The sequence below is a fragment of the Gadus morhua genome, chromosome 2 (genome assembly GCF_902167405.1).
Source record: "Gadus morhua chromosome 2, gadMor3.0, whole genome shotgun sequence".
Classification (NCBI taxonomy): Eukaryota; Metazoa; Chordata; class Actinopteri; order Gadiformes; family Gadidae; genus Gadus; species Gadus morhua.
Window position 1 is genome coordinate 18969102 of NC_044049.1, and position 72089 is coordinate 19041190.

Here is a 72089-nt window from a genome sequence, read left to right on the forward strand (position 1 = left end):
TTGCAGGGCAGTTGTGCGAACCTTGCCAGCAGATGAAACAGGTGAACATGGGTGTATCGTTCAGCGTGTTCCGGTACTGGAGGGTGCATTCGTCACAGATGGTTGGGAAGCAGGCTTGGATCTTCAGAATGACTTGGTCGACCATTAACTTCTTGTTTCTGTATACTTTGTCGCCAGATGAGGTTCTTGTATTGATCCCGAGGTAGTTAGCACATTTCTCGATCACTGGGACCGTGTATAAGCTATGCGTCATAACAGTCATATTCTTCTTGTGGGTTTCTCCTGGCTTGTAGGCACTGAGCAGTCGTTTGCTGTCAGGGTCAGCGGAATCTAGTAACGCACCTAGTGCGATGTTGCGTTGGGTTTCTTTGTCTGTGTCTTTTGGCATGATGGTGATGATGGGTTCATCCGTGGTTTAGCCGAGAATTGAACTGTACCGGAGCGATGTGTATCGGCTAGCGAGCTAGGGTCTTCTCGTTGTTCTCGAACACCTCCCTGGCCTCCTCCAGGTTGCAACTCTCCTCCCAAAAAAAAAACAACGCAGTTTTGAACATCAAACCGCGCGTAAAATACGCCGCGTTTGTGCAAATCTCAACGGCGTAAAATACGGCGTCTCTCTAGTATGCTAATAATCTCTGCCCTTCTTTTCTCTCAGCCAATGCATTTGAAGTGTTTGCGCCCAATCGCTGAACAAGACAAGCAGACCAAATCAGTTTAGCACAGATCTGCTTTGAGGAGTTCTCCTCTCATTTGTTGTTAGTTGTAGCGTCATATAGATAGATATTAGTAAATCCAGTTCCAACAGTGTGGTCACCGTGGCCGTGGCCCAATCGATAGAGACGCTTGCTCTGTAGGCAAGAGGTTGTTTAAAAAAAATAAAATAATAATACATATAAAGACGTTTGAAACGTTCCATCGAGTCTCTCGCATTCTACAATGGCCAGCTTTATTGTTTCCCATGGGAGCCGGCGACTTAGTCTGCGAGTGGACGATCTGAAACTAAATCGGAAACTAGATTTCTTCTTTGAAGGTTGTGCTCCACACAGAACCTCCTCAACGTCATAACGGAGCACCAGATTGCTTTAGAGCGGTACTGATCGCGTCGTGTGTCTTTCCAGTGTCAAATAGTTCACGAATAAAATCACCATAAGGTTCAAGTGCGGACATAACTAAGGCTAAATATAATTAGACAGTCTATTGCTGGTTTAGGTGGTTGGCTCTTTTTTCTTCGCTGCGTTCTGCCTTCTGGTGTAGCCTATAACTATACATGTATTTATTTTTATTTATTTATTTTTGTTGTTTTTCTGTTTCGGGTTTAAAATACCAACACACAAACACAAATCAAATGCCATTTATTTGTTTATTCCTTTTTTTTTCCTTTTTCTGTTTCAAAACCAAATCAAAAAATACAAAAAACAATCCTGTTAATTGTTTTTTCTGATTTTGTCTTTAAATCGGAATATTCAAAGAACGAACCATACACAGATTCTCCTACCTCCTATATTCTATCACTTTACTGACACACACAATTTGTGGCAGTAAAGTGACAGGATCATTCCATTTACAAAAATCTTTCCACATAAATAATTTAATTTAGGATAGTCATTGCACAGCTGTAACCAAGTATTCTCATTATAGCCTAGTTTTGCATATTATACATTGTATTGTGGTGACCCACAACTGCTGTGTAAGACATTCACCAAGGGACTGTACCTTTAAGGTAAACAGTTCCGGTTTACGGCAGTTCCGGTTTACTCCTGTTATGTTTTACGACGGTTCCGTTCCGATTCTCGGCACCGCCACTGGCGGTGCGGCTACCGACGCGGCTAACGCCAGCGCTATCTATGCTGCCACCGTCAAGTTACCGGACTTCTGGCAGAACAAACCACGGTCGTGGTTCCAACATATCGAAGCCCAGTTCCAGCTGAGAGGCATAACGCAGGACGTGACAAAGTATTTCCACGTGGTGGCAGCCTTAGATGCCTCGATGACGGCCAGGTGTATGGCGCGGTTGGAGCCTCCTCCAGCTGTCGGCAAGTACGACGCGCTCAAGGCATTCCTCGTGGACCTTTTTGAACTGTCGGAGCTGGAGAAGGCCGACCGCCTGCTTTCCCTGAACGGCCTGGGCGACAGCAAGCCGTCCGAGTTGATGGAGAGGATGCTGGCTGTGCTGGGCTCGGCGGATCCCTCCTTCCTTTTCGCCCACATCTTCCTGCGGCAGCTTCCAGCACCCGTGCGCACGGCACTGGCCAGCTCACCCCTCTTTGCCTCCAAGGACTACCGGGCGGTGGCTGGGGAGGCCGACAGGATTTTCCTCACCAACAGGCAGCAGTTTGTCCATGCGCTGTTGCCCCCCCCAGCACACGTCGGCCCCGTTTCCGCCCCCGGGGTACGACCCGGACACCGCAGCCGCTGTGACCGCCCGCCGACAGCGTGACGACGGGTGTTGTTACTACCATGCCAAGTTTGGGGCCAAGGCCAAGCAGTGTCGCCAGCCTTGCAGTTACGGGGTCCCGGGAAAAGCCTGGGCCAGCGCTCATTAACAGCTGTGAGCGCTGGTCGGGACTGCAGGCTGTTGTTCGTCAGTGACACCTTGTCCGGCCGGCGGCTGGTGGTCGATTCTGGGGCTCAGCGCAGCATCCTGCCGGCAACGCCTGTGGACACTATGGCTGGCGGCCATGGCCCCCCGATGGACGCCGCCAACGGCACACCCATTCGTACCTACGGCACGAGGTATGTGGATGTGTGTTTCGGCGGCCGGCGTTTTGGCTGGGATTTCGTCATGACTGCCGTGTCTACGCCACTCCTGGGGGCGGATTTCCTCTGCGCATACAGGCTGCTGGTGGATGTTACCAACTGCCGCCTGATCGACGCCCTCTCTTTTGCTTCGTTCCTCTGCACGCTGGGGGGGGTGGGGGGGCTTTGTCTTGTGAACACGTTTGCCACCGGGGACCTGTATCAACGCCTGCTGGCTAAGTTTCCTGACATCACCACGCCCACGTTTTCATCGGCTGTGGCTAAGCATGGTGTGGAGCACTACATCACCAGGGTTGGCCCCCCGGTCTATGCACGGGCCCGCCGCCTCGACTCTGCCAAGCTCGCGATCGCCAGGGAGGAGTTCGCCAGCATGGAGCGCCTCGGCATCGTACGCCGTTCCAACAGTCCGTGGGCCTCCCCCCTGCACATGGTGACCAAGGCTGATGGCGGTTGGCGTCCCTGTGGTGATTTCCATCGCTTGAATAACGCCACCACCCCCGACCGTTACTCGGTACCGCACATTCAGGATTTCTCCGCCCACCTGGCTGGCGCCGCGGTTACCATCAGGTGCCCGTCCGCCCGCAGGATGTCCCCAAGACGGCGGTCATCAAGCCCTTTGGCCTTTTTGAATTCCTGAGGATGCCTTTCGGCCTCAAGGGTGCAGCACAGACGTTCCAGCGCCTCATGGATTCTGTGCTGCGGGACATGCCGTTCCTGTTCGTCTACCTGGACGACATCCTCGTTGCCAGTGCGTCCGCGGACGACCACCTGACGCATCTACGGCAGCTGTTCGGTCGGCTCAGTGAGCATGGTCTCATTGTCAACCCGGCCAAGTGCGAGTTTGGGCGGTCATCCATCACCTTCCTCGGCCACCACGTCTCCCCGCAGGGGGCGGATCCCCTCCCGGCAAAGGTGGACGCCATCGCCAGTTACCCACGCCCGCGCACTGTGAAGTCCCTGCAGGAGTACCTGGGCATGATGAACTTCTATAACCGTTTCCTCCCCCATGCGGCCCAGCTCATGCGACCCTTGTACAACGCCTTAGGGGCAGGAAGCCTGCAGACGTGTTGGATTGGTCCACAGAGATGACGACTACAATTTTGTAGCCGACTGCCTCTCTCAGGTGGTTATTGGTTCCGTCCACTTGGGCCTCGACTACGCAGCTATGGCTGGGGATCAGGCTACGGACTCTGGGGTGCAGGCCTACAGGACAGCCCCCAAGGCACTCCTCATGGAGGATGTGGTATTTGGCACGGCCAACACTACGCTCCTCTGCGACGTCTCCACTGGACAACCGCGCCCCATGGTGCCTGCTGGCTGGAGGCGTAAGTGTAGCCCAGGCTTCATAAGCTGTGAAAAAGTTAAAAGAAGAAAGAGTAAAAGTCCGCTATTACTTTGTATGAATGTGTGAGAGAGCGATAGCTGGCATTTATGGGGTTAACTGCGTTGGACAGAGCAGAGAGACGTGCGTCATGACGTCACGGTGAAGCGGCGTTGCAGGTGCGCATAACTGCGTGATAATTAGTGGGAGAGGAGAGAACGCACCGTTCGGTTGCACGATTGAAAAATATCTAGAAGTAGTTAAAAGTATCTAGAAGTAGTTGGAAAACACCGCGTGCTGACTCAACAGTCCACAGTTGATGTTGCCCGCTCGGCGGTGAGTTTAATGTGTCTTTTGAATGTGGGGAGCGTCGAGTGGAGGTGTGTGTGCGTCAGTGCGAACTTGTCGCTAACTGCTAAATTGAAACCTAAATTGAAGGAGAGAAAAAGGGGGATTCATTATTTAATTCGGACAATTATTATTTAATTCGGACAATTGATGCTAAAAGGCTATTTTGAGTTATTTGAGTTTTTATTTCATTCACTGGTAAAGTGAGACCTATGTGGATAATATATTTTTGTTAATTGATTTAAATTAATATATAGGTCATATTTATGTTATTATTTATTTTAACTGAAACAACAAGCTCGATGTCGAGGGGACATCAGCGACACCGGTAGTCAACGATAGATAGGAGACCAGCACTGGATAGCCACCAGGCAGCTTCCAGACATCCGCTGGAGATAACCAGATGGCGAGCCGGAACTAAGGAACAGAGTCAACTGAACTACCTCCCAAACCTGCGGTGTGGTAGGAAACACAAAGATCAAAGGGCCCCAACGATATAAACTGAGCTCATATCAAGGAAGAGAAGACCATAAAGACATTTCTTTCTATTTCTATTTTATTTTGCGCGCATTTTATTATTTTCCATGTTGAAAATTATTGTTAACAATACAGTTCTGAAACTATGTTTTGTGTGAGTGTGGTCAGTGTTGATGTTCCATCCTGGGCTCCATGAGCGTTAACCTAGAATCCTGGTAACTGGTCCAACTTAGAATTGAAACAGAAACCCAAAAATACCTGTAACCTCATAAGGCAAAGAGGGGTTACATAAGGTTTTCGACACGATCCACAGCCTTTCCCACCCGGGGGTGAAGGCCTCTGCCAAGCTGGTGGGGGCCAAGTTCGTCTGGCCGGGCCTGCGGAAGGACGTCAGGGCCTGGGCTGCTGTCTGTGTGGCGTGCCAGCGTGCGAAGGTGACTCGGCATACCAAAGCCCCCTTGGCACTCTTCAAAGTGCCGGAGAGGCGTTTCGACCACATGAATGTGGACCTGGTGGGCCCGCTTTCACCCTCCCGTGGTTACACCTACCTCCTCACCATGGTGGACCGGACCACCAGGTGGCCAGAAGTGGTTCCCCTGTCCTCCACTACAGCAGCTGAGGTGCCCCGGGCGTTCGTTATGGCTTGGGTGGCCCGTTTCGGCACACCGTCAGACCTTTCCTCAGACCGGGGGCCGCAGTTCACGTCGGAGCTTTGGACTGCGGTCGCCGGGGTCCTGGGGGTGAAGGTCCACCGTACCACAGCATATAACCCACAGAGCAACGGGCTTTGCGAGCGGTTTCATCGGGACATGAAGGCCGCGCTCAGGGCCAGCCTCACGGGCAGCGACTGGGCTGACCGCCTCCCGTGGGTTATGCTGGGCCTTAGCTCCGCCCCCAAGGGCGACGCTCACTCTAGAGCATCCACCATCCACCATTTCCTGTACACTGGTCTCCACTTCCACTTACTTCCTATTTAAGCACTGGGTGTTTGTTCCCTCTTCACTCTGTCATGGAGTTTCGTGAGTACAGTTCTCCCTTAGTTTCCTCCTCACCCATGAGAACTAGTTTGTGTGCCTTAGAATATTCTGTTGAATACTGGTAAATCGCGATTAGCATCAGCTAACTAGCTTAGCATTACTATTGACATTCACCAACATCATATCACTGCCTATGTGGACTTAACCTTCCTGTGGATTACCCCTTCTTTGGATTCCCCTAGTGTGAATAACCTTTCTGTTGGACTAACCGTTCTATTGTGGACTTCAATAAACCTCACTGTTGCACCCGACCTGCCGTCTGCGTGTGTGCCTGAAAACCCCGGCCTGATAGCATGACAGAGTCAAGCCAAGGCGCAGCAGAGCTGCAGGAGATCAGGGACGCCTTAATTCAGCTGGGCGCTATCATCAATGCCCACGCACCACAATTGAGGCGTTTGGAGCTGGATATGCAGCAACTGAACATTACTGTTCGAGAGCTGTGTGCACGACCTCCACCCGTCCCATCAACCTCAGATCCTAGCAGTAGGGCGGAGTCCAGTGCCCACGCTGCCCCTGCTCTGCCTCCCGTCGATCCCACCATCACCATACCTCTATCTGCCCCCCAACCATTCTCTGGGGAGCCTAGAGCCTGTCGGGGCTTTATGCTTCAGTGCTCCCAGATATTCCTCCACCAAGCACGTCTCTTCCCTACCGAACCAGCGAGAGTGGGCTACATCATCTCTCGATTCTCGGGATCAGCCTTGGAGTGGGCAGCCGCTGTCATGGATAGCCAGCTGCCCGAGGCAAACGACAGCCAGCTGTTCCTGCATCGCCTAGGGTTGATGTTTGACACAGGGCGCACCGAGGACCAGGCCGCACAACGAGTCCTTACCATCAACCAGGGGACCCGGTCTGTAGCCCAGTACGCCGTGGAGTTCCGCACCCTGGCGTTCCGAAGTGGCTGGGGGGACCAAGCCCTGCGCTCAGCCTTTTACCGCGGGTTACAGGAGGCCGTGAAGGATGAAATGGTCAACCGCGACTGGGGACAGTCGCTTGACGAGCTAATCCACTTAGCCATCCACCTTGATGCTCGCATTCAGGAGCGTCGCCGTGACCGCCGGGAGACCCGGGCACCCATGACGACCTTCCTGCCACGACCAGCCACCCCCGCTCTCAATCCAGCCCCGGCCCGGTCACCTGAAGAACCCATGGAACTCGGCCGCCTCCGGCTGAGTCGCGAGGAACGCAGCCGCCGGCTCCAAAGAGGCCTGTGCATGTACTGTGGCTCTTCCGGGCATCAAGCACAACACTGCCCAGACCTACAGGGAAAATACCGCGCTCGTCAAGGGACCCAGGGCCTCTGATGAGTGGTAGCGCCAAGACCCCTGGACCCGCCAACCGTCTCTCCATCGCCATACAACTCCGTCACGTAGGCAAGAACCATCCCATTGCCTCCCTCAACGCCTTGGTGGACTCTGGCGCGGCAGTCAACCTGATGGACATTACCCTAGCAAAACAGCTGGGGATTCCAACCACCCCGGTGGCCATCCCTCAGGCGGTCCAGGCATTGGATGGTCGCCCCTTGGGCTCTGGACATCTGGAGAGGGTGACAGCTCCTCTCATTATGTCTTCTCATGATGACCACCAGGAGACTATACACTTTTGGCTCACCACCACACCGCAGGACCCGGTGGTGCTGGGTTACCCCTGGCTGGCTGTCCATGAACCTCAGTTTGCGTGGGCGGTTGGCTCCCTACTCCACTGGGGCCCTGCCTGTGCCACGGCTGGTCACCTCCCAGCTCAACCACTAACACTACCCGGTGTTTCCCGCGTTACCATAGAGGAGGAATTCGCCAGGACCTCATTTCCCACCACCATGTCTCCTGTTCCGTCGGCTGGCACCCCTCCAAGCGTGAACATTTTGGCCCCGCCGGAAAAAACAGACTTGTCCACGGTCCCTACTTGTTGCCATGATCTGGAGGAGGTCTTCAGCAAGAAGAAGGCCACCACTCTCCCTCCTCATCGGCCGTACGACTGCGCCATCGACCTCCTGTCTGGAACCTCTCCCCCTAGGGGGGGTCTCTACTCCCTTTCCGTCTCGGAGAGCCAGGCAATGAAGGATTACATCATAGATGCGCTGCGCCTTGGGCTAATTCGCCCTTCTACGTCTCCGGCTGCAGCACCCTTCTTCTTCGTGGAGAAAAAGGACGGCGGACTGAGGCCGTGCATCGATTACCGGGGACTTAACAACATAACCCGGAAGATTAAGTGCCCCTTGCCCCTCATGTCGACCGCATTCAAGCGTCTTCAGGGCGCCACCGTCTTCACTAAACTCGACCTCAGGAATGCTTACCACCTGGTTCGCATGCGAGCCGGAGATGAGTGGAAGACCGCCTTCATCACACCCACAGGACACTACGAATACCTCGTAATGCCGTTTGGTCTGTCGAACAGCCCGGCAGTTTTCCAGAACCTCATCAACGACGTACTGCGCGAATTCCTGGAAGTGTCTGTGTTTGTATACGTGGATGACATACTCATCTTCTCCAAGTCCCTCCAGGAACATGTCAGCCACGTCCGAGCCGTCCTAAAGGCCCTCCTCCTGAACAAACTGTTTTGCAAGGTGGAGAAGTGCACGTTCCACTCTGCTTCCACTACCTTCCTAGGGTTTGTAGTGGGCCCCCAGGGGCTCTCGATGGACTCTGAAAAGGTCAAGGCCATCGTGGATTGGCAAATACCCACCTCCATCAAACAGGTTCAAGGGTTCCTGGGGTTTGCCAATTTCTATCGGCGTTTTATAAGCAATTATAGCGCCTTAGCGTCCCCTATCATAGCCCTGCTTCGGGGGGGTCCCCGTCGTTTGGAATGGACAGAGGCAGCTCAGAAGACCTTCGAGGACCTCAAGCAAAGGTTCTGCACGGCGCCTATCCTCACCCTTCCAGATCCAGCCCTACCCTTTGTGGTGGAGGTAGATGCTTCGGACTCTGGGGTAGGGGGAGTGCTTTCGCAGCGGGCAGCGGAGGACAGCAAGCTCCACCCTTGTGCCTTCTTCTCTCGAGCTCTCTCCCCAGCGGAGCGAAACTATGACGTGGGTAACCGGGAATTGCTAGCCATCAAACTAGCACTAGAGGAATGGCGTCACTGGCTCGAGGGTGCAGCCAACCCTTTTCTTATATTCACTGACCACAAAAACCTGGCTTACCTCGGGGAATCCAAACGCCTGAACCCCAGGCAGGCCCGCTGGGCCCTCCTCTTCAGTCGTTTCAACTTTGTGGTCACCTACCGCCCAGGGTCCAAGAACGGCAAGGCTGATGCCCTTTCACGCCTCCACACTACGGAGGCGGAGCCTGCAGTGTTGGAAACCATCATCCCCTCCTCTAAAGTCGTGGCCGCTGTACGTTGTCATCTGGAGGAGGAAATTCGACAGGCACAAGGACCCACACCGGCACCCACGGAGACTCCTAAGGGCCTCTTGTTTGTGCCTCCACCCTGCCGCACTAAGGCCTTGGAGTGGGCTCACGCTTCCCGATTGGCCGGCCATCCTGGAGTTCGACGTACCCTGGAATTACTCCGGAGACGATTCTGGTGGCCGAAACTCCGTCAAGATGTGACTGAGTATGTTGCGGCGTGCACGGTCTGCATGGGGGCGAAACCAGACAACCGCAGACCAGCAGGACTCCTACAACCCCTTCCGGTCCCACATCGCCCCTGGACACACATCACCCTTGAATTCATTAGGGGGCTGCCCCCGTCACAAGGGAACACCGCCATCCTAGTGGTTGTGGATCGGTTCTCCAAGGCCGCTCGCTTCATTGCCTTGACCAAACTCCCCACGGCCAAACAAACAGCAGACATTTTGGTGAGAGAGGTGGTGCGCTACCACGGACCACCAGAAGATCTCGTCAGTGACCGAGGTCCCCAGTTCGTGGCACGTTTCTGGAAGGCCTTTTGGGGCAACTTGGGAGCATCAGTAAGCCTGACTTCGGGCTACCACCCTCAGTCCAACGGGCAGACTGAGCGAGTTAACCAAGCCCTCGAAATTTATCTCCGGTGCTACACTGCCAAAGACCCAACCAAGTGGAGTCAGAACCTCTTGTGGGCAGAGGTGGCCCACAACCAACAGTGGAGTGCTTCCACGGCTACCTCCCCCTTTCAGATCATGTGGGGATACCCCCCGCACTTGTTCCCCTCCTCCCCAGAGATAGGGGACGTGCCTGCGGCTCGCAGCTCGGTGGCTCGCCTCCGCGCCCGCTGGCAACAGGCTCGTCGGGCCCTGCTTCAATCTCAGAGACAGATGAGGCAACAGGCGGCGACCGGGTTCGACCCTGAAGACTGGCCAGCGAGTATGGCTGTCCACTAAGAGCCTGGCCCTGAAAGGAGAAACCCGGAAGTTGGCCCCAAGGTACGTTGGACCGTTCCGGATTCTCCGGAGGATATCCAAGACGGCCTTCCATCTGGAGCTGCCACGAGCTATGCGAGTTAAACCCGTTTTCCATCGCTCTGTACTACGCCCTGCCACCTCCTCCCCTCTGTGTCCAGAGCTCCCAGCCCCACCACCCCCCAGGTTCATCGCCGGAGGTCTCACCTACACCGTGCACCGGATTATGGATGAACGCAAGATCGGGAGGTCCACGCAGTACTTGGTGGACTGGAAGGGTTATGGGCCGGAGGAGCGCAGCTGGATCCCCGCCAAGAACATCGTGGACAAATCCCTCATCCAACAGTTCCGGGCCTCTTCCCTTGGGTCGTCAGGAGTCGCCCCTCGGAGGGGGGGTCCTGTCACGTCCGTGCAGGGTCGCCAGCCCTCTAGAGGGCGACGCTCACTCTAGAGCATCCACCATCCACCATTTCCTGTACACTGGTCTCCACTTCCACTTACTTCCTATTTAAGCACTGGGTGTTTGTTCCCTCTTCACTCTGTCATGGAGTTTCGTGAGTACAGTTCTCCCTTAGTTTCCTCCTCACCCATGAGAACTAGTTTGTGTGCCTTAGCATATTCTGTTGAATACTGGTAAATCGCGATTAGCATCAGCTAACTAGCTTAGCATTACTATTGACATTCACCAACATCATATCACTGCCTATGTGGACTTAACCTTCCTGTGGATTACCCCTTCTTTGGATTCCCCTAGTGTGAATAACCTTTCTGTTGGACTAACCGTTCTATTGTGGACTTCAATAAACCTCACTGTTGCACCCGACCTGCCGTCTGCGTGTGTGCCTGAAAACCCCGGCCTGATAGTTCCGACGTCTCGCCATGGCCTCCCCCGGTCCTACGTTCCCAGGGATTTACCGTCGGTCAAGTACGTTTTCATCCGCCACGATGGCCACCGTACCCCACTGCGGCCCCCCTACGATTGGCCCTTCCGCGTCTTGGAGGGTGGGCCTAAGAACTTTGTTGTGGATATGGGGGGCAGGCCTGAGCGGGTGGCTATAGACCGGCTCAAGCCTGCTCATGTGGATGTTGGCGAACCGCTCCAGCTGGCTCAGCCCCCGCGGCGGGGGCGCCCTGACCCTGCGGCGGCCTCGACACCTGCTCCTGCCTCTTGCCCTTCTCCTGTTAAGCGCAGCCGTTCTGGCCGCCTGGTCCGCCCCCCTAGGCGTTGATTTTTCCAGGGACTGTGCTAGTATATTCTGTTTAACGGTAGTGGGTGTCCGATGTTCTCTGTGGGTTACCTGTTCGGTCTGGACCTGTTGGTTTGGGTGAATTCTGGGGGGGCCTGTGTGGTGACCCACAACTGCTGTGTAAGACATTCACCAAGGGACTGTACCTTTAAGGTAAACAGTTCCGGTTTACGGCAGTTCCGGTTTACTACTGTTGTGTTTTACGACAGTTCCGATTCTCGGCAGTTTCGTTTGAACTCGGGTTCGAGTAACACTGGTTTGTTTTGAAGTGGAGAGTAAAGCTGACTCGACCCATCTCCGTCTCTTGTCTCATCATTTACATTACTCCACAGTATCCTATTTTCCTATTTCATGCAGCATCTGTATTTTTATGTAGGCTACAGCATCTGTATTTTAAATTGAGCTTATATCTTCTTTTTACATTTTACCTTTTGCTGAGGTGGTCGCTGTATTAGCCTACTGTATAGGCTGTCTGTATTTGTGTAAGAGTTATTTGTATTGTGTAACCTGCTGGATTATGAAAGTTAGTTTGGGGTAAATAAAGTGTCTGTCTGTCTGGGGGAAAATGTCGTGAAAAATGTACGCACGGTGCGTTCAGGATTAGGAGTGATATAGCATATGTCGGCCTAGGACTAATCAATCGTGTTTTAATATTTGAAGCATTCATATTAGTCTATTCTTTTCGTAGGCTACTCTGCTGTTGGCCTTGATGGGGAGATATTTTTTTGCTGCCATGCACAAATAGTTGAATCCAACAACATTCCTGCGTCTCCCCCTCCCACGGAGCCAATTTAAGCACCGTGTCAGTAGACTGTTACAAGCCTCTGAACGTTGTTAGAGCAGTGCACGCGCGTTCATGTTAAGAGGAGTTTTGGGAAAAACTGACATTTTTTACGAAGGTTCGAAAGAATGATTGGCTGATGGGCCTCTTAAGCCTATCTGTTAGGCTACTTGGCTCCCCAGTTCATCAGTGTCTCTCTCTATGGCTCCCTCTCACTCCTTTTCACTGTGTATTTATATCGATTGAACAAGAGAGGATGTAACGATAACGCCACGAAAATAAAGGCTCCGTGGCTATAATAATTTAAATATAATTAACTTATAAAGTGTGTAACAAGACACCGAGATGATCTGGCTGGCTGACTAAAAATGCACTGAATTTGGAACTTATAACACAGGAGGCCTGGCTTGCGGACTAAAAAGCATTGCGATCATAAAAGCGTGACCATCTGACAAAAGCACAAATCTGACAATAAATGGATTCGACAACCTCTTGTCTACAGAGCAAGCGTCTATCGGTTGGGCCACGCCGTATTTTACGCCGTTGTGATTTGCACAAACTCTGCGTATTTTACGCGCAGTTTGATGTTCAAAACAGCGCTTTTTACGCGCACTCTTGAAAGGCTTAATTGCGGCGTAAAAAGCGGCGTTTTTTTTTGCATGGCGGTGTAAAATACGCTGTTTTTCTACATTTTACGGCGTTTTTTACGGCGTAATGAAGGTGATACGCGACTAAATGATGGCGTTTTCTGGTGGGGATGGCTTGCCATATATTGCCGCCCCTATCACCAATAGGAAACGGCGCGGTGCAGCACCGTTGTGATCCAAATAATGGGTTGTCACCGCATAGTAAACACTGAATCATCATAATAACTTTCTTCATTGTCATCATCGTCATCATAATCCTCATCATCATCGCAATCCTTATTATAGATGGCTTTTGGATTTGACTGTAGAAACTTTGGTTGTGTTTAATGCAGTGCTTCACGCAGCGTGAACGTAGCAACAAAGTGTTAATAACAATGGATCCCGAGTTTCTATATTAGGCATTATGATGGCGGTCCTCTGCGTAGTGCACTGAAGTCTAGATCCGCGGTTGAGCTGTAATGTCATCCCGATTTTTAGTTGCGTGTTCCGCGTCCGACATTTTAGCGAGCCTATTGGCTCGCTAAAATGTCCAACCACATGAAATGTCCCCAGTTGTCAGCGAACATAGCCAACATGGTCTTATTATAGCCCGATCATTAACTAAAAGCCACATGGAAAGAATAAAGCATCCAGCATATGATTTCAACAATGTGTGAGGGCATATGCAGCAGGGATGATCGCACAGTGGAATGCTTATGGAAAACCAGCGGACGAGCGCCTGGCGGAGATTTCAGAAGCAGGGAGATTATAGAAAAATATAATTTGTCAGTTTGCCGTTTGTCTAGTCAATATGTTAACCATACTTATTCATTTATTTATTTCAACTGCGACCCGCAATTCCTCCAAGTATTACTTTTTCCAAGCCATCCACTCAACCCGTGGATTATCCACGAGGTCCGCGGATATGACCGCCAACCGGGCATCTCTTCTAGTCTTTACTTTACTAGTTCGTTCTTTACTAGTTAGTAAACACGGCCCGTGTTCTCCAGCAGTTCGCGGGATTCCCTCCATGTCAACAATGGAGACGAAAAAAGTGTAGATCGCAAGCATCTCACATTACAAGACCTCGTCTCGTCACCAACTTTTCAAAATCGTGTACCACTCGCAAATTTGTCTGCGACTAACTAATCGGGGCAAAATCGGGCTGAAATCGTGTAGTCTGAACCAGCCATAAGCAAGCAGCAGCAGCGCCATTGTGCGAATTCCCTACTAAACCAAACGAGACTCGTAATGATAGGTAAAACAATGCTTTATTAAAGCATGCAATTGTGATGCAGAAAAAACTGTTTTGATTGTTTGTTTGTTTTGTCTTGTTTTTTTTTATTTATTATATTTACTTATTTATTTATTTTTTTCCACAATGTCTTGTTTTTTAAACGATTTATGATGACTATATGCTCTGTAAGGTGACCTTGGGTGTCTTGAAAGGCGCCTCTAAATTAAATGTATTATTATTATTAAAAAAAGAAAAAGAAAACATAAAGTGCTTGCATGATATTGAAGCCTACAGCGATCGTTAGTTAACTTGTATGGCGGTGCTCATTTGTTTACCCATGGGCCATGGGGCAACCCGATTGCTACCTGCTGCAGTACTCTGATTGGCTGAATTGTTGAGAACGTTCGTTTGTATAGTAACAATATTTGGCCAAAACATTACTAAGAAACAAAATCGTTTTTTTTTCTTTGCCTGTATTGATGAACTATTTCGTTTCTTAGTTATGTTTTGTCCAAAAAAGAAAATTATTTTTTTTTTTTCAGAAAAAGTGGGGTGGCCATTGGCCCCGCGGCCATATAGGTTCCGGCGCCTATGCCTACGACCACAATCAAACAATGAGGATGCGCTCTTTTATTCTCTTTAGTGCAGGTAATGGAAGGTTCTGAAAGATGGCATATCCATGTAGCTTACTAATGAATAAAATGCATACAAAAAACGTTGACATATGACCCACTATGTTCTGCTCCATATACCCAATGTTGACAACGTCTTGGTATTGGTATTAATACCAATACCAAGAGTATTGGTATTAATACCTCATTCATTGTCCAAAATAATCCATAATAATTCAAATCGGGTTTTGTTGTGGGTACAAAATGAATCTTGAAGAAAACGCCCCCTACAGGTAGTCTTCTAGAGGAGCGGTTTGAGGCAGTAAGTGAGATCGGATCACATCATCTTTTTAATGGACACCTTTCCCATGCTTTATCAAAGACCCCCCCCCCCCCCCCCCCCCCCCCCCCCCCCCCCCCCCAACAACGTAAATCACAGCTTCAACAGTGTGTAAGGTTATCTGCAAAATACACAGAACCATTATAAAAATATCAAACTCTGAATGCATAGGTTAAGTCAAACTTTCCATCGTGTTCTCTGTCCAGAACGCAACCCAACAAACACAATGTCACTCGCTTTCTCCTTCCACACAAGATCCTATCAATAACTGTAGAGGTCATCAAATTCAGTCCACCCATCTAACCACCATAGGGAGGATCTGCAGTTACCCTTAATGTTATACATCTTCAACATTCTGGAAACTTCCGACAGTGCAGTCGTCTGCACAGTCCTTCATCCCCATTTATCAGGGGGTGTGTGTGTGTGTTTATATCGGGGGGTGTGTGTGCGTGTGTTCGTATTGGGATGTGCGCGTGTGTTTATATCTGGGTTTGTTCGTGTGTGTTTATACCGGGGTGTGTGTGTGTTAGTATCGGGTCTGTGTGCATGTGTGTTAGTATCGGTGGTGTGTGCGTGTGTCTTCGACGGCGTCGGATTGAGGAGCTTCAGAGGGCTGAATTTCGTACAGATTGCTGTGTGCAGGGATGCTGTGCTGCAACCGTACCCTGGTGAGGGTAGCTAGGGGGAGGGGGGGGGTGTTAAACCAGTCTGAAGCAGTACGCCGGTCGCCTTCCACTCCCACACCGCTGGGGTCCATGTTTGTAGTCCATAGCTCCGCAGTTAGTCAGGATTGGTTCTGATTAAGGCCTTTCTCTGAGCACGGGTCCAGGTCTACGACAGACCACTGGAACCCCAACCCATTTTTGATCCACGAGTACATAAAGCGATAACAAAGGACACCATGCATTAGTCAAATAAAAAAATAAAAAAACACTAAGCGCAGGGCAGGTATACCTCTGTGTCTCAAGTGAATAAAGAAAAGTGGAGGATGGCGATTTTGGTTAGCAGAAATTAAATAAAAAACACCACTATCTGGTAAAATACCGCAACCAAACCCTTAAACCGTTGGCTGGGCGGGACTCCTTCATGGTGGGCTAGAGAGAAGCTGGAGTCAGGGACCAGGACAGGGAACAGGGCTGAGGTCAGGGACTAGGGCTGGAGTCAGGGACCAGAACAGGGAACAGGGCTGAGGTCAGGGACTAGGGCTGGAGTCAGGGACCAGAACAGGGAACAGGGACAAGGGGGGTTCCTGTCTTGGGGTCAGGGCCCTGGAGGCTCTAGTAGGTGAGCCGGGAGGCCTTCATGTTGTAGCAGGGCCGGTCAGTGAGGGTCCCGGTCCCGGAGAACAGGGACAGACCCTCCCCCTTCTCCAGCACCACCTCCAGCTCCTGGAAGTCCTGCAGCCGGGCAACGTCCTTGTCCTGGGGGGCGAGGGGACAGACTGTTAGGGGGAGGGCAGAGGGGGACAGACAGCAAGGGGGAGGGCCGAGGGCGACAGACAGTTAAGGGGAGGGCAGAGGTGGACAGAGAGCTAGGTGGAGGGCCGAGGGGGACAGACAGTCAGGGGAGGGCCGAGGGGGACAGACAGTCAGGGGGAGGGCCGAGGGGGACAGACAGTCAGGGGGAAGGCCGAGGGGGACAGACAGTCAGGGGGAGGGCCGAGGAGGACAGAAAGTCAGAGGGAGGGTCTGAGGGGGACAGACGGTCGGGGGGGAAGGACGAGGGGGACAGACAGTCAGGGGGAGGGACGAGGGGGACAGACAGTCAGGAGGAGGGTTGATGCCACAGTGCGTAGAACAGTCCATACACAACATCCTATGGTCAAACACAGGGCATAATCAAAACAGATCACAACGTTTGCATGGTTCGTAACCATGGTGATGACATGCCCCTTCCTTACATTTAGGGCATTTAGCAGACGCTTTTATCCAAAGCGACTTACAATAAGTACATTTGTCATAAGAAGTGAAACAATATATATATCTGTCGGTACAGTAGGGATGTTCATAGAACCAAGTGCAAGTACAACAATCGCTAGGCTAACCAATTCCCTGTGTTACAGCAATGATAGCAGCTGCTGCAGTTGCTACACAGTTAAGTACTATAATACAATACAACACAATATACAATGGTGGCCAGAAGGGGAGGGTGGCTCTGCAGAGTCGAGGTGGAACTCTGAACAGGTGAGTCTTGAGTCTTTTTCGGGAGATAGTGAGCGACTCTGCGGTCCTGAGAATGGCAGGGAGCTCGTTCCACCACTGAGGTCCAAAAACCGAGAAAAGTTGTGACTTAGCTGATCGACCTTTGCTAGCTCTTAGCGATGGCGGTACCAGACGTCCAGCTGAGGTAGTTGAGCGGAGGGATCGAGCAGGGGTGTGTGGCTTTACCAATGCTTGGAAGTAGGCAGGGGCAGTTCCATCGACGGCCTTGTATGCCAGTACCATCGTCTTCAATTTGATGCAAGCTACTACAGGGAGCCAGTGGAGGTCCCGGAAGAGGCAGGGCTCCGGACTGCGACCAAATGGTCGGATTTTGTGACCAAAATTTGAGAGTGTGCGACCAAATTTTCCTTCTGGTCGCAAATGTGCGACAAGTAAATTTGCCCCTTTTTTTTTTTTACACGTTAAACGTGGAAGGTGCGCGTCAATGAATCCGGAATCTTTAGCGGGCCAATGATGTGAGAAGGATAGGGAATGGCCACTGTTAGTGGTTAATGTGTCTAGGGGGAGGGTCCTAGAGATTATCGAGAGCGCATAAACGACTGTGCGAAGGAGAAAGATTTCACACAACCTGCTACGTGCGTTTACAATGAGCAAGCAAACTATTGCCTTGTTCTTCTGACCTTCGGCTAGTGTGCCAGTGCAAGTCATTCCTGCACGGGTCTTATTTTACAAACCCCGCACCCGCCGGATCCGAAATACTTCAAACCGCATCCGACCCGTGTTCCGACAGTAGCCCGACCAGACCGGCTATAAGGAGGAGGATGCTGTGTATACTGCACAATATCCTGGACAACAATGCTCACCCTCTCCACCAGGTGCTGACCTCGAGCAGAAGCACCTTCAGCAACAGACTCATCCTCACCCGGTGTAACACAGAACGCCAGAGGAAGTCTTTTCTTCCTGTGGCCATCAGACTGTTTAATGCATCTACCTCCGGCTGCAGAAGGGACCGTGGAGACACTATGCCCTGAGAACAATGTCACTTTATTTATTTTTACCCAATTTATTTATTTATATATATATATATTTTTTTATTTTTACCCAATTTTCAATTAATCACTTTAGTTAATTTATGCTGCCAAATATTGCTGCTATAATATTCATCACTTTACCACTTTTACCACTTTTATCCAATCGCTCCTTTTCACTTATTTAGTTTGTACTTATCTTATCTATTTTATCTATTTTGACTCTAACACTGTATTACTTTCCCACCTTTGTATTGTAACTGTTGCACAGTAATTTCCCTCGGGATAAATAAAGAATCTTGAATCTTGACACCTGACCCACACCCGATGGAAGATTAGAAACATTAGATGGGAATTACACTATCTGGTGTTTGGCTTGGTACTTTAGATTGTTGTGCAAAAAAAGCACATAATCCACTGTTGACGGTTTTAGTTGACTCCTCCAGCCTGATTAACATATCCAGCACTGGTGAAGTCTCGCCCGCAATCGCAAAACCCGCGCCCGACCCGCGCTGTTCAGGCGTCCGACCCGACCCATCTAAATTGTGCGGTCACCCGAACCAGTGCAGGACTGTGCTTCAGCTGCCATAAACGGCTTTTCACACGGGAGGTGTTTGTCGGGCCTGATAATGCATTCTCAATGGAGAGGCGAGCGGGCAGAGAGGAGGCTCAGCGTCCTGTCAAGCGGCACGACAAGCGGGCGCACTCCCTTGATACTGACGCTTCCGTACTTGTCGAACGCATGCATGCTCAAACCTGGAAACCGTTGGGATAGATGAGAAACACAATTAAATGTGACACTGAATTTGAAAGAGCACATCGTAATTTCTGCATCTATTATCAAAATAGTTATGAGTAATACAGTGAAAATTAGTAGAAATGTGAATATTTGGTTGGCATGTTGATTAACAGTGTGTGCCCCTAAAATGTATGGTTGCACGCCTACAATTTTCAGTTAGGGGCCACAGTGCTCCTACTGAAAAAAGAAAAAGTCTGGAGCCCTGAGAGGGGGGGTCACATGGGAGAACTTCGGTAGGTTGAACAGGAGGCGCGCTGCCGCATTCTGCAGGCATGCAAACTGGCTCGGGTTGAAAAAGGTGAGAATGATGCGTGAGCTGAGAAAAACACAGACCCACTATAGGGTTCCAGGTTTATACCCTGGGGAGTTTTCATTTACATTTTTTATTACTTTTTTAATGTATTAGGGTTCGTCAAAAGCTAAAAAAAAATTACAGGACTGCGCACAATTACGAACAAAGCATTAATTTATTATGCGCAAGGGCAGCCCCAATAGGTACATAACTTATTACAAAATTAAGAAAGAATATTGAGAAGAATAACAAGAGGTGGGAGGACAGGGCAATAGGAGTATGCCATTATTTATTTTTCTTCTTGGCCTGGACCAGTGTCTCAAGGGCCCGCTTTCCTCTCGGCTATATCGACTAGTATGTATCAACACAACTGGTGACCCGCTGAAAAATTCTCTTTTGGTGCGTTTCCACCGGAGGGTGCGTTCGGTTCGCAAAGTTGCGGCACGGTTTGCGTTTCCACCGCCAAAAGTGGGCGTGACATGGGGATAAAAACAAGCCGCGAGGTATAATTCTGGACAATGGACGTGTCGCGTAAAACGTTAGCTTGGGCGAACAAGGAGGTGGAGCATGGACCTATTAAAGAAGACAATACTTTATTAAAGCATGCAATTGTGATGTAGAACAAAATAAAAAGAAAACAAAGTGCTTGCATGACATTGAAGCCTACAGCGATCGTTACTTAACTTGTGTGGTGGTGCCTTATCATTTGTTTACCCTCACTCTCATTGGCTGAATCGATGAGAACGTTTTAGATAATATAAGGTCGCGGGGAGACGAAGCTCTGTTCGTTTGTATATTTTATTTACGTGACCATATTTTTGTTATGTTTGTTTTGGGAATCAGTTCTCGTCGTTCACCTTCGGGATGTTTACGTAGCTGCCGCGGCGATCGACATCCGGCCTACCATGAGGGTACTGTTGGCGGTGGAAACGAGGCATTTAAAGGCTCCGCTGGGCTCACGCTTGGCCGTTTCAGATGGTAGGCGACTTTCCGCTCGCGCTGTCGGCTGGCCGCGCGGCTTCACGAGCGTGCGCATGCGTTCGACGAGCACGGAAGCGACAGTTCCACGGGAGTTCGCCCACTTGTCGTGCCGCCTGACAGAATGCTGCGCCTTCTCCCTGTCCGCTCGCCTCTCCATTGAGAATGTATTAGCAGGCGCTACAAGGACTCCATGGCTGGCCATCAGCCCCCCCCCACCCCCAAATGTTTTCTCAACGGATCTCCACGAATCACAGAAGTGGTCAATTTTGTCTTCAAAACGGCGAATTTCGCCGAAAGGTGACTAGTTTGCATGCCTGATTCTGGATGCGCTGCAAAGGTTTAATCGCAGAGGCAGGAAGTCCAGCCAGGAGTGAGTTGCAGTAGTCGAGGCGGGAGATGACCAGTGATTGGACTAGAAGCTGAGCTGCATCCCTTGTGAGGAAGGGCCGGATTCTGCAGATTGTTGTAAAGTGCAAATCTGCAGGATCGGGCCACCGCAGTGATGTTTGCGGTGCAGCATAACTGATTGTCCAATACCACACCGAGTTTTCTGGCAGTTGGAGAAGGAGATACAGTGATGTTTTCAACAGTGACCAGTAAGTCCATGTGTGGGCAATCTTTCCCTGGGATTAGGAGGAGCTCGGTTTTGTTGAGGTTAAGCCTCAGGTGATGGGCAATTGTCCAGGTGCTGACATCCGCCAGACATTCCGATATACGTGTTGCAATCAGGGCTTTATCAGATGAGGGGAGAGATGAGTGTCGTCAGCATAGCAGTGATAGGAAAAGCCGTGTGATGTAATTACAGAGCCCAGAGATCTGGTATTGAGGGAGAACAGAAGAGGCCCCAGTACAGAGCCTTGAGGGACACCAGTTTCAAGCGTGCAAGGTTTGGACAAGGAGCCATTCCATGTTACTTGATAGGTGCGGTTCGTCAGGTAGGATGTGAACCAGGAAAGAGCAGATTCAGCAACCCCAAGTTCGGCAAGGAGGATCTGGTGGTTCACCGTGTCAAATGCTGCGGACAGGTCGAGGAGAATGAGAACCGATGAGAGGGACGAGGCTCTGGCAGCATGGAGGGACTCAATCACCGCGAGGAGAGCCGTCTCAGTGGAGTGTGCCTTCTTGAAGCCTGACTGGTGAGGGTCAAGCAGGTTGTTAGATGAGAGATAGGAGGACAGTTGGTTAGCAATGGCACGTTCCAGTGTTTTAGAGAGGAATGAAAGAAGAGATACCGGTCTGTAGTTCTGGATGTCAGTGGTATTAAGAGTTGTTTTTTTGAGGAGAGGCTTCATTCTGGCAGTCTTGAAAGATGCTGTAACAATGCCTGAGGTGAGGGAGGAGTTGATAAGTGAGGTGAGAAAGGGCAGGATGTCGCTTGAGACATCCTGGAGGAGAGAGGAGGGGATAGGGTCAAGGGCGCAGGTGGTGGCATGGGTAGATGTTATTATTCTGTTGAATTGGATAAAGACAGAGGAGGGGATGGGAGGATGGAGGCAGGGATAAAAGAGGCGCTAATGTCCTTTACTTTCTGGGTAAAGCAGATAACAAAATCATCAGCAATGAGGCAGGAAGGAGGTGGGGGTGAGGGAGGGTTGAGGGGGGACAGGAACAGGGAAAACAGTTTCCTGGGGTTTGAGGCGGAGGAGTTGATTTTGGTCCGGTAGAAGGCAGATTTGGTTGTTGACACAGTGGAGGTGAAATCAGAAAGGAAAAGATAGTGAGATAGATCATTAGGACAGGGTTAGGCAGGATGTTGAAGTCACCGAGGAAAGCAGCTGAGGAGGGCATCCATCTCGTCGTAGAAGTCACGGAGGGGACATGGCTGAATGGGCGAAAATCATTTATTGTAAAGGGTTTTGTGAATGGCCAAGCACATTAGCATTGTACATCAAATAAAGGCCAAATGCAGTACCTTCGACTGTCTCCGAGTTGAATAGACTGCCTCCTCCTTCTCCTGTCACACCACAGACAGGCCAGTCTTAATCATCCACTCATTGTCGCTAGTCCCGTCAGTTAAAAATAGTAATCCAATTGTGAATTGTGTGAGGATGAGTTGAGGTTGGCTCAGTAAAACAACTGTTAGGTTAGATGCGTTAAAATGTAACGTAAAGAAACGGTAAATTGATTTTTTGGTGAGAAACATGAGTAATACTGTATTACTCATGTTGAGAAACATCAGTAATACTGTATTACTCATGTTTCTGTATTACTAATACAGTTCTATAGTGCTCTAATCATTTTAGTATATTATATAGTGCTGTGAAGCGATTAAAATATTTGATCACGATTAATCACACTTTATATATCCCTTGATTTTGTGCTGCTAGCCTTTTAGTGAGATCAGAGTGTTGAGAAGGACAGTAAGAAGAGAGACCCGCAGTGAATTCAACCCGGTCCACCTGACATTGGGTAGGTGCATGACAGTGGTAGGCCTACCGTAAAATGTCAATAGCCCAGGCTTTTATTTCTTTCAATCACTGAACTTTCGAACAAATCTCTTGCTCAGCAAAGAAGGGAAATACTATAACATTTATTATTTAAACCAGTATGAATATTCCTACCGTACGTAGGCCAATACACATCACCAGGCTATCAAATAACGCGCCCACACACACACACACACACACACACACACACACACACACACACACACACACACACACAGCGGAGGAGTCAACTAAAACCGACAACAGTTGATGTGCTTTTTTTGCACAACAATCTAAAGCACCAAGCCAAACACCAGGGGTCTCATTTATAACCGTTGCGTACGCACAAAACAGGGCTGAAATTGGCGTACGTGACTTTCCACGCCAAGGTTGTGATCCATAAAAAAACAACTTGACGGGAGAATGTGCGCAGCCCTAAGCAAACTCTGACCCATGCGGATGCATGGTTTGGAGGAAAAGGAGAATTGGCGACACCGATGGTGTGGTGGTGAACTGAAGTCAGACAGAAGAATTGTAGAGTGAGAAGAACGATTATGTTTTATCATCGCCCTCATAAATTTAATTTCAACCCGTATCATGCGTTAAATCTATGTAATCAGAATAATTTAAGTAAACTGCGTTATATCTCAATTATAACTCCAGAAACATCTCCTTAGAATAGAAATAAAAAAATTCTCTATATTTAATCCCGTCACTCTATACTGTCCACTGACGGCGCGACGGCATGGAATAAAGCATCTGTCCAACATGTGTCAATAACATCATATTTTTATGTGACACTGAAACACATAATCAAATGTAAATTAAATCCCAAGTTTGGAAAACCAAGCCACACTCCTCATCACAATCGTTGTCAAACAAATCAGGCATTAAAAAGGGGTTAGGTTCAAGAACATTTTACGTGGGTGATTACAAACTGATTATCCAAGGTGTTCTCGGTTAGTCTCATTACCGTAACCCTATAAATACGGAGGTGAGCGCCGTGGAAATGCTGCACCATATGGCACTTCTGGCGGACCATGTAAATGGCAGGATTCGGAGGGAGAGGGTCTTTAGGGACCATAACGATTTATTGGTAGGCTACATAAAAATATGGACCTTTATGTCAGACCACTTCTTTTTTAATTCTGGGACTGTGCGCTCCGTGCTACTGACAGAGTTCACTGTGGCAGCAACATGTTGCCACTCACTCTGCTTTTTGTTGTTGGCGATCCCAATCCCGTGACCGCCAAAGAAAATTACTTTTCGGCCTCCATAACACCCACAAGTGTCTCCACTTCAACTCCGTGAAATTTCGTTTTTTTGCTTTTCTCAGTCCTTCTGCCATTGTTTCCGACAAGACATAATACTTGCATCCGAGTCCGTTTTATATGCAGATCGCATTCATGAGGTCATTTGCATTGACCATTTATGGTTAAAAAGGGCTGTGTACAGGGCGGAGCGTGAAGTTGATTCAGCTGCGCACACTTGTAGGCCCTCTGTGATTTATAAAGCAAAGATTGCGTACGGTGTGCGTACGCAGGGTTTTATAAATCTGAATATATTTTGGCGCACGCAAAACTTGGCTTTTGGGCGTACGTACACTTTTAGTAACGATCCCAAGCACAGTTTTACAAATGAGACCCCAGATAGTTTAATTCCCATCTAATGTTTCTAGTTTTCGATCGGATGCGGGTCGGGTGTCGATATCAATTTATAGCGGGTCTGGTCCGGCTACTGTCAGAACACCGGTCGGATGCGGTTTGAAGTATTGCGGGTACGGGCGGGTGCAGGGTTTGTAAAATAAGACCCGTGCAGGACTGACATGCACTGGCACACTAGCCGAAGATCGGAAGAACGAGTCAATAGTTTGCTTGCTCATTGTAAACGCACGTAGCAGGCTCGATAATCTCTAGGATCCTCCCCCTCGACATATTAGCCCCTTTCCCTATCCTTCTAACACTCATTGGCCTGCTAAATATTCCGGATTCATTGACGAACCCCTTCCACGTTTAAGGTGCAAAAAAGGAAAAGGGCAAATTTAATGGTCGCACATGGCGACCAGATGGAAAATTCGGTCGCACATTTTGGTTGCAAAATGCAACCATTTGGTCGCAGTCTGGAGCCCTGCGCTCCATATCCTTGCTTGCCCCAACAAGTTAATGCGGCGTGCTTGTTGTTTTGATCCGGTAAAGCTAGATCCAGTATGGTGTTGTAGTTTTTCTAACAAGACTTGTTGTTGCTAGACAGCAGGTGAAAAAATTACAACGTTTGACAAGTCACGCGATAAAACGTTGTTTGCGTTAACGCCGTTAATAACGCGTTAAACTGACAGCACTAATATAATTATTTATTTCCTTTCTCTCAGGTTGTGGGTACCTTTCTCTCAGGGTGTGGGTACCTTTCTCTCAGGGTGTGGGTACCTTTCAGCAGGGTGTGGGTACCTTTCTAAGCAGGGTGTTGGGCAGCTTGCGGATCTTCTCCACGTGCTCGGCGCTGATGTCCAGCTCGCGGCAGCAGACCCGGAGCAACGAGCGGAAGGTCAGCTCCTGGCGGTCCAGCTCAACCTCGATAAAGTCGTTGTCCCGTGTGTTAGGGTTCTGGATGCGGACCTTCAGCACCAGCTCTGGGGGGTGGAGAGAGGGGGGGGCGGGGGGGAGAGAGAGGGGGGCGGGGGGGTAGAGAGAGAAAGGAGGGTTAGTAGGGTGAAGGCGTCCTACAACAGCCATCCTAACCCCAATGGGTAGAATGCTCTGCTGAAGTGTGCACATTGTGTAGCGTGACCAGCTCCCTTGGTTCATACTGTCTGAGGTCTACATACACATATACTCTTCATGGGTAAAGATTAGGGATGCACCTAATATTCGGCCACCGAAAATGTTCGGCCGAAATGGCCCAAAACATAATTTTCGGTTTCGGCCGAAGGAGTAAAAAGGCAGAAAAAAATACACAGAACATTTTTATTTTTGAATAAAAAAAATAATAATAATTGTTTACTCATTTATTTAAATGTACATTGTTCTTAAATTCTTGCTATAAGGTCTGCTGGAATGTTAGAAAACGTTCAGTATTATATAAATATTTTGTATCAAATTTGTAATTGATTTTCTTTATTGAAAAGCAAGACAAAAAAGTTTATAAAGGAAATTTAATTGTTTGATTTATGCAATGGTGAAAAATTAAAGCAAAATGAACGAAAAACAGCAAAAGCCACATTCGGTATTCGGTTTCGGCTTTCGGCAAACTTTCAGTATATTCGGTTTCGGCCAAGAATTTTCATTTCGGTGCATCCCTAGTAAAGATTGGAGGACAGGATAGGTCTGACCACCGATAGGATGACCCTGGAAGCAACCCCCCTCCCCTGGACCATGTGACCCGGGAGGGGAGGGGGGTCATCCTTCACTACATGCGTCAGCTCTGGACGGCACGGTGGCCAGTGAGGCCTCTGCCCAGCGGCGGTACCTTGGACGTTGACCGGGAAGGTGCTGGTGAAGAAGAAGGGCTGGAAGGCGGGCATAGCTCCGCCCCCGGCCCCGCCCGGACCACTGCTGAGCTGCTGGGGGACGGACGGCTGCCGGGTCATGGCGGGGTGCACTCCGGGCCCCGGAGCCTGCACCTGGCTGCCGCTGCTGGGGCTGGGGGAGGCCCGCGGCGGCGTGCAGCCCGCCCCGTTCTGCACTGCGTGGGGGGGGTAGTCCGGGGGGGGCTCCGACGACAGGTCCATGGGCAGCACCCCGTTGACCGCAGAGTACGGGTGGGGGTGTTGCATCCCGTTCTGCTCCACCAGGGGGACGAAGGCCCCTGAGGGGTGGCCCGGCTGGCCGAGGGGCGCCAGGGGGGCGGGTGTGGTCAGGGAGCAGACGGGGACAAAGCGGGCGTTGGGGGCGTCGCCCACGGGGCTCAGCACCGGTGGCGGGGGCTGGTGGGTGGGGGAGACGGAGGGGTCCTCCGGCTCGAGGTCCCCGGAGCCGCTCTGCTGCTGGAGCTGAGCCACCAGCTCCTCCACCTTGCTGTCCAGCTTGCTGTACATGAAGGGCGGGTTGGACAGGTAGTTGGGGATGATGGGCAGCTCCGCCTCCTTCACCTCCGGCAGGTCTTCCACTTCCACTGGGATCCACAGAGAAGGACGTTAAGGATGAATAGAATAGAGCTCAAACAGAATCATGTTTAACCAGACTCTTTACCTCCCAGCAGCCTCTTGATCTCTGGTTTGGAGGTGAGCTGAGAGGCAAGCTCATCCTTGGCCGTCAGTATCTCCATGTCGGCTCCAGAGTCCAGCAGGTACGACACAATGTGCCTGTGGTTCCGCTTGCAGGCCCAGTGAAGGCATGTCCTGTTGGAGGATCCAGAAGATCAGGGGAACTTTTAAAAATGGAATTTTGAATAAAAAGACTCTGTAAGACACTGTAATCTAACTGTCGGGTAACTAACCCGAATCAGCGTCGCAATGTCAAAGTGGACATAAATTTTGACTGCTTTTGCTTTCTGATGGTGGACGTTCCTTTTCGTAAACCCAAACATACATTAAGTTCTCCTATACAGGTAAGAGACACATTCTCTGACAATCTGGGTGGCGAGAAATTGGATCACAGAAAGCATTTCAAACCCTTCAATTCCTTTTCTCCCGCAGAGAATTCCTCAGATAGTCCTTGGATTGTCCCCAGATAGTTCTGAGATGGTCCTCATAAAGTTATACTACTGGGGTCTACAACTAGTTCTGAAACAAATCTATTATGTTACGTATGATATCATGTGCGTAGCGGACGCGGGGTAAGCGGGGGACACGTCCCCCCCACTTCCCGTATCTTTGCCCTCTGTCCCCTGCACTTTTTAAAGCCATTACAACCATTAAATTCATTTCTAACACGTGGAAACGCGTTTTTCCGAGCCGCCTTTGAACGCACCATGAGCAGGCGGAACCAGTTGGCAACCACCGCTGTCATGTTGTGATTTCCTTCACACAGACGTTGATTCAGATCTGTTTCGAGCATGTTCAGCAAACCAGCAGCTGCCAAGAGGCCAAAAACTTTACATTGTTTTTTCCAAACAAACTGTGTTAAGTTGAGTAATGCTGTTGCATGTTATTTAGTCAAATGATGACTGACTAATAGATGTCAATAAATCAAGTTAAGCTAGTTAACAATTGTTAACTGTTACCTATGTTAAATCGCTTGCTAGGTGCAGAGATGATAGTAACTACAGTGTTTCCCATACATAGACCATTGTGTGGCGCGGCGCCACAGAATCAACTAGGAGCGCCACGAATTGATTTGGTCTTTTTTTTTTTTTTTTTTTTAATAACGCGATTTGGAAATCTAAAAATCGTTCCGTCCATTCATCTCCGCATAGCAGTCGTTCTCCCCGTCATTCTCGTACACACACACACACACACACACGGAGCGAGAGCGACGATACGCTAACACATGAACCCACCGATGTCACCCGTCGCTTAGCAACCGGACACGCTGGGGTTGATAAGTTACCGGACTACTGTAACTACTACGGAGTGATAATAACAAAGACGTGAATCAGGCAATAAATCCACTTTCCTTGACAGCGGTAAAGTTCGGTGTGCATTAAAGTACAGACGGAGTGGACCAATTGCGAACATCTGCAGCTGCTCTAAGTTAAACCCCAAACTAATCGGAATAAGTGTTTATAGCGGACTACACCACCTCTTCTATTCCGCATAGCATTCTATTCCGAACCGATTGAGTATATATATGATACTTTTCTATTCCGATTGAGCTGTTCTTCCACATCTATGCGGATCAGATGTGTAAACGCGGAGTTACATGCACACTCACTGACGGCTGATTCGCCCGCTCCTCCTGTCCACGCGCAATGCTTGAGGTATTTGAGAAAAATATATTTGGCACAGAGAAGACGGTCTGCGACATTTGCAGTTTACCTAAGGTTAGTATGATATACTGTGTAGGGCTGTCAATCCTCCCCTCAAATCATATTCGAATTTCTAATGCTTCTTATGTTGAATATTCGAATAATATTCGAATATTCTTTTTTAATTATTTTATTATATCATTATATACACCGATACCATCTTATTATTAGGCCTACGTCCCGCGTCCACTAGAGGGCGCGTCAACCAAATCTGTTATGTAACATTTGCAACAAGTTTTACCAAATCAATACAAAACTTGTATAAATAGGTAAGATATAACGCCAGAAATATTCAAGCAATGATGTTTAATGAAGAAGCTGATGTTCAATCATTCAAATACACACACACACTGCTATTTTACGATGTTATTCTTGGCTGTTTTGACCGTGGCTCTTCCTCAGCCGCTAACTGTTCTGCGTACTCCGAGTAATGCACTGAATGGAGGTGTGCGCTCATGTTGCTCGTAGTCGAGTGGTACTTTAACGACTTGCAGCATAATTTGCAAATGACGGTTTCTCTGGATGTAATCTTCCCGTTTCTCGATGGAAATCCGAAAGTTATGCTTTCCATCTCTGTGTCTGCTCGCGCACTGCTTCCCACCATCTTGTAAGCATATACAATGCCGAACGTCACGACGCACGACGTTGACTTTGATTTGCGTCGTTGCTAGGCAAAAGTTAAATGTAATTCTTGACTTGTGCGGCAGTCCTTGATTATGCGGCACAAAAAAAAAAAAAGTTCGAACGTTAGTTGCCGCACTCGAATGTTCTCCTTTTTTTAAAAATTCGAATTATATTCGAATAGCGAAGTTCGTTTTGACAGCCCTAATACTGTGGTCTAACACACCTTCCCAATTTTTTTTTGAACTCAGAAAAGGTAATATTAGCTTTATGAACTCAACGTTATTGATATTGAACATCCCGCACCCGTCATCATAGACGTCGTTGGTAACGAAATGTGGTTATAGTTTAGATAGGCCTATACGGTGCCCATATCAATTAGAATAGGAAACATTTATTACATTCTGTTCTTAATATTATTTTATTCTGACTCTGAATGTTTGTTGCTTTAATCCAGATGAGTATTGAAAAGTTCTTTCTGCACCAAAAAAGGCCTCGTCCAGACGAGACGGAGCAGCTTGAGGAGGTAGTTAGCTTATTCTGAAATTAAGTTGAACAGTCAAATTGCTGTGGCTAGTACATTTTTATTAAATATATAATAAACTTATTTCGAATGTTCCTAGGCATCAAACAGTGCTGAACAACCCAGTGCTTCTCAGGGGCTAGGCTGTTCAGGAGAGATAGTGATTAATATAGGCCAGGAGGACAGCAGACAAAATGTTGCTGAAACAACAGGTGAGGTGGAAACAGATTAGTGTAGATTTTAACTTGAAAAAATAAGAGTAGGGAAAGTAATTTCGATCCTTCTGTTCCTGGTAGAGAAAATGTGCTGATCTGTTCATTGTAGGTCATCCAACCCTACATTACTTGCCTGGAGATAGAACTGAAAAGGAGGTTCCAGGAGCTGGACATCCTAGGAGCCTTCCATGTCCTTAGACCTCAGTCGGCTGCCCTCCCTGACAATATGTGCATTGCATTCATTATTTTAGTTAGTTGCCTTGTTGTACCTATATTGTTACTATTTATTTTATTTTTCCTAAAGAAGTTAAATATTGGTGCAGGTAGGTCTTGAGTTTATTTGTACTTCAAATAAGAACCTCCAGCTTTAGTTGTCTGTTCCAATTCATTCCTTGAATGTCACAGAATCACAAGTTCAGTGCGCTGACGCCGCCGTGTCGCGCCGTGTCGCGCCGTGTCGCGCCGTGTCGCACGCCCCCCCCCCCCCGCACCACACATTGGTCCTTGGTCTGTGGGAAACACTGAACTAGTTACATTTACTCTGTTACATTTACTTGAGTAACTTTTTGGAAAAATTGTACTCTTAAGAGTAGTTTTACTGCAAAATACTTTACTTATTCTACAGTAACAATACTCCTACTTGACTACAAGTTTTGGCTACTCTACCACCTAGGAATAAACCCACCCCTCGCATTTCTGCACAGAACTTGTGTTCACGGTTGTTTTTCACATATTTTTTAATCTTCATACAATAGAAAGAGCAGGGTCAGGGAGGAGACAGTGGACCAGAGTCCAGCAGCAGTAGGAATGAACAGGGAGGGTATTCACAGCAGTTGAGGAGAAATTATCGATAGGATAAAAGTGACTTTGCGATTAATTTCCACAGCTACGTCACCACTACTATTCTTAATACTATTTATAAGTTTTTGCTTTGCATATATATTATTGATATCATTGCAGGAGAAATTATAACTGGCTAAGGAAATGTCTATAGGATTAGAGTGACTCTAAGATTAGTTTAGTTTATATTCAAAGAGACCTTTTGTTAATAATTTATTTGCTGATACTATTTGACTAAGCACTATTTGTGTTTTAAAGGAAGCAGGTATAGGTCATACCATTTGTCTAAGTCTTGATTAATTTTGCACATCTGTGCTTTCATAGTTGACGACGGCAAATGTAAAATAGCTACATCTCCTTGTCGATATGTTTATTGTTGTCACTTTCACTTGTCACTACTTGCCATTAAATTAGATTATGTGGCTTATTACCCCGTCACTTCCATTCCATTTTGGGGCTGATAATTTTAAACAGGAATGGTGTTTTACAGAACTTTTCGTGTTCAGTGTTGTCATTTGGCACTTAATTATCTGGTTACTTACCCTGTAGATGCTCGAGGGTCATTCTGTGTCAACTCAACCAGAGTTTGGCATCTTTAGATTTTAACTTTAGATTTTGATAGTACATCATTTTAAAGAACTAAAGTCGGTCCCCTGGTGCTGTGCTGTTTGTGGTTATGTAGCCACTTAGGAGAGGTGCAACTGAATGCGAGAGGATGATAAATCACTCAATAGACCTCTGAACAATTTGTCCCCCTCACTTCTGAATTGATGGCTACGCCCCTGTATGATATACTTAAGTCCACTCACCAGCCGTTGATCTCGTTCTGAGAGTTGACGTTGACCGCCCCCTCGACCAGGGAGCGCACCTCGTCCAAGTCCCCGATGGCCGCCGCCTCGCGCAGCCGCTCCTGGAGCTCCTGGTCCAGCGACGTGGTGGACATGGTGGACATGGTGGGGTGTGGGGGACTGACTGAAGCTTAACTGTTCAATACCAATCACTGGACATAGTTCACCCAGAACACGGTGGAGTGAGGTGTTGACCCGGTGGTGTGTCGGTTAGCCTCGGGGAGCTCCTCGAGTCCCGCGGTGCTCCTCTGGGACCGGAGCGTCGGTCCTTCCGCTCTAACTTATGGTTTTATTCTGATAATAGAGCGGTCATAAGCGGGACATGTGGAGCAGTCCCGACACTGAGTAACATTGGTTCAGTTAACAATGTTAATCCTTCGGCTCTGGCCCTCACGAAGCCACTTCCTATCGGGGGACATTTCTCGATGTGACACATAGGAACCATCGTTCAGGTTCCCTTCTAAAGCCCTCCTAAGCCTGCGATGTCCCGGGTGCCCGCTAGGGGCCGTCACCGCGGAAGACATTCAATATACTATTGTCTAGACATAAAGGCAGGAAACACAACTGTTTACTGCACATTCTGTTTGGTATACCACGAACGGAGGTTTAACAAACAGAGTTAACGCTGAACTCTAGGTTGATTGACCCTGTGCCAACTAGGCCTAAACCAGAGCTATGGAGTTAGAATCATGCCAAAACCCCCCACACGCACACAAAACGTGTTTTACTCACGCACAACGATTCACACACACACAAAACATGTTTAACTCACGCATAACGATTCACACGCACACTCAGTGTGTTTTGCAAATACAAAACATCATTCACAAACTAATGCATTTTGCTTCAGAAACAAATACAGTATGTTTTACACATACAAAGAAACATATTTCTTCAATTACAAAAAAATATCCTCCAAGTACAAACTAAAATCTTTCAAGTACAAACTAAAATCTTTCAAGTACAAAAAAAAATCCTTCAAGAACAAATAACAATTCTACAAGTACGGAAATCTGAAAATTGCGCGTGGATCAGCAAGGCGGAAAATTCAAGAGAGTCTGAATCATGGACAGGTCTGAATGCAGACATCCACCCACACGCTCCAGACATCCACCCACACGCACTTCCGCTGCAGACATCCACGCACAGAAACATCCACCAGCACACTGGAAATTGGAAAATAAAAATCGTAAAATAAAAATTGGGCGTTACGGAATGTGTTTACATAAATAAACGGGCGTTAAGTAATGTGTTTAGGGTGTATGCACTAAAATGAGTGACGTACTTCCTGTTTCAAATAATACAGCTCGGCCGGTTCCGGTCTGTGTGTTTATCGCGCTGGCCAGCTGTCGTTGATGCACTTTAAACATGAATCAAGACCGCAAACATTTAAAAACTGTTCATTTTTATAGGCAGGAGAAACCTACGCCGAGCACTGCTGTGTCCCCCACTGTAAAGCGTCAGCCAAATCCAAAGGGGTATTACGTTTCCATGGCTTCCTGAGCCAAACTGACGTGAGGAGTCAATGGATTGTAAACATACGCCGGGATAAATATGTCATCACCACTCACTCTAAGATCTGTAGCAGACACTTTAGTTCTGACAAGATGATTGAGCCAACTACTCTTCAGGTTCGAAGGAGACTTACAAAAGGTGCCGTATGTCCCATCACTCACGGGGTGAGTTCGGCATCAAACTTTTATTTACAACTAGCATGATGCTGCTATTGACGTCTTAGATGTCAATAGCGGTGAACGAGTTGATGGACTTAACCCTTCGTGAACGATAAACGCAATGAAAGCTGTATCGTTTTTGACTGACCTTCCCTTCTGGTGAACATGTCACTTATTTTGCAACATTTTGCTCCGTCTGTGGTGAGGGCTTTACGTTTTCTGTCCCTTTCTCTCTCTGCTCCACCTTTCCTCTTTTTCTGACTCTCCATTTCTCTCGACTACTGGAATGAAGACAGCGGAGCTAATTGGTTGTTGTGTTACGCCGACAGGTCGCCGAGCGGCGTTATTACGTAACTAGATGGATCGATTTGATTGGCCCGGGCGTCAGTCACTCAGTCCGGTGACTGTTCAAGTCAGGCCAGGAGGACCATCAGGCCACCGGGAAACGTCCCGGTGCTCCCGACGGCCAATCCGCCACTGGCTGCAACATCTGGCTGAGTTGTTTGTCTGTTTACTTTATATTAACAACTTAACATGGTGTCAGAAGTAAAAGGAAAAACACTAACATCGGTATTGCAAACATGGAAGGACTTAAGCCGCCCGCTGGACTTGATCTACTGCACGGTAACCTGTCAGAAAACTGGAGGAGATTTCGGCAGAGCTTTGAGCTGTATTTAACAGCTGCTGGGGGCGCTAGCAAGTCAGCTAAGGTACAGTCCTCACTATTTCTTCATATAGCCGGCGAAGAGGCAGTGGAAGTGTACAATACCCTCACGTTTGACGAGGAGGATGATAGGCTTAAACTGGCGATAATTCTGGAAAAATTTGAAGAATACTGCAACCCCAGAAAGAATATAACCTATGAAAGGTACACATTTTTCACGTGTGTGCAAGGGGACATGTCATTTAACCAATACCTTACGGAGTTAAAACTAAAGGCAAAGTCATGTGAATTCGCACAGTTAAGAGAGTCCCTTAAAAGAGATCGAGTTGTCTGTGGAATCACGTCTGATACGTTGAGAGAGCGATTGTTACGTGAAGTTGACATTTCTCTTGAAAAGGCAGCGCAGCTGTGCCTCGCGGCTGAAATAACAAAAGTACAAATAAAACAAATGCATGAAGAGGATCACAATGCGCAATCCTTTGCAAGTGAAAGCAAGGACATAGATGCAGTGAGGCACAAGCAGACACGCGATAAAGAATACCGAAATAAAACCCAAGTAAGCATGCAAGACAAGGGTCGCACGTTTTATTGCACAAGATGTGGAACTGAGCATGTATCACGAAAATGCCCGGCTTTTGGCAAACAATGTAAGAACTGTGAGAAAATGAACCACTTTGCCAAGGTGTGTAGGTCGATGAAGACAGTGTACTCAGTGGCCTGGAATGTCGGAAAAAATCACAGAGATGGTGAACAGGTGTGACGTGTGCAGGACATATCAGAAACGTCAAACTAAAGAGCCACTACAACCACACAGTGTTCCAGAAAGACCCTGGCAGAAGATAGGTGTTGACCTATTCACCTTTAGCCAGCAGGAGTATTTACTACTGGTGGATTACTATTCTAAGTTCATAGAGGTGGAGTGGTTGAAGTCAGACACAAGAAGTGCAACAATCATCACACATCTGAAGTCACAGTTCGCCAGACATGGCATTCCTGAAATAGTGATCTCAGATAACGGACCACAGTTCAGCTCTCGTGAGTTCCAAGCCTTTGCAAAAGAGTGGGAGTTCAGTCACCAAACTTCAAGCCCCTACCATGCGCAGTCTAATGGACTGGCAGAAAGAGGAATACAGACTATCAAACTCATGCTTAAAAAATCGAAAGCTGATGGAAAAGATCCATATCTGTCGTTGCTGAGTCTGAGGAGTACACCTCTGGAGGATGTCGGAGTGTCACCAGCCCAGCTGTTGATGGGTCGACGTTTGAGAACAAGACTTCCGACGACATCCCAGATGCTGAAACCTCAAATGGTCACAAGCACAGTACAACAGGTGTTTGATACAAGACAACAGAAACAGAAAGAATATTTCGATCAAGGAGCCAGAGCACTCCAGAAACTTGAGGTTGGCGACAATGTCAGAATCTGGCAGGAAGGATAATGGAATCCAGCCCAGGTAACGGGACTTTCTGACCAGCCAAGATCATATGTAATACAGACACCTGGGGGACAAGTATACAGAAGAAACAGAAAGTATCTGATGCAGTCCAAGGAACTGAGTAACACACTAAAGGACACCAACAAACAAGATGTGACTCAACAGGATGTGCATGACAGTACAGAGAAAAAGCATGAAATGGACATTCAAAAGAAAACATCAGGAAGTAATTCTAGTCCTACAAAGCTTTCAAGTCTACCTGTTACAACAGCAAGTGGACGAATTGTCTCAAAGACAAGAAGATTCATCGAAGAGTACTAGGATTTTTTTTTCATGTTTGAGCAGTTGTTTAGCTCAATGGACAAAAAAAAAAAAAAAAAGGAAAATAAAGAGGATGTCATGATATGTATAAATGCAGATCATGTGTAAGCCACTGGAGGCGCTAGAGTTGAATAAACTACCACAAGATGGCTGCAACATCTGGCTGAGTTGTTTGTCTGTTTACTTTATATTAACAACTTAACACAGGCCTCTCATCAAAAGGGCATGCCATTGTGAACACATGAAATCTGCGGTGAACGAGGGTTTAAATACCCAAAACCGGGTTATTTCCAAACTTAACCTGCGGAAAACCTGCTCCGACCAGGTTTGATTCAACATACCGTGTTCATTTTGGAACGGAAATACTAGGGTTACCGCCAACCCTGGGTTAATTTACCCGGTTTTGTGATAAAACCGTCTTTGTGGAGTACGGTATGTTAGTTACTATAGAAACATGCTGCTCTGAATCAAACCTGGTCGGAGCAGGTTTTGCGCAGGTTAAGTTTGAAACATAACCCGGTTTTGGGTATTTAAACCCGCGTTCACCGCAGCTTCAATGTGTTCACAATGGCTTGCCCTTTTGATGAGAGAACTGCTGATATCGGGGCGCAAATTATACGTGCAAGCCACCGGGAGCGATTAATAAGACCACGGCTCGACATCTTGGCATATCGGATGATTTTTTGCTGGAGAGATATAGATTCTCGCCCAAATCTTTAATATATTTAAATAGCCTTCTCCAGCCTTACATAGCCAAAACTACCAATCGAGGACCTGCCCTCAGTTCACCCCATACTATTTGCGTAGCCCTCCGTTTTTTGCAAGTGGTAGTTTTATCTATAATGTTGGAGATGCTGAGCACATCTCAGTCCTTAGAGATGACCCATCCAAGATTTTTATCGGCCCCCTATCATACAAAGAGCAATATTGTCTGAGTACTATGCCTAGAGGCACTTACAACATAAAGTATAATATAGTCCTAACGGACATACATCCACGGGAGAATGTTCGGCTTTATTACAAGCACTAATGCATCTTGATGTCCTGTGATCCATCTTGAACATATGCGCTGTGGCACGCACACGGTTTTCATGTGTTACTTCGAAGGCAAACAAAATCTAAAATACAAGAAAACACAAAAACCTTCATTCAAACCAGTGGGGTACCCTCACATTGCCCCTGACTCTCTGAGGAGGTACCTCCAGGTACCCCCTCCATGCCAGGGCGCCCTGAATTTATGTTTATTAACAGCTCCTCCACCGGGGTCAAGACAATTTGAGGGCCAGATCCAGTCTGCCGACTGTCTGCCTTTTCACGATTGGCTTAAAAAAAATGGCTTATTTAAATTTAGACCAATACGATGGTGGGAAAAGCTTACCAGTTTGTATTTTTTTATAATTAATTTTTACTTGGTCCGCTGACCGCTTGGGAGCCATCGGAGTACATAATTTTTTAGAAGAAAAGGGTTATGTGGTAGGAACGTTAAGAATGCTTAACTGGGATATTTATAGATTCATGGCTCAAATATTAAGGATCATGCTTTTGACGTATAACTAACGCATTTACACGGTCAGCGATCCGCTGCCAGGCTTTGGTTCTCCGGGTTGCAGAGGCTTTAGCGTTCCCTTTTCTTGTGATAATGTCCTTCTCCTCGTCATAGCTCTCAAGGAGAACCTGGAGTTCCTTTTCATTTCGATCGGGGTTTCCATCCATACATCATGTCTTTTTAGGTTTGGTGTGGCAGCGCACAACCCTGTGTTAACCAACCCCGAGTCGATTGAACTAATGCATAACCGCTGCTGTGGAACCGAAAACTCTGGGTTAGTCGGCACAGGGTGTTGTCTTTTGGTCACTATTTAGTTCTAAAACTGTTTAAGAAAAAGTTGACGGGCAGACGGCAGACTGATGACTTAATCCAATCTTTTATTTGAAATCCACGGTAACAACCAGCGAGTGTTATTAAGGTCGAGCAGAGTACCAAGAGAACCCACTGGTGTGATTCTGCCTAATATACCTATATGAACAACCAATAGGAGCCCGCCACCTAATGCCAACCAATCACATTGGGAAACCTGCAAACTGATACAACTACTGTATAACATTCTGTGTTGGGAATACCACAGCTCCTCCCCTGTAAATTCAAACTTCTTCTTTTTTTTTCTTCTTCGATTCTCCAAATCCTTGTTGCTCTTTAGCTCATGACAATGTACAGTATTTCTTCAACAGTGACCATGCAATACATAACAGATTCCATTTTTTTTTCAACCAATCTGCATTTGATTCACAAGTTCAGTCTTTAAGAAGGACATCTGTCTCTCACAGGACGAGTGTTCCGTTCCACCACTGGTGGGGTGGTTCCAAAGGTCGTTCTTCCTCAACCTGTGGTTCAGGATGATCTGACGAATCAGTGTCCACATTGAAATCATCAATGTGTAAGAATCACAAGAGTCCATTTGAGTCGAATGATTTGGATTTCCTGTGACACCCAAAATCTGGTTCACATGTCTTTTCACACACTTTCCCTTAACCTCAACACTGTATGTGACAGGACCCAACACTTCACGGACAACTCCATTCAACCATTTCTCCCCTCCCCTGTAATTCTTTAACAACACTCGAAAAACCTAACACAGGGAAGATCTGGTTCAGACTCAGTCTGCATTCTCTGAGAGAACTCTGGTTTGATAAGTGACAACCTGGTTCACACCTGTCTTCTCAGAAAGAGCTCCGCTGGCGTTTTCCCTGTCTTAATATGGGATGCGTTTCTGTACCCAATCTGAAAGTTCGCTACACAGTGCCATACCACCAATGGCTCTATTCTTTGCAAGGGATTTCTTAAGATTCTGAACCAATCTTTCGGCTAAACCATTACTTGCAGGATGGTAAGCAGGTGATTTGATGTGTTTTACTCCATTGCTAATCAAAACATGACTCAAACTCTTGCGATACGAACTGAGGTCCGTAATCAGTTACAACCTCTTAAGGCAACCCATAAGCTGCGAATAAATTCCTCAGTGCTTCAATCGTCTTAGATGATGTTTTAGTGTTCATGGCAACTATCTCTGGCCATCTAGCAAAGGCATCCATCAATACTAAAAACATCTGTTTGCAAAATCAAGATGTACCCTTTCCCATGGACTCGAAGACCATTTCCATGTATGGACTGGTGCTGTAGCAGGCATACTATGCTGCTGCTGACAAATAGTACACTGATTCACTTCACGTTCAATACTGTCATCTAATGTAGGCCACCAGAATAGAATTCTGGCGAGGGATTTCATTTTAACGATTCCCCAGTGGTGCTCATGTAATTCAGACAATAACCTGTCTCTCAGTTTATCAGGCACTACCACACGGTAACCCCATAATAAACAATCATCCTCAATGCTAAGCTCTCATTTTCTCTGAAAATAAGGCTTCAGTGACTCATCCTGTACATGTTTAGGCCACCCAGTTAACACCAACTTAACACAGGATCTCTGTCTGTTTTTTTGGCTAATTCTCTAGCAGCAAGAGGTAAGTCTTCCAAGTAAGACGCTCTGTGAATTGGGTTTGACACCACATCTACAGGTAATCTTGATAAGGCATCAGCATTGCTATGCTGCTCTGACTTCTGGTATTGGATTTCGTATGTATACGCTGCCAAAATTAGAGCCCATCTTTGTAATCTAGCAGCGGCCAGGGTCGGCAAACCTGCCTTAGGCCCCAAAATCTTCAACAGTGGCTTGTGGTCTGTCAATAACAGGAATTTCCATCCATAAAGATAATCATGGAATTTCATAACTCCAAATACAAGACCCAGTGCCTCTTTTTCCAGTTGACAGTAATTCTGTTCTGTTTTCTCGATGCAAATGCAATAGGTCTCTCGCTTCCATCTTTCATTTTGTGGCTGATACAGCCCCTACCGCATAAGGAGAAGCATCACATGCTAGTATGATTTGTAAATCTGAATAAAAATGTACTAACAATTTATCTGACTGAAGAGACGTCTTTGCACTTCCAAATGCACTTTGACATTTCTCTGACCATTCCCAGGTTGCATCTCTATGCAACAATGCTGTCATTGGCTGAATCAGAGTAGATAGATTAGGGATAAACTTCCCATAGTAGTTTAACAGAGCTAAAAATGACCTAAGTTCAGTTACATTTTTCGGAACTGCAGCCCTCTGAATAGCATCTGTCTTTCCCTTCATTGGATGTATGCCCATGGCATCAATGACATGTCCTAAGTATGAAACGCTGTTCTGCATGAATGCACACTTCTCTCTTTTTACCCTGAGATTGTAACTTTGAAGTCTGCTAAGAACCTCTTCCAAGTTTGTCAGGTGGCTTTCTGCATCTTTTCCAGTAATTAATATAATATTAATATAGATATAATATCTAAATAACATATGACACCTGTGATGGAAAATCTACATGTTGTATTGTTTTGGTCTATATGAATTTAAGTTTTGTTGCTATTCTGTGTAATTTTATATAGTGTCTGCCTTCTGGGCTCCTTTTGGGTCATTTAAAGTGTGAACGTTCGAGAGTCGTGTGAAGCATTTTATTGCCTGCCTCTTCCTATCTTTTCGTGTGTTGTAAATCAGCTTTCAAGCCACGCTTTGATGTATGGGCTTGTTCCACGACCCCCTGGCTAGCGTAAACGAAGAGGGGGTTAGGTGGCACGGCCGCTACCCCCTCCAATGGCATCCAGGGGAGCTTCAGTTGTAAAGATAACCATCTGGTCGAAGTGAATAAGAACTCATTGATTTCAAACACTCAGTGGACTTCTCCCCAGCGTACCTTGAGTATGAAGTAACACGCAAAGAGAAGCTCCCATCTGGGGCCTCAGATTATTGTACTGTATGCCTGTTATGTTGTTTGTTGATGAATGTTGTGATGTATCTTTGTTCGTACTTTTATTACAAATATATATAACCACTAATTGTCAACAGTATTGTGTGCTTTTTGCATCTAAATATCTCATCTGCTTAGACGCAATATCTGATACAGAAATTGCCACAACAGTTGGGGGCTCGTCCGGGATATCTAACCTGAAGATTCTGCGAAATATCAGCTTCCAATACAGGTCTGAGGAGTCGTTCTCAGTCCCAAAGCTCTACCTCGCCTCCAGGTGGCTGTAACCAGACTGTTTTATGGCCAGAGGTCGAGGAAAGAGTGCCTGTGGGGATAAACTAGGGGTTCTTCAGTACGGTATCCAAAGGAAAAAGAATTCGAGCAGGTGAGATCACAATACTGTTAAAGCTTCAAAATAAAATCCGTTACAGGAACGGTATCTGAACATAGGCCTCGTTCAAAGAAACTCTGTTATAGGAACATAGGCTGCGGTAGCTCCGTTTCGCTTCCGTCAATATATATGGATATATAGGTAACAGAAAGGACAGTTAGAGTCTGTCAGGGACGGTAAAGGGAAACCCGTTGTAAGCGCGGTTGTGGTTGTGTATATATATATATAGATAATAAAACGGGCATTCATTAATTTAAATATATGTATATGTGTGTAGTAACAAGGAGGTTTCGGCGATATTAGATAATTTGTTAAATAATAACTAGTGTAAAAGGATCTAAAATATGGGGAACAAATCTGGAAAAACGGAGATAACGGGACCTGCGAAGGTGATGTTGGAGAAGCATGGTGAAGCGGCTCTGGAGGGTTTAAAATATTGGTGCAAACTGGGTTTTCCTGAGATGGGGAGTTTTAGCTTAAAACGGTTGTTGAAGTTTTTAATTATGTTGGTGTGCATTTCATTTGAGGGAAAGAGAGAGAAAAAAAAATCAGCCAGGGACAGAGAGCGTAGAGAGTGTAGGAATATTTTTATCTCAATTTCACCCGAGATGTAGACCCGGACCTGGACTGCACCGGCGGACCGCGTGCGAATCCCCCTTCACCTCCACCGTATGACGACAACGCCCAGCTAGGCCGCCGCCCCATCATTCAACCTCTATCCAGACCTCACAGCAAAGGAGGCACCCGCTAACAGCGCAACAGGGGTTATGGCAGTCCGGCATACGTTTTCCGTGCATGGAGACCCAGTGACATTAAGGACATAGCAGAATGTATCCCGGACCCATCTGCAGTGGGAGGGGAATCCCTTGCTACAGCCAGTCTGGAAATGGCCCATCACCCATCGGCGAACCATGCCAAGTCAAACTGGGCCTACGGTGGGGTAGTATTCAAGGCGACATTCCCGGGAGAGACCAAGCTGATATAATGTTCGTGGAGGCGCCGGACGGCAAGGACGACCACAGGAAAGTGGGGAAGCACAGAGGCAGGCCTGCTTTCGTTGTGGCGTCATGGATCCTTGGTTCAACGATTCTCCCAAAAGAATCGACAAAGACAATGGAAGGGCCGGCTGGCAGTTCGCACCTTTCCGTGAAGTGACTGTGAATCATCCAAGAGGCAGAGGTGGAAGGGGGCTTTCGCATTGACGGGACGCGGGAGCAGACCAGGTCCAAGGAGCAGGTATGAGCACCATAACACATAACACAACCAACCAAATGATTGTTTTATGGTTCTCACAGCATTACGCGACCTAATCAGCTAAATTTAATATTAGATATGGTTATTTTAAACAACGGGCTATTGTAGACAGCGGATACTCGATTATTACAATCTATCACAACAGTTTAATGGTCAACCATATCACCACAACCATGACATGACTCCAACTGACCCAGACTAACCCCGACTGACCCCCGACTGACAACAGAAGTGTATTGCCTAATATTGAAAATGCAGATTTTTATATTATGATATTTTGTTAATGTTTTATGGCCAAATGGCAACAAGGTGAATTAATGAACGTATGAGAGAGATTGGAGAAGTATGTGTTATGGAAGGAGAAGAGATAGATGAGAACGTAAGGCAAGACAAGATAAGGAAAGGGGTGGGGAGAGGAGATAACCCATCTGCATCGAGTTTTGTTCAAATAGATCCGGACCTGGACAACGCTCCTCCCCCTCCTGCTTTCAGCCCGACCAGTGGCCCAATACAGTGCAAATACCCCACGTCACAACTCCTCTGCATCAGACTTTATGAAGTTACAGACCATGGGAGGCCCACCTGAAGAGCTACGGAACGGTCTGCTGGACGAACACAAGGAGACAGTCCAGCAGGACCAAAGCACCAGAGTGGTGGCCTCCATGGTGCCTTGTAGCCACATTGAAGTGGCCTGAACATTGAGACAAAGGAGGGTCTCAGAGACGGGAGAGACGTGGGGACAGGCACTTCAAAGGACAGCCCGTGATGCAAATGAGAGGCAGAAAGCAAAAGAGAGAGAGGTGGAGGCGTGTCCAGGCGGATGGAGAGAAGAGCAGTGTCCCCAGGCGGATGTAAAGTATCGCACTAGACACAGCATACATATTACAAGAGAAAGATCTAATGTGTAACTAGGACTGTGTATAAATTGTGTGATAATTTCTTACATCTGAAAGGTTTGAAAGTCATCAGGAAAAAGTGGTTTGAAGAAACATAGACAAGTAGAAAAGTTGAAGGTTAAAGAATGTGTTAGACAGAGTTCAAATGTACGGACAGCGGTAGAATTCATTAAGGCACAAAACGTAAAATTGAACCCCAAAAAGCATAACCATGATGTATGCTACAATGTTTTTCAGAATTAAAGTAGAAGGTTTTTGGTGCGCTCGCAACAGCAAGCCATGCTTACAGGTCTGGGCCTTTCCCTTATTTATGGTAAATTGACACATGGGAGAATCATGCTGCAAGAGGGGGGATGGGGAGCCCACAACAACAACCTTGGGTATACCAAAGCAAACCAAGGAAATAATTACTAAAAAAAAAAAAATTAAACAAACCCCATGTAGGTCCTTCAGAGACATCATGAAGGACAATGGGAAAGAGAAGAGGAATACCGTTTAAATGTTGGGTTATACTGTGTGTTATTAATGCTGACTGGATTGACAATTAATGTTTAGAGTAGTAAACATTAAGTGCTTGCCAACTACTCATGTGTTAGTATCACGGAAGCAGCATTAAGGACACATCAAATAAGAATATTTTTGTTTAGAAATGTTTTAAAAGGTAGCCTTGTTTCTTTGTTTAGTTTTCATTTTCTGTTTTTATTTTTATGACTTTTGAATATATGGGAAACAGATGACTTGATTGTGATGTTAGGTGATTTTATGCTACCTTCTGTAAAAGCGAACGGTGGTATAAATAGTCTGAACAACCTCCTATAAAAGCGAAGAAGTGCTGATGGTCGGACATGATAGATTTTTGAATTTGTGATTATAAAATAATCAAAGGGGGGATTGTGATGGAAAATCTACATGTTGTATTGTTTTGGTCTATATGAATTTAAGTTTTGTTGCTATTCTGTGTAATTTTATATAGTGTCTGCCTTCTGGGCTCCTTTTGGGTCATTTAAAGTGTGAACGTTCGAGAGTCGTGTGAGGCATTTTATTGCCTGCCTCTTCCTATCTTTTCGTGTGTTGTAAATCAGCTTTCAAGCCACGCTTTGATGTATGGGCTTGTTCCACGACCCCCCTGGCTAGCGTAAACGAAGAGGGGGTTAGGTGGCACGGCCGCTACCCCCTCCAATGGCATCCAGGGGAGCTTCAGTTGTAAAGATAACCATCTGGTCGAAGTGAATAAGAACTCATTGACTTTCAAACACTCAGTGGACTTCTCCCAGCGTACCTTCGAGTATGAAGTAACACGCAAAGAGAAGCTCCCATCTGGGGCCTCAGATTATTGTACTGTATGCCTGTTATGTTTGTTTGTTGATGAATGTTGTGATGTATCTTTGTTCGTACTTTTATTACAAATATATATAACCACTAATTGTCAACAGTATTGTGTGCTTTTTGCAGCTAAATATCTCATCTGCTTAGACGCAAATATCTGATACAGAAATTGCCACGACACACCCTTCCATCTTTTTGACAATAGCAGGAGCGCTATAGCGACACCAGGGAGCGTGTCTATGTCCCGGGTCCTATGTTCCCCCGGGTCTATGTTCCCGGGGCCTATGTTCCCCGCTTTTCCCAAAAAGGGTCCTATGTTCCCCGATATGTATGTGACCGGGGGAACATATGGACCCTTTTTAAAAAAAAAAAGGGTTCTATGTTCCCCGGTCTGTTACTTTTTCTCACCATTACTGCCAAATTATAGTTAGGGACTGTCTTGAATTTTCCTCTAGTGGAACTTGCTGATAAGCCTGTGACAAGTGTAATTTGGTAAAACTGCTGACCTTCTCTGCTATTTAGCAAAAAATCTTGATTTTTGGGTAGTGAATACTGCCTTCACATTCACCATGAATTTACGGGTGACCTTGTAGTTCCACATATTCTCACAGTATCATCCTTTTTAGGCACACAAACTATTGGAGCTGCTCACTTACTGTAATAATTGGGTGAGATGAAACCTTCAGCTTCCAATTTTGCCAGTTCTCTCTCTACGGCTTCTCTAAGTGCATAAGGCCCGTTTCTAGGCTTACAGAACTTGGGCACAGCATCTGGAACTACATGTAGTCTGGCTTTAATACCTGTAAGCTTGCCAAGATCAGGTTTGAACACTGATACATGTCTGGCACACACATCATCAACTGTATCAGGGGCCACTCTGTTGACTCTTGACCAGTCTAGCTTTAATTTACTTATCCAGTCTCTTCCCATTAATGCAGGACCTCTACCTTTCACTACCAGTAGTTCTAGCCTTTCAGAGCGTTCCTTGCATTTCACCTTTGCTGTGGATTTCCCTAACAATTGCAATGATTCCTCACTGTAGTTTTTCAGCACACAATTTGCTGGACTAAGTTTAACTCCTTTAAACCTTTGTTTAAGCAGAGTTTCAGATATCAATGACACGGCTGCGCCAGTGTCTACCTCCATTTTAGCCCTTGTACCATTTACACTGACATACACATAGTAGGGTTTCACAATGTCATTGTCAACTTTACCCGTGTCCATTGCAAAAAGATCAGCCCCTCCAATGTCCCATGTGTTCTTTACCGCATCCACCATGGACCTTTTCGGCAGACCGTAGTCTTCTCTGCTGCTGTGGGGCTGAGGCTGGATACAATCTCCATTTGACCGAAGATTCTGAGCGTTGCTCTGGTCCAGGTGCTGGGGAGAGTTGCTCTGGTCCACGTGCTGGGGAGCGTTGCTCTGGTCCACGTGCTGGGGAGCGCTGCAAACATGTCTTCCCTGCTGCTTGAGAGCGCTGGAATCCGTACATGTCTCGTGCTTGAGAGCGTTGCAACATTCCAAATGCCTGGTCTCCTTGCCATAGCCTCCTTCCTTATGTCCGCGGCATGCTTTTGCGATGTGTCCCATTTTCTTACAATGGTGACACTCTACTTCCTTGAACCTGCATTCATCCGGTCTGTGACCTTTTCCATTGCAGCATTAGCAGGAATTTCCGTTAGCTGTAGACTTTTCCGTAGCCTCTCTATGCTTTATTGTGGCTTTATTCTCTACCACATTAGCTTTATAGCTTTTCTGTGCAAACTGTTGCACACTGTCCTTTGTCACTTCACAAGAGAGAGCCATTTCTGATTTGATTTGATTGAAATTTATTTTGAACATGTAAAAGAAAACAATAAATATATAATACACAAATTACTGATGTTAAAAAAAATAGAAAGCATAATTAGATCCATAAATGATAAATACTTGATAATTGTAACATGTTCGAAAAGGAGTGGGAAGAAGTTTACACTTATTTAATCCCATCCCTTCTCCGTAACTCATTGAAATTAAGATTCCTTAGTCATAATAATAATTATTAACATTTTCATTTATTATTAATAAATATATATATATATATATTAGATATATATTTTATTTTTTAACGTATCCAAACATATAATTTTATTTTATTTTTTAAATAAAATGTATAACTTATATGTTCATATCAGATATATACTATAATTTCTTACCTTTGTCAAAAAAAATAATAAATAAATAAACAAAATAAACAAAAAACATTCATGAAAAATATATAGATATTATCTCACTATTGATATATTTTAGTATCAAAACTATAATTTTAATTCAGAAAAAAAAATACAAAAAAAAAAAGAATAAATAAACTAAATAAATAAACAATTAACACCCAATGAAAATCAAACACCTTCATCCTTGTACCCTGTGAGAATCATTTCCTTTAACCTTGTTTTGAATAGTTTTATGTTAGGAGCTCTTCTTTTAACCCATTCCACAATTTTACTCCACAGACAGAAATACAAAAACTTTTTCTGGTTGTACGCACCTTTTTCATTTAAAATTAAACAATCCCCGTAAAAGATAACTCCCTTCTCTTTGTGTGAACATTTTTTGAATATTTGCCGGTAGTTTGTTATTTGTGATTCTGCTAGGTTTGGTAATGATGGGATAGTAGCTCATGCTGTACATTGGGTTTATAAATTCCTCTGTCATTTTATGTTTACTTGGATTAAGAAGGTCAATATTGAAGTCTCCACAAATGAAAATGGTTTTGTTACCCTTGTTGGAAAAAATGTCTTCCATCCAATCTTTGAACACCTCAATATTAGAGCCAGGTGCCCTATATAAACAGCTAATGATCAGATTTTTTCTTTGCAGATTTCTATTGATATGCATTCCAGAACATTGTCCACTACTGTTGTCATTCTGTCCAGCACCTTGAAATTTAATGTCTTGTCCACATATATGGCTACTCCTCCTCCTCCTTTATTTTGTCTATTTATATAACTAAGTTCATAGCCATCCATGTCAAAGTCCAGTTCTCTGTCCTTATTGAGCCAGGTTTCAGATATTGCGATGATATTGAATGGTTGTGAAAATGTATCTAAGTAATCCCTGATAGAAGTAAAATTTGCATACAGACTTCTGCTGTTGAAGTGAATAATTGATAATTTGCCATCGGTCTTAATGCTCTGAGGGGAAAAACGGTCTGTCTAGTTACTGGACCAGATACAATGAGACGGAGAGGTAATAAAGTCTGTCGGCACGAGGACCTTGGATTTATTAAGTAAAGTGGCAACGGTTATACAGAGTCATAAAGCGTGAGAAATCGAATATGTCTAAGTCCCTAATCAGCGCTGATGGTTCGCCCAGAGCTTCGCCTCCGTGGAAGGTCTGCTTCAGAAGAAGGTGAAGAGTCCCTGTGTGATACAGTCTTATGCTGTATCCTCCTCTTGATGAGGTATGTGCGTTTGAGATGTGTGTGGTTCTGTGTGTTTTTGCTTGACCTTGGCTCTCAGGCCCTGGTATGTGCATGTGTATCTTCTTGTGTTCCTCCTAACGGGGGAGAGCTCTCAAAATGTCTCCTGTGTGATAAATTAAAACGGGGGAGCGCCCCCCCGAAGTGTCTTCTGTGTGATAATTTAATGTGGCTCTCAGGCCCTGGTATGGGCAGGTGTATCTCTTGGTTCCTCCTAACGGGGGAGAGCTCTCAAAATGTCTCCTGTGTGATAAATTAATGTGGCTCTCCCGTTCTTGAGGATGACTGGTGCATTGTCTGAGTGTCTACCATTTGCCTGGATGGGGAAATGGGGCCTTCGGCTCCGGCCTTGACCTGACTATATTATCATGTTTGTGTTATGTGTTCGTTGGGTTAGAGCAAGAGTTGACTATATTGTAATGTGTCTGCCATGTGATGTGCTCATCAGGCTAGGGTAGGAGTTAGCTATATTTGTAATGTACATGTGATGTACTCAGCAGGTTATTTTTCCCAACAGCTCCGGTTGAACTGCTCCCCAGTGTAATAGTGACAGTTGTTGTTGATGGTAGAGAAAAAATTGTTGTCCGGGTCTATTTCGTGCTCCAAATCCAGTGCATTATGATCCGTATATTCAAATGTGTTTAGTTCCAAAGTGTCATTATTCATAATCCCCTGAGTTATGTGGCTATTGTCTATAGATGCATTTGAGCGAATACTTTGAGTTTGTGTCATTGTTGAGTGTTGTTTTTTATTCACTGGTATTTATCCAGTTCCTCAATGTGCTTGACGACCAACACTTCGGGAGAACCATTTAATTGAATGAACATTTTACAGTTTGCAGTCCAAGTGTTCTGAATTTTCCTCTGCCTTTTCAAATTGCGAGCTATTCTGGCTATGTCGGCGTTGTATTTACTGAGATGGTCGTTCAGGAACATGTTACTTCCTTTCAGCTTCCTTCCCTGTCTCAGCAGCGCGGTCTTGTGTTTGCGGTTAACAAACCTGATGATGACCACCGGATTGTCGCTGGTTTTCCTCCTGGGCAGCGGGTGGCATGCCTCGATGTCATTGCAGTCCAGGTCAATCCCCTTCGATTGCAGGAATGCAGCTACCTGTTGCTCCGTGGAGCTGACATCCATTTCACCGGGCTCCCCCCCGTTGTCATCGGTCACCGCCCGAGCGTATGACCGGGGTTAAACGTGGAGCCCGGTAACGATGACGTTGTTAATCCTAGTGTACTGCTCCAGGTCAGACACTCTGCTTTCCAGATGGATAATTTGTTGACCCTTTCCTCGCTCTGCATCCGCAACACTTTTATCTCCCCGGCCAGGTCTAGGATGTCTCTCTGCTGTTTCCTCATCGCGGCAACTTCGCCGGATAGGAAGTCGAGAGATCTTTTTATGTCCTCGGCTTCTTCGGCCGTTACAGCCTTCTTCTGACACATTCCTTGGCAGCGTGGTTCTTGGATCACAAAAAATCAACCCGCAAAAAACGTTGCTTCAAGGCCCTGAATCAACGTCAAGTAGAAATACTTCCTTCAACAACTTGCTCTACACACACATACACACGACTCTCTCTGACATGATAGGAAGTCAACTGCGAGCTGTAACAACTGCGAGCTGTAACAACTGCGAGCTGTAACGTTAAGTCTTTTGTGTGGGCCGCATTGAGTAACCGATCTCTTAGTTCACTGCTCTTAACTCCACAGACAAACCTATCACGCAGTACTTCGTCCAAAAACGTTCCAAATTTGCATGTGGCTGCTAACTTTCTCAAACTTGCAATGTACTCACTCATTGTTTCATTTTCCTTTTGGTTTCTTCCGTGAAACTTGCATCTCTGAGCAATAAAGTTGGTTTTTGGAATGTAGTGCTTTTCTAGCATTTCCACCAGTACTTCATACGTTTTCCCCAATGGCTTTTCTGGCGCGCACAAATCCATCAGCAAGCTATGCGCCCGTTTTCCTACCACCGTAAGGAAAACCGCTTTGGTTCTTTCTTCTTTAATGTCCAAACCATTTGCTGCAAAGTACTGCTCCAACCGCTCTCGATAACTCTCGAAACTTTCCTCACTTTCCTCAAAGTGGAAATCTTCTGGCTTTACCAAATGCCATCTTCTGTTCAACGGTCCTTTTACTCGCCGAACGGCTCTTCGGTTGTTCGTTGTCGTCTTCTGCCTCATCGGAGCTGCTTAACATGCTAACTCTGTCTTCTAACTTAAAAATCCCATCCTCGTCGCCAACTGTTGTGTTTCAGTCACTATATAGTTCTAGAACTGTTTAAGAAGAGGTTGACGGGCACACGGCAGAATGATGACTTAATCCAATCTTTTATTTAAAATCCACTGTAACAACCAGCGCGGGTTATCTAGGTCGTGCAGAGTACCAAGAGAACCCTCTGGTGCGATTCTGCCTAATATACCTATATGAACAACCAATAGGAGCCCGCCACCTAATGCCAACCAATCACATTGGGAAAACTGCAAACTGATACAACTACTGTGTAACATTCTGTTTTGGGAACACCGCACAGGGTCAATCAACCTAGAGTTCAGCGTTAACTCAGTGTTTGTTAAACCTCCGTTCGTGGAATACCCCACAGTTCACACACAAATGCAAACAAGTTCACAAATGAAAAGCGTCTTGTTAATTCAAGTTTAACAGTTTGTATATAAATGTAACAACGTCCAAATAGATTTTTGATGAAAATTGCAAATATCTTTTTAATTAATATATTTATGGATTTATATTACATTTATTTAAAACAAGGCACAGTCGTGTGTTGATCAGAAATGTGTGATTTATTTTACATTTATTCATACCGATATCCATTTGTGTGTGCATTGAAATGTATTTGTGAGAAGAGAGTAATTTATATATAAATACATTTGTGAATCCTTCTCTGTGCATTCATTATTAAAGGTTGTGTATGGGATTTGCGAAACGCCAGCAGATTCCTACTGTTACGTATTTTAAGAATCTAAGCTTCCCTCACTTGTCCACTAGGAAGTAGGACCAAACATATAAGCTGCGTTACCCTCACATAGCCACAAGGGGAGCATGACGTTATTGAAGGCTGCTCCCTCTTGTTCCCCCACCTTTAATTAAGTGAAGAAGCCGAAGCCAAAACGTCACCCCGGCCACGCCCACTAGGCCACGCCCACTGCATAGGCCACACCCACTTGACGTCCTGTACGGAGGACGTCGAGTGAACAGGCCAGAGATCAATAGGAAGACGGCGCAGAGAGCCCCCGGGCCTAAGCCCGGGGGCTTGAAGTAGATCACGGTATTTTCCTCTCCACGTGTTAGATACAATTCCCTCCGTATAGCTTCAGTTACCATGCCAAAACATGCCTACTTTATAACGAATAAAGTCAGTTGGAAGCAACCCGGGATTGGACAACTTTCTTCAAGAATATGCAACACTACCCCCTCTCCTTCAACGCTGACTCTGACTCCACCCATTCCAAGTACATGGACGCACAGTAATGCAGGAGCGAACACAGATGCCGAGCGAGCCATTAGCTAGTTAGCGAGCTCCAGTAGCTACCGCAGGATAACAACAAATAGAAGCTTGCTCTGGGTCACGAGCTTTGAATACGTGCACGAAGGGGTCACGCGGGGGGAGGGGGAGTGCAGTGCTGCCCGTTCCACAGATAATTGACTTGTTTAATTTTCATGTCAGTTGCTGTAAGTGGATTACAAGTAATTTTGCAAAAATGGCCAAAAAAGAGAATTCCATACCCAGCCTTTAATGACACTGTTCTGACCCCATACTAATCCTATCCAGAACAAGCCGTAAAACACGTGTATTTGGCCATACAGGGATCTAAACGGGACTCTCTAAATCGACGCCACTTCGACCTGGGCGGGACTTTACGTCCTACGTCACTCGCTATGGGTGTGCATATGTGCGCGTAGCAGTTTGTCTCAGGGCTCTGTGCACGAACTCCCTTGCACTATTTCTACAAATGACTTACTATTACTAGCGATTAACATGACGAAACAACACAAACTAAGCTAACATTCGACTATAGCCATACCAGATAACGCCATACAAGCTAACCCTAACTATTTATATTAAACTCAACCATTTTGCAACAGGCAACTGTGTGTTGGTGTGTCTTATTGCTTCCCACGTCTGCGTCTGCATCTTTCCCACTCCTGGCTAATAGTTTCAGCTTTTGTACTGTATATCAGAAATGATCACCCTGTACCACACTGCTGACTTGTTGATGTTTTGTGAGCACACACGCATTTCTCTAGGTATCTTAAGTTTCCTACTGGAGTCATCAAAACTTAGGACTTTGTTATTGTAAGAAATATTGTGTTGTAAAAACACTTTGTGTCTTACCATTAAGGTTACCCTAACCTTAACCCCAGTAACATTTTTTCATCATTAACTACAAGTTACGCAAAATGGCATACAAACATCCAGTCCAATATGAAACAAAAAAGCTAGCTTCATTAAGGAATCGAACCCCTTATCCCCGCGTTAATGAGTTGCGATTCAAGATTTAACCACTTGACAATCTTTAAACTTCGTTTGCCTAGAAATTGTAAAGACAGTGATGTGTGTACATTGTGCGAGTATCCGTCACTCACGATGTGTGTGCAGTCCAAAATGAAAGAAAAAACCTTGCATCACTAGGGAATCGAACCCCCAATCATCAGTTGGTCGTTGGTAACTGTAAACAAAGAGATCGCATTTTGTTTAACTGCTAACTAACAAACGGGTTTATGCGTTCACTGAACAAAGATTATGGAAATAAAAGACCACTTTTCCATCAGAAAAATCATCAGAACCGTTATTACCAACCCATAGACACTAAAAGCCAAAACCTTTCTCACATGCACACCCATCGCGAGTGACGGCTACGCGCACACATGCACACACCCATAGCGAGTGACGTAGGACGTAAAGTCCCGCCCAGGTCGAAGTGGCGTCGATTTAGAGAGTCCCGGATCTAAATCATGGACATAATAAAGGATGGACCACAAACTGGAAAATGGCCGCCCATTCATTCCTATACAAACTGCTCAGTGGCGCACAAGTGCCCCTGACTGCAGCCCGCAGATCGAGGAGGAGCTAAATGTGGGCGGGCATAAACGTTTAAGCCAGCCCACATTTAAGGAAAATTCCGCGCAGTATCATGGACCAGACGGAAATACGTTCTCCCGCTTCTGTGTTTGGTTTATTTGACTTAGCTAATATAATGGTGTACGAGTGTACGAAATAATATGTGTCTATACTAAAAAAGACATTTGAAATGACAAGTTAAAAGTAGGAATGTCTAAGTCTATCAAATGCATGAACCCTTTTCCATATTACCGGTAAGTCATTGTGCAGTGCTGTGCTGTATTGATGTTTGAGAATGTGCTGCCGTATCTCCGCTACCAGATGGCGCCCGAGAGGATAAAACCATGGGTTAAACGTTTAGACCCGCCCACATTTAGCTCCTCCGCTCGAAAGCGGGAGAACGTATGATACTGCGCGGAATTTTCCTTAAATGTTGGCGGGCTTAAACGTTTAAGCCCGCCCACATTTAGCTCCTCCTCGATCTGCGAGCTGCAGTCAGGGGCTACAGGCCCCCAGGATAGGCGCTTACTTCCGCAATCCACCAGTGCTCAGAGGCCAAGCCTGGTATTGCAGCTGTTTAAGCTGGCAGTGGACGGGGGTCCGTCATTTCATTTGGCCCAGAAGTAGATATCGCCGTCCACTCCAATACAAGTGGGGAACAGGATTGTGTCTCCGCAAAAATGTCTGGATATCAATCAAAGGCTCATAATTATCTTTCTACCCTGTTCTAAAAAAAATTAAGTTTTTTCTTTTCAAAACGCCTCCTCAAGCGTTTTATTAGCAGTTGATGTTGGGTGGGCAGCTGAAAGGAGTCGTACTGAAACAAACGGCTCCTTGCTATGGACCTATTTTGAAGTGCACGGCTCCATTAACTTCCGAATTAAATTAAATTCCGAATTAACTTCCATTAACTCCATTAACTTCCAAAATCTGAGATTTGTCCTTTTACTTAACATGAATGGCGTTGAACACGGATATATAACACACATATCATTGAAATAGCTGTAACATGCACGGACGTATTGATTACCTGAATGATTATGGGAGACCTACGTAATTTTCATAATATTGTTAATTGTCTAATATTAACATTTCAGTTGCGTTGGTTGGTATTTCATTTTCATTTGCTTGTTTAGCTATGTATGACAGGGTTATGGTTAGCTATGTATGACAGTTGACAATGTTGGTGTATTACAATTCATTATTTTGGTAGGCTACTCCAACTTCGTTGCTGGTAGATATGTAAACATTTACTTTTATATAAATTATTGATTGCATTTTTCGTAAATAGTTAGTTGGAAGGAATCTGTTTCTTAAGCAATAATATTGAACTGAATTTTTTAGGCCTACATACGTTTACTATGTTACTATGGTATTATATGGAGCAATCTTACATATTTATGAAGTTTCCAGATCAATAAAGTTCTATCTCTTTTTATTTGAACTGCCTGTATGTCCTCTTGATTATAGTATTACAGTGTGTACCTTGGTTATCAGCTATCATAGAATGGTGTCCAAATGGCTGCATGTGTAAGAAATAGGATTTGAACCAAGTGTTACAATAAAAAAAGCTTTTATTACAAGACCCCCCACCCCAAATTTTAACAAAACACTTTTTTTGGCTGTTTGGCTGGGGCAGAAGAGTGGAAGGGGAGACAAAGACAGGTAGCCTAAAGAAGAAGTAAGGAAAGGAATGAGAGGAAGAACAGTGAAATGAATGAACATTGTGATAAACGCAAATGATTACCAAAAAGGTTATAATTACTGATTTATCAAATACGCAGAGAAGAGCATCATCAAATAAAGATTAAGGACCTGGATTATATCTTACAGTATTAAACTGTTGAAATTACAATTCAGAGTGGAGAAGGCTGAAGGCATTGGTCCTCATGCATCACCTCTCATGCCTCATGCATCACCTCTCAGCGCATACCCAGCTGCATCTTATTCCATTTCTAAAAAGCGAGCATCTCACCAAGCAAAGTTTTGCTAATGCCTGCTCAAGTTATTTAAATACTTCATTCTATGGATATCTGAAAATATTTACAGATGGTTCTAAAGATCCCAAAGGACAATGTGGCATTGGCATATATATTCCAGAATTTGAAAAAGGATATGGATATTGAGTGATGACTTTATCAGTATACTCAATCGAGATGGCCACAATAATAACCGCTCTTAGATGGGTTGTAGATACTAAGTTTTATAACAGATAATTCAATATGTGAAGATTTGGTGATAGAGGTAAAGCATCTTCTTTTAAATATTATAAGCCTTGGTTTAGTTATTCAGTTCTGTTGGATTCCAGCCCACCATGGAATATATGGCAATGAAATTGCTGATAAATTAGCTAAAAGATACTGACCTAATTAGAAGAATTTAACCTTAAGTATATTTTTATTTTTATTTTTTTATTTATTCATTTCTTTTGTTAGTTTGTTTTATTTTGTTTCGTTAGTTTGGTTTTTTCTTTGAATTTATTTTTATGATTTAAAGTATCATTTGCCAACGTCCTTGTCACAAACTCCTGTGTAGTAGTCAAGTAGGTGGCGGTATATGGGGAAAAACTATGATCCACCACTAAACTAGAAGAAGAAGAAGATCTCTGCATCCGGTACGTCACGGAATAGGTCACGTGTCTTGGCCCCATAACGCGGAAGCAAATCGCTCCTGTATGTTGCCCTGCTACTGAGCAGTTTGCATAGGAATGAATGGGCGGCCATTTTCGGTCTGTGGTCCATCCTTTAATATGTCCATGGTCAGGGGTTACTCGTGGCGCAGGGTAACATCAGAGCCCGTCTACGAAGAGCCTGGGCACTCCCTATACGCCCCCATTGTACCGATTTCGGTTGTAGTTCCATGAGACATCCACTGGGGGTGATCGCGGGCGAGTCCAGATTGAATGGGAGTCTATGGGGCTAAACGGCTAATTATGCCTCTTTCACCTGCTTGTCGTTGAAATATCGCAAATGTTATTGTAGATTCCGCAAGTTCAATATAGATTATGGCTCAAAAGTCAAATGAGTGAGTACTTATGTCCTTTCAATTTCTTACAGTTTGGGCCGTTGTTGGCCATACACGCTAGCATTCTGCTAATGAATGCTGATTGGTCAGGGGCGGACTTGCGACTGATTACGACCAGAGACCCCTCTTGACGGCATCTGAAGCTGAAGAGCAATCAGAAACGTGTTAACTCAATTTTTGCGTACTGTATTTATATTTTCCTGCAGGCCCTTTTATTTTTTAGATAGTATGTATGGTGAAAGTACATGGGCATAAATGGAATTTCTTCCATTTCTTGTGTTCAATGTTCAATGTGTTATATACAGTGTTCAAGTTACTTCCAAAATGTAATATATTTCATATTACTAGTTACTTGCATTTGAAAGTAATAAGTTTCTTTACAATATTACCTTCTATGTAGAGTAATAAGTAATACGTTACTTATTACTTTCACCAAAACAAACATTCAGGACAAGGCGGATGGGGGGGGGCAAACATTAAAGTCTAATGAGGTCTATATTGCATCTGCATGTAGTGTGTACCATGAATAGCTGAATTACAATAATGTTATGATATAGAATAATTAAACAACCAAAACCTTTACACAACAAGACACAAACTCTTTTTCTATGCCTCATTTATTAGCTCCTGAGTTACAAAGTGCAGCCACACAAACATTTAACAAAAAAGTTGCATTTCCATGAAATCAAACATGTTAATAGTTTATACTATTTCAATAATAAAATAAAAGTGCACTTCTAGGATGACGTCTAACAGCCACCAGACAGGGCATGTTTTGTAAGTATTTTAGAACCTGAGCATATATCCTGCGCTGAAATAGCAGTAAATAGCAGTAATAAAAAAGAGCATGAGAACAGCATAAATAATGAAACACATTCAACATTTCAGTCCCACAGAGACTTTACAAGGAACTTATGCTTAGAGCCTATTAATGTTTTGGTTAGGACCAAACAACAAAGTCTTAATAGACAAAATATACAGCCAAACAAGGGCTGGAGTTTGTGTGGCTCGGATTGTAACCAAGCCCCCAGGAACACTGCATACTTCCGCAATCCACCAGTGTTCAGCGGCCAAGCCTGGTATTGCAGCTGTTTAAGCGGGCTGTGGACGGGTCCCTCAAATCATGGGACCCAGAAGTAGATATCTCCGTTCACTCCAATACAAGTGGGGAACAGGAATGTGTCTCCGCAAAAAATGTCTGGATATCAATCAAAGGCTCATAATTACCTTAAATGCCATGTCCTCAAAACGCCACCTCAAGCGTTTTATTAGCCGTTATCTCGCTGGGGAAGACGGGTGTGCAGCTGAAAGGAGTCGTAGTGAAACAAATGGCATCCGAGAGGGCCTAGTTCAGTGCTCCGTTAACGTGTCCGATTTTTGGACTGGTTCATCTGCTGCTCAATAACTCGCACGGTCCTCTGCTTGCGATCATTGTGATTCATCATGTATTGATCCATTTATTCAAAAGATCCAAAGACAAAGAACAGGTGCATTACGGTATCATTTTATATTGTTGTTGGACCGGAGTGGGAGGATGGGCACGCATGCGTTCTATATTTCTGCATCCGGTATGTCACGGACTAGGCCACGTGTCTTGGCCCCAAAACGCGGAAGCAAATCGCTCCTGTATGTTACCCATGATGTTACCCTGCGCCACTGAGCAGTTTGTATATGAATGAATGGGCGGCCACTTTCCAGTCCGTGGTCCATCCTTTATATGTCCATGATTGTAACGCGTTACCGGACTCAGTAACTGTAATAATATTACCGAAATATAGTTAGTAACGCGTTATATTACTCCGTTACTGCCTAAATGTAATATATTACGGTAAAGCGTTACTTTTGTAACGCATTACGCCCAACACTGGTTATATACATGGTAGGTACGGTATGACCGCCTTAAATAATACAGTCAATATCCCGCTCAATATCATTTAATCTGTCATTGTCTATTTTTCGAAAATAAAGATAGTTTAAAAAAGAAATGCCTCGTAAATGTGCAATGATAAACTGCACTTACAGTGGAAACGGATTGTCCGTCTTTTCGTTTCCCAAGGACAGAAAAAGGTAACTCTCTTGCTTGCTCCTGTATGAATGGTCCTAGGCTACCTGAGGCTTCACCTGGTAAGGAAAGTTGCGCTGGAGCCCGAGTAATATCGCACATGGCTTATTCAAGTTGCGCGCTAGACATTCTCTAAAGTGTCGAGACTCAAGCACTTAACTTACCTTAACCTATTGTTCCATACACATGGTTTGTTAACGATTTAACAACTTCAACATCTGCTATTACAGTCGTTATTTTTTTGTAGGACTTGGGCTAATGACCTTGCACAGAGGGAAAACCATCTACACCACTTGTCATTGATTTCTATGCATTCACTGATCTTTACAGATGGGTTTGTTTTAAGCCATTGAATATAATTGCTCTGCCACGCAACACATTATAAGCTACATGTTTGTTAAATGAGATATATTGTCTGGGTCACATTGAAACAGTAACAGTTGTATAACAGTAATTATACAAACATTATACCAACATTGCAAGTTTATTCAAACATCACACTAACAGTAACTAATAAAAAAAAAGAGAAATGATTTAACAACACTGAACATGCTGAACAGAGGCAGGGGAAAAGGACAGAGGAAGAAGACTTGTCCGTTGTCACAGCATCAAGGTCCGACTGTAGAGATCAAGAAAGGAAGAGGCATGAGGAGAAGAACAGATCTAGCAGATTGTTTACTGATGTAAACTAAATTGATGCAGTCTTAAAATTATGATTCTAATCCAGGTTTCTATTTTAGGAGAAAGAAATGGCTCATAATCGTTACTAAAAAAAAAAGCTTTATCATCGGAACTAGTGAGGATTAGAAAAAACACTCTCTGTAAGTAACATACATATGTAAAACATTCGCGCATTTCTTTTTTTTACATTAGCTCACTAAGGCCCCGTCCACACGAAGCCGAAACCGTTACGGTTTCGATCTATCCGGTCTCTAAGTATCTCCGTAAAGACGAAGCCAAGCGAAACCGGATAGATCTGTAGAAACGCTGTAGTAAACATTCCAGGCCCATAAGGGGCGCTGCTTCTGGTACACAAATCCAGAAGAAGAAGAGGCGAGCATGCGCATAAAGCACCACTAACACTAACAACACAAACAAACAGCTCTTCTACGATGGCGAACTAGATTCTCAATAAATAATGGCTTAGCAACCCAACAAGGGACATGATATGCTGCAGAACGATTACAAGCTTGTAGTCCGCCATCATCTTTTTTGTTGTGATTTCTGAGACTCCGCGGGCTTAAGAGCCATTGGCTAGGAGGTCGAGGGGTGGGGCGATGACGTCATGGTTCGCGGTTTCTGTCGGTTTCAGGCATCCACACGAAACCAAAACGAAACCGGATAGATTTGAAACCACCTCCGAGGGTGGTTTCAGAAGTTTGCGGTTTCGGTCAGCGGATTCGCCGGCTTCGTGTGGACGGAAGGCCGAACCGTACAAGACCTTTGCGGTTTCGCCATGAAATCGGCTTCGTGTGGACGGGGCCTTAAACTCTGTAACTAGGGTATTAAGCAAAAAAAAGCCTTACCTCCAACAGCTGGTGTTATCGTTGCGGGAAAAGGGAAGTGCCTTAGAAACTGCCGTAAAGCAGTACCTCTGACAGTGTGTGACGTCATCGCATGTTTTTAACGCCTTTTTAGAACAGATACGTGACCTTAAAAAATGCAATATTCAGCTGAGTTTATTATCTTAGCCCCACCCTTTGATAGCAACTTTCAAATTACTTGACAAAAAATTACATTGTGAGAAAAGTGGATTCTGAGGATAAAACCCTGTTGGCTCCCATTCATTCTGGACTCGCCTACGAGCGCCCCGCGTGGTCAAAGATTATTACTGCAACCAGTCCAGAAAACCGGAACTAACCCGCGAGTGCCAGTTCTCCTCATATTCAGGCCCCCAGGATAGGCGCTTACTTCCGCAATCCACCAGTGCTCAGAGGCCAAGCCTGGTATTGCAGCTGTTTAAGCTGGCAGTGGATGGGGGTCCGTCATTTCATGTGGCCCAGAAGCAGGGGCGGACTGGCCATCGGGAATACCGGGAACATCCCCGGTGGGCCGATGGCCGAAAACATAATCCCACCGGCCCATCACTATTATGTACCGGCCCATCATCGCATCAGCCGAAATGGTTAACACAGCGGCACAAGCGTAATTTTCTCCAAGAGCTATACCCAGAGCTATAGAGAGAGAGAGTTGCGACACGCTATGATCTCGCCGACAGGGTGGTCACGTGGTTCATGTAAGCCTCAATAGTTCCAAACACGTCGCGCTTTCAATGTTATTCTATGGGACGACAGCAGAGATTTCAATATTAAATTGTAAATTTGAATCTGTCTGACTGTTATTGCATTATTGCATATTTGTAAATGTCAGTTTTACATTTAGAGCGGTAGGGGGGCAACTGAAAGCTATCTATAAGTACTATTACTTAGATACGTTTTTAAGTTTTGGAGGGAAAGCTTCACATTCGTGTTAGCATACTGGCCTAACCTTAACTTGTACCTTACATCTGTGTTGAAATCAAAGTATTCAAGATGTTCTACCATGATCATTTAAAGATATAAGCCACACAAAGTATCAAATATATTAAAGAATAACAACTCATTACGCTTGGATGAATGAAATTGTATTTTTTTTTATTAAACAATTAGTGTGACAAGAACAAGTGATTGCGATTGTGTGAAGAGATTCAACAATGGACACAGCAGGGAACACTATATACTTAGGGCAAACCATTAACATATAACGTTGCAAATATACTATACTTTATGCCATTACAATACTTAGAATAGCCCTAGGAAATTCAAAATGGGTTTAGGAGGGAGGATCCTCGTTTGGTCATGAACTCTGACCTCTAACCTATTCTCAAAAGTCAGGGCATAAGTGGTTGAGGAACAGTTGTTACCCGCTCTGTGATCTTCAATGGTGTCATGGTTCATTGGTTACAACTAACATTTTATAGATCAATGGTCATACTATGGTTGGCTGTGCAGCATTTGGATGCTCCAATCGGTCGGAGAAGGGTTCACGGCTTCCCTAAGGACCAAGAGCGCAGGGAGAAATGGATGGCAATGGTCAGCCGTCAAAACGTATTGACAGTCAGCAACAGTCAAAAACGATGTAACGTAATGTTCAGATCACTTGCTAGCATTTCAAAGGGCATAATAATTGTAGTGTGGAGAATTATGACTTTCCAATGATATTTGAAGTGCAACGGAAACTGATATTAAAGCCTACCTACAGGTACACTTTGGAAATGACCAATTCAAAGCCACAAAAGTAGATAGGATGTTGAAGTTGAGGCCCGATGCAGGCCCTACAGTTTTCATCCATCGCCCTAAACCGAAGAGGAGGAAACCCCCTTCTGTGAGGGTGCCTCCGGAACCAAGTGCAACGGACCACCCATATTGCGCCAAATTAAACTTCGGTATGATCCATCCAGCTTACAATATTCCCCATTTCATGTAATTCTAGGATAGAGTACACTCCTAATGAGATTACATAATTCATATTTGCACATTCAGTTTAAAAAACAACCAGAAGGCAGGGATTCTCTGAGGATTTGCACACAATGTAGATAATCGACACATTTCTACCCAATTAACAATTGCCGGTAGATCCATTTATAAATTGTATTGGTTTCTGATTGTGGCAGATGATTTAATTCACATTACAGAAATGTTTTGCTTTAATTCATTTTCTTACATTGGAGATGACAGTAGTTGCAAATGCAAAGGCAAAATACATATAACATCAACATTACCTTGTAATTGTTACAGAGATTGAGGGAGAAATTTAGGTGGATTTCAAGAGCGTTGAAAAGGACATCACAGGAGACAGAGAGAGCAATCAAGAGGCCACATTGCCAGTGGCAGGTGATCCAGGGGCAGGTGATCCAGTGGCAGGTGATCCAGGGATTTGTGTGCCGAGGGCCAGTCAGTCAGGGGTCAACAGTGAAGGAATAACTTCTGCCAGGGCCAGCTGCTCCAGGGACCAGACTGCCAGGGACTGATGGGGCGACTGTGGAGGACCTAATAAGGCAACTAGAAAAGGAAAAATTAAAGGTTGTATAGGTGATTTGCTTTTTTGGCCATTTTTGCAAAATTACTTGAAATCCTTATCATAACCCGCTTACAGCCACTGAGTTAGAAGTACTGACATGAAAATTAAACAAGTCAATCATCTGTGGAACGGGCAGGGCTCGAAAAACTCCAGCCAATCATTTCCATTGCCACCGAGTTGCATTGGACAGTAAGTACGTCAATCAAACGGTCGTACTGCACTCCCCCTCCCCCGCGCCCCGCGCGCGACCCCTTCGTGCAGTACTCGTGACCCAGAGCTCGTGACCCAGAGCAAGCTCCTGTTTGTTGTTATCCTGCGGTAGCTACTGGAACTAGTTAATCCACATTTGGACCTAGCAGTAGAAGACAATTTCCATGGCAGACAAGACGCCACCATCCCCACCACCACCACCACCACCACCAGCAAAGAGAAGGAAAACTCTTTTTCAGAGAGTAATTGATAATAAAAACGCTGAAAGAGAAAAACTGAAATCAAGAATAATCCTAGGCGCTGCTTTCGAACGTTGGCGGCAACTGAAGGACGAGAAGGGTCTAAAAACCGATGCTTGTGTGGCGGTTGACCTAGTTTCAAAGTTTATACCGTTTATACTCGGTAATACCGGTGTGGAGACGAGTGTATTACTCGGTGTGAAAATGTCCACACCGCGGCAACCCTAGTGAAAACCAGGACTTCCAATACAATTATATGAAACAAACATACATTTTCTAAAAATAGTAATGATTTATGTGACCGTTTAATGTTTATAACATCTGGTCCAACCATAGCAGCGAGAACGTATTCTCAGCAGGGGGTGCTGGGAAAAAAAAAAACTCAGCCTGCACTAGACTCGCAACTCGTTACATTGATAAAAAAAGATGTATAGCAGCGCAGCTCAATTACACCAGTGCATGCGCGGACAGTTGAAAATCGATCGGTCACATCCAGCTGCTCACAGAACAAGTTTAGCGCACCACCGCTACCCTCACACTTTTTCATATAACCTTTTTTCAGCACTAGGTCATATGAGCATTAAATAAATGCTGCGTCTCAAAATGCCTTGGACAGCAGCGAGGATGACTCGCTTTGCCACGGGCCGAAACAGTTCGGAGCGACCACAGCCAGAGCGAACACAGCGGGGCAGAGGAGTGTCAGGAATAGTCTTTGGTGTACACATCAGTACGGCCTATTTGCACTACTGTTTAGTGGCAATGCAGTGTTTTATTCGATGCCTTTTTATTTTCGTATATTATTTCAATGAATACAATTTATTTATTCATAAAAAACGGATCTGGTCTTCAAATCTTTTTTCCAAATATAGGTCGTCTTACAATGGGGTTTGTGTTTATATTCGGACCAATACGGTACAGCGGGCGCTCACATGACGTTAAGCATTTCCTGGTGCATAATGTGACGCTTCAGAACCTAAAATCCCGTTTCTCCCCTTTGACACGACAACACATAACCGGCGTTTTCAGAAATCTCCACTTTGGCCGGAGTTTTTAGAAATGATCGTTTTCTGTGATAAGACAGGGCCTCGGACAGGGGGTGTTGCAGCACCCCCAGCACTCCTACTTCCCGCGGTACTGGGTGCAACTTACAGCTGAATGTAGTGCCATGTTGTTAAACGAAAACCTACGCTAGCCTGGCTCGCTCTCGCGCATCTCTGTTCGCGCTCGTGCATGATTGCGCGTCCAGGTACTTGGAATGGGTGGAGTCAGAGTCATCGTTGAAGGAGAGGGGGTAGGACCATTTGAGTTGTGTATTTTCAAAATCTGCTGGCGTTTCGCAAATCACCTACCCAACCTTTAATGAGAAGGAGAGCAGAGAGGGCTATTGCAAAACAAAAAAGAATCAATTTGGCACTAAGAAAGAGAATCAATTTGGCACTAAGAAAGAGAAACAATTCAGTCAACAAGAAGTTAAAACGAAAAAGCCATATAGGTTAAATTCACCGCCCATCATAATCAGCATTGTTGAATCGGCGGCATCTGTAGGGCTTCATGTGCTGAACATCACCCTTTCCAGGATATAATTAAACAAACAGTTATTTCTACTAGCTATCGCATCATAAAACCCGTCCTTAAATCAACCTAAATTATCCTAGTAATCCAACATAAATAACTAACTAAATAAAAGTTAGATTCACTAGTACTGAACTTTGTAATTGTTGGTGTAGATACCATCACATGGTGCAGTCGAGCTAACAAACTAGCAGGCAATCGGTCGTCTACCAAGATAAAAAATATATATAATTACGCTGTGCATATACAAATAAATATCAATATATGCATCATAAAGGTCCTGATACAATATAGACAGTTGACAATTCAAAAGAGGTAGCTATTAATCAATTTACCCCTGGAGATACCTTCACAGATGGTGAAGTTGAGCTAACAAACTAGCAAGCAATCGGTCGTCTACCAAGATGAATATATATATAATTACGCTGTGCATTTACAAATAAAGATCAGTATATGCATCATAAAGGGCCTCTGATACAATATAGACAGTTGACAATTCAAAAGAGGTAGCTATTTAATCAATTTACCTCAGAAGTTACTCGGCGGCCAGCAATGGAAATGAACGGTCTCCTACGCCGTAAAATGGTTGTTTGGAACTATTCGAGGCTCCATACCCCGGAAGTAGGCGCTACAACGGAGTCCAATGGAAGTGTCGCAACTCTCTCTCTCTATAGCTCTGGCTATACCTATCTTAATCGCACAGACTGACTGACTGAGTTTTATACTGCTACTCGCAATCGGTCTTCACACTCATGGTGACTATTTTTCAATTTTTTTTTTAAGTGTCTTCTAATATGTGTTTTACAGACTTCGGAAGTCCAAAGTAAGAAAAGATCTCCCCCTTATTAATAAACACCTCTAAATTGGTTCTTACACAGCCGAAGTGTTCTCAACTGTGCGGATTGAGGTAGAGAATTTGGATTTGCATACATACACGCAACGCGGCACCCAGTTCTACGCATGCGCTCAACCCATGAGGCCCAGTGATGCTGGTGGCGATACGATACAACGACCTACGGTAAGCTTACTGATCATGAATTAAAACGTCTCTAAAATATGTTTGACTTAGGACCTATGTTCTATGGCCAAGTTCGTTTGCATTGTAAATACAAGACAAGTCTGTAGCTGTTGCTAGCCCTCAGCCTACTCTACTCTGAAACAGCCGTTAGCCTACACTCTAATGTTGTGTGTTTGAGTGGTGGGCTAGCCCGTTAGCCTATTGGTGCGCGGTCCAGATACCGAATTATGATAGCCCTATACTCCGACAACAAGAAAGTCATTAGTCCGACAGCCCATTGTTCCGAAATTGTGAACATAGCAGTCCACTGGTAGGCTACATCAAATGAAAATGCTAGGCTACTGTGGTGAAGATATGGTGTTTCCATAGTAAATATATGCTGATGTTGAGAAGCACAGAGGTAAAGCAACAAGTTGTCTGAGAAAAAGTTGCGAGCAGGGAAAACACATGGATAGGGTGGTGTCATTTATGTGCCATGGTGTACTGTATGATGATGTTATGATGTTCATTTATGAAGACGTGAAAACAGTGGTAGCACTGGCGTGCGAAGTGCTGCAAGATGCGGCGGGAACCACACCACTTCCACCACAAAAAATGAATTCAGTTCACAATTTAGTGGGTACTACTCTTGATACAGTAGAGTAACATCTGATCCATCATTTATTCTCTTCTCTATTCTTTGTCTTTGTCTTCTATTTTTTGTCTTTCTCTTCTATTAAACGCAGGTACACACCCAGTCGGATGAACTCTACCCATTACTGTGATGGACGTGGAGTATACTTTTTTTGTTAATAAATAACACCTTTTGGAAGTGTATATTGCGTCCACTCTCACTGATTGCTATTAACTCATTGCATGGCTTAAGAGGTATGTGGAAAATAGTTGCACAGTTGGAGTCAGGCTTTTAGCTAGGATTTTTTGTACAGCACTTGATCGTTTTTAGGTAATATTGCAATTACACTGATTTATTTATATGTTTAGTAATTTAATACATAATAACAGTGAGTGTAACTGAAACTAGGTAACAAGGTACAAAATTCAAGTAACAACTTTAACAAAAAGAAACAACTTTCTACACAACTTTAAAGTGAATGATGTATATTGTATTGTATTGAATTTAGATTAATTAAGACCACCACCTTAACACACAAACTCTTGTTGAACTCATAAAGTAGTAGGTTCAGTGACGTGCGGTGAGACAGCTGTCTTCTGTAGCTTCTGCGAGCCCGTGAATCAACGTTTCGTTGGAATCATGATGTAACGTTGTTGTAGCGGGAATACAGCAATGCTATTTTCTAATTGGCAGGGCATATGTATGATTCTAGACTTCGCTAAGCACTGAAGCGACTGAAACGGTGAATTTTGATCACATTCAGCGAAGTTAACAGGTAAAACGGGAGAAAAATAGGGCGTCTTTAGGCCGTCCTGCCTAAAAGTAGGGAGGCCCATTTCTTCTTATTTTTTAGTAGACTATAGGGCAGACGCCCTGCTAGCTAAAAGCCTGGTTGGTGTAGACATTCGAGAGACCAAAAAGACTGAAAAGGTGTGTTATCGAATTTAGTAGGGCTGTAACGATACACAAACTCACGATTCGGTTTGTATCACGATTTTTGACCCACGGTTCGATACATCCCACGATTTTTTGAAATTTAAAAAGCATTTTATTTAAACAACACTTATATACCAATTAACTTAATGTAACATTTAATAACAAATAATTTGGAACACTGAACAGATTTGAACAGAAAGAATACTATTAAAGTATAGCTAAATGAATAAAGAAATAACGTGTGGGAGGATGCTTTTTTCAACTGTTTGGTTGGTTTAGTCAAATATCCTTATTAGCACTTCTTATTAGGCTATGTAGCTTAAATAATGACATAATCAGGCCGTATAGAATGCAACATGTTTAATAGCCTAACTTTCAATAGATGGAGAAAAACCTGAATGTCATGAACGTCGCAATAACGAGGCGTTACGAGTAGCATATGTGTGCGCCAGAATGGCAATGTGCGCACTGCGTATGCGTGTGTGAGTGACGTCAGCGAGTGAGTGGACGAGCGAGGAGAGCGAGCGGTAGCGCGTGTGTCTAGTGAAGAAGCGAACGAGTCCGGTAGAATAAAGTACCCATCCTGTCAATAATCGGTGGCCGCTTCATTCCGACCTATAAGCAGACAAACTGCCAGTCAAATCACACAAAACACTAGAGACAGGATCACACAGGCCCCTCTGGATAAATGTCGTTAATATCGCATATGAGCACTTCGACGGCTGTGGAGAAATGCGATCCTCCGTAGCCACGGAGGATTGCAGTCGCATACTTACGGCATCGATAGGAGGGGGCGCTGTCAGCAGACTATTATTTAGACAAATTATTAGCAAATTTCAATCGGACAATTTGACAGCAGAGTTAGAAAGGGCGTATCGCGCTTCTGCCTTCTCACACCGCGAGACAGGATCGTGGCTTTGAGTATCACGATTTTCGGTTTGATACGCGTATCGTTACAGCCCTATAATTTAGTGGGCCGGTCTGGTTCAAAATGCCCGGGCCGATTTTTTGTCCCAGTCCGCCCCTGCCCAGAAGTAGATATCGCCGTCCACTCCAATACAAGTGGGGAACAGGATTGTGTCTCCGCAACAAATGTCTGGATATCAATCAAAGGCTCATAATTATCTTTCTACCCTGTTCTAAAAAAATGCAAGTTTTTTCTTTTCAAAACGCCTCCTCAAGCGTTTTATTAGCAGTTGGGTGGGCAGCTGAAAGGAGTCGTACTGAAACAAACCTTGCTCCTTGCTATGGACCTATTTTGAAGTGCACGGCTCTGTCACGTTAAAATAGTACCGGGGGCGAAAATTGTACCGGCCTACGTCATCGTTTGTTTACATCCTGACAACCTGCCCGGCAACAGACGACGCGATGCAGAAAACGATAGTTATGTTATTATAACTCTAGTTCTATGATTGTAGGCGTAGCCGTCTAGGCTTCGCTTTATGGGTTTGTCCCGTGAAAATTCAAACTATGCACCTATCAGCGTGGGCACCGCTCACATTTCCCACGGTATCGTGTCTATATAACGCGGTGTATACCGTCGCTCATCCTCCACGCTTTTCTTTCAGCATTTGGAGGGTACAGCAGGTGGGAAACTAGACGGCTACGCCTACAATCATAGAACTAGAGTTATAATAACATAACTATCGTTCTATTTCATGTAGGCTACGCCGTCTAGGCTTCGCCTTATGGGCTAAGGTGAAGCTGCGAGCGGAGCCCGATCAATGTACTCCTGCTGGACCCCAGTCAAAACGACCTAAGTCACCAGAGCACATTAAGACTCAAAAAGCCAAGGAAGTGTAAAACACAACAGCTTTATAAAAACTAATTCCTCCTAGATCAAGCAAGGCAATGATCAAGGGAGAAAAAAGTGAGTCTGTAAAGACTCCGGCTCTATTCCGTGCTTCATGGAACCCATGAAAAGGAAAAGAAAACCAGAGCAACACGGTTTCCATTAGGTCCGCTACCACCGGGGGCGGAGCTACGGAATTCGGCTCTCCAATAATGGGACTCTCTCGGCCGTTTCTTATTTGAAGAAAACGGCGGGAGTGCCTCACTGGTAAACAAAACCACCAGACAATTGGCGAGCCAATAGAAAACCCCCTAGCCTTGTTTTTCATTTGAAAAAAGGTGGGAGAGTAAGAGACTGGTAATCAAGACCAACTCGCCAGCCGGCGAGAGGAAATCCAACCACGCCGCTTTAAAGAACATGTCTATATTCTTAAGCCGTAAAAGGGGTCCCGGACTCTAGCACAGAGTTGCCGAGTGAGCCCCTGGACATGTCTAACATGTAAAAACGGACAAAGGGGCCGGGGGAAGACCAAGACGCAGCCGCGCAGATGTCTTCCACCGAAACGCCCTTGAGTAGAGCCGTTGAAGCGGCCACGCTCCGTGTGGAGTGAGCTTTAACGCCCAACGGTGGCGCCAAGCCCTGCCGAGAGTAGGCTAGGCAAACACCCTCACATACCCAGCGAGAAAACCGCTGCTTAGAGAGAGCGCGGCCCCTGCTAGCGTCGCTATAACACACAAACAACTGTTGTGTGGAGCGGAACGCTGCCGAGCGATTCACGTACATAGCCAACGCCCGAACCGGGCACAGGAGATGCAACTCCGCCTCCGCCTCACTAGAATGAGGCGGGGGGTGAAAAGCCTTAAGCACAATATCCCTCGACCGAAAAGAACTATTAATGTTCTTCGGGAGGAACGCAGGATTAGGTCTGAGCAACGCGAAGGAGCTGTCCTCGTTTAGCAACAAGCAACTCGGGCTGACAGAGAGAGCGGTTAGCTCACCGGCCCGCTTGGCAGAAACCAAGGCCATCAAGAGCGCCGTCTTAAATGACAGGGCATCCAAAGGGGCCTGGGAGAGAGGCTCGAAAGGATCCCTGGACAATCCGCGCAACACGGTGGGGAGATCCCAGCGTGGTGTAAGCACGCGTGAAACAGGCCTAACCCGTCTAGCCCCACGCAAGAATCTCTTGACCAGTGGATGGCTGAAGATCGGTCCACCATCACAGCCTGCATGGCCAGCCGAAACGGCTGCCGCATAGACCTTGATAGTGGAGAAGGCCAAACCTTTTTCCAATAAGTTTTGCAGAAACGAAAGCACGCTTCCCACCTCGCATTGAGATGGGACAGCGTGGTTCGCCTCACACCAATTAGAGAAGGCGCACCACTTCGCCGCATAGAGGGAAGAAGTAGAAGGCGCACGAGCACTCTGAATAGTGTTGATAACCGTCTCAGGCAAACCTTTGCCCTGCAGGATCAACCTCTCAGGAGCCAAACCAACAGCCGTCCCGAGACATCGGGCGGGTGGTGCACCGTCCCGTGGGCCTGTGAAGCGCATCCGGCCTGAATGCTACTGGCCAAGGCGCCGACCGCGAGAGCGCGGCAAGCTCTGGAAACCACAGAGCTGAACGGTTCTCCGGGGCCACTAATATCAGGGACAGTCTCTCCTGTCTGACCCGTTCCAGAAGAGGAAGGATCAGCTGGAGCGGGGGAAACGCATACAAGAGAGCCCGCGGCCAAGGTGTGTGTGCCAACGCATCTACCCCCAACGGGGGAAGATCCCGAGGGCTGAGGGAGAACCACCACCTGCAGTGCGTGTTCTCCCGGGACGCGAAGAGGTCAACCTGCGCTGTCCCGAACCTCTGCCAGATCAGTCTGACAATGTCGGGATGTAACCGCCACTCGTCTCGGCGGGGACCGCCTCGAGACATGAGGTCCGCCCCAAAGTTCTGGGCGCCCGCGATATGCAGGGCTCTCAGACTGCGGAGATACTGATGAGCCCAAAGCCAGAGCTCGACCGCCTTTCGGTGGAGAGCAGGGGAGCGGACTCCCCCCTGTCTGTTGATGTACGCCGCCGCCGACACGCTGTCTGTCCTGATCAGAACGTGGCGGCCGCACACCAGGTGAAAGAAATGCAACAGCACTTTCCTCACAGCGTCGAGCTCCAACACATTTATGTGTGCTGTAGGGGGCGTGCGCCACCCGTCTCCGACCGAGTGAGAGAGGCACGTTCCTCCCCAACCCGTCAACGAGGCGTCCGTGAAGACCACTACGTAGGACGCCACCCTGCCCAGTGGAACACCCTTGAGAAGGGCGGAGGGTCCTTTCCAATATTCCAGGTCTGGCGACACCGAACGGGGGACGAGGAGCACCCTGAGCTTGTGTCGCCTGGGGTCCAACCGTTGGCGAGCAAACCACCGCTGGAGTCTGCGCATAAAAAGCAGACCCAGGGGGACCACGGGGTGGGCAGCTGCCATCAGCCCCAACAGGCGCATGGTGGACAGTGCGGTCACGTTTCTGCGAACGTGAAAACGGGAGAGCGCCGACAGGATGGCGTCTCGCCGAGGAGGCGAAAGCATCGCAGTCATGGTGGCTGAGTCTAGGCAAAGCCCCAAGTAGACTGTCTGCCGGCTGGGGAGCGGGGAGCTCTTCTCCCAGTTGATGGCAAAACCCAGGAAGGAGAGATGGTTTATCACCAACATGGTGTCCCTTCTCGCGTCTCTTCTGAGTTGCTCAGAATAAGCAGATCGTCTAGGTAGAAGAGAATCCTCTTTCCCTGACGTCTGAGCGGTTCCAACGCCGTCTCCACACACTTCGAGAAGGTGCGCGGAGCCAGGGAATAGCCAAACGGCAGACACTGGTACTCGTACGCCATCCCCATAAAGGCAAAGCGGAGAAACTTCCTGTGCGCCTGCCGAACAGGGACGTGGAAGTAAGCATCCTTGAGATCCAGGGATGTGAAGCAATCGTCCTCTCTCACACACCGGAACAATGCTCCGACCGTGAGCATTCTGAACTTCCTCGTGGCAACGAATCTGTTGAACACGCGAAGATCCAGAATAGGTCTCATTTCCCCTGACTTCTTGGAAACCAGGAAGTAGCGGGAATAAAAACCTAGGTGAGACTCGTGGGGGGGAACGACAGTGATGGCCCCCTTTACCAAGAGACGTGCCACCTCTGCTGCCAGAGCCGTGCTCGCAGCCGGGTCCCGTAGCGTGGTCTCCACCAACCCCATAAAGGGTGGGGGACGACGCTTGAACTGTATGGGATGGCCCCATCTCAACGTGGAGTCCAACCACGATGGCAGAACGCACCGCTCTTGCCAAAACGCATAGCGGTTGGAGAGAGGGCGAGCCGACAGCTGAGGAAAACCGTCCAGGAATAACCCGTATTCCTCTGCCCCTGCCGCCTTCAAACTGCGTGTGAACCAAGGGGGGCTTCCCACGAAAGGGAGGAGGCTCAGCGAGCGTAGGAGACGTACCACAACTAGCAGTTGTAAA

At 45.9% G+C, this 72089-nt stretch overlaps 1 protein-coding gene and 1 long non-coding RNA gene across 5 annotated transcripts; one reads left to right on the forward strand and one right to left on the reverse strand.

Annotated features, from left to right (window-relative positions):
- Positions 1-15161: 15161 nt before the first annotated feature.
- On the reverse strand, positions 15162-32499 carry ankrd40 (ankyrin repeat domain 40). Of its 4 annotated transcripts, XM_030338885.1 has the most exons (7): positions 31698-32499; positions 26973-27121; positions 26251-26895; positions 25233-25414; positions 22275-22316; positions 22126-22184; positions 15162-16521 (listed from the first exon to the last, which is right to left on the reverse strand). In XM_030338885.1, exons 1-7 carry the CDS (start codon positions 31838-31840, stop codon positions 16401-16403), a joined length of 1341 nt encoding a protein of 446 aa, XP_030194745.1. In that variant the 5' UTR covers positions 31841-32499; the 3' UTR covers positions 15162-16400. The 4 variants fall into 4 exon arrangements, with proteins under 4 accessions (XP_030194745.1, XP_030194754.1, XP_030194765.1 ...); XM_030338894.1 differs by lacking the exon at positions 22275-22316; XM_030338905.1 differs by lacking the exons at positions 22126-22184; positions 22275-22316 and having other exon boundaries at positions 25212-25414; positions 31698-32498.
- Positions 32500-33044: 545 nt separating this feature from the next.
- Positions 33045-35990, forward strand: LOC115529826 (uncharacterized). Its single transcript, XR_003973652.1, has 2 exons — positions 33045-33415; positions 33739-35990. It is a non-coding gene; the product is annotated as an uncharacterized LOC115529826 (long non-coding RNA).
- Positions 35991-72089: the final 36099 nt, after the last annotated feature.

What these genes read in the sequence shown, in the direction of transcription:
- ankrd40 (XM_030338885.1), bottom strand. Translation starts at nt 31,840, where the DNA reads ATGTCCACCATGTCCACCACGTCGCTGGACCAGGAGCTCCAGGAGCGG. An exon ending in GATCAAGAGGCTGCTGGGAG is followed by an intron (nt 26,896 to 26,972) that starts GTAAAGAGTCTG and finishes TGTGGATCCCAG; the next exon opens with TGGAAGTGGAAGACCTGCCG. An exon ending in CTCCTCAGCTGCTTTCCTCG is followed by an intron (nt 16,522 to 22,125) that starts GTGACTTCAACA and finishes CTCGCCCCCCAG; the next exon opens with GACAAGGACGTTGCCCGGCT.